This window comes from Medicago truncatula, chromosome 1 (assembly GCF_003473485.1).
Source record: "Medicago truncatula cultivar Jemalong A17 chromosome 1, MtrunA17r5.0-ANR, whole genome shotgun sequence".
Classification (NCBI taxonomy): Eukaryota; Viridiplantae; Streptophyta; class Magnoliopsida; order Fabales; family Fabaceae; genus Medicago; species Medicago truncatula.
In genome coordinates this window covers 37,686,221-37,757,753 of record NC_053042.1, presented here as the reverse complement: position 1 = coordinate 37,757,753, position 71,533 = coordinate 37,686,221, and the positions used below count along the sequence as shown (strand labels likewise).

The window sequence follows — 71,533 nt, the reverse complement described above, 5'->3', positions numbered from 1 at the left end:
TAATTAAAAATGTACGAACTTTAACAGCCAACATGAAGGGTTACTTAAATTATATACATGCCCCGTGATAGCCTTTATATGGTTGCTCTTTACTTTTTTTTTTTGAATAAAGCCTTTAAGATTGCTCTTTACTTGTTAACATTTTATACGTGGGTGATTAAAATGTCAAAAAAAAGAAAAAAAAAAAAGGTTATTTGCTTGTGCTCTTTTTCTACTTCTTTCTCTTTTCAATTTGGAATGGAGTGGCTATTATATTTGCAATTGTATTCCAACATCAAGTCTACAACACTATATGTTTGAGGTGTTGTCTATTTTGGACCTTATGCGAGTCATTATAGTTTGTTTGTAAAAGATGTCTCGTTAGAGTGATTTTATAAATTACTTTTAACTTTGATTTTTAAGTAATGTTAGACTTTCTAGTGTACCTGATCGGTAACCCTCAACTGATGCTAAGGAAGTAAGGGTCTGTCATTATTGTACTTCATTACATTGTGTAGATCTAGAACCACTTAATTATATTTATTTCTCTCTTTCTTCAAAATAATTCTTCAGTTTGCTATTAAAACAAATAATAACAATAAATAAAGGGTATGTCAACCATCGTGTGTGGCTTAGACCTTGTTTCCATAGACGATGCCAATGACCTTGTACGGACGTGAAGACAACGATGAGTGTTCTTTGAAGGGAATTTAATGTATCTTCTAGGACTCCAACGCTCAAGTTCAGGATTTCTAGCTAGTGACAGAAAAAAAAAACTGTTGAGGTCCAATTTTTCAAAAACAAAAAGATGATTTCTAGTGACAGACAAAAATTGTCATTAAATGTCAATTGTCCGTAGGTAAAGGTTCATTGATATTCAGGTTGTTTGTTTAGTTTTAAGTATACCTACGATTTATTTTCTGTTGGAAAACCTAAACATGAAAATGATGACTCATTTTAATAGAGGATGACTCTTTTTAAAAATTTCGTGTTTTTTATTGGATCATTAGGTCTTGATTTGATCATTGGATGTCATCTTGCGTTTAGTTGAATTGATTACCTGTAGTCAAATGGTGACGGTAACGTGATCATAGTCGTCCGATCATGAAATGGATTACCTGTAATTAAATGGTGACGGTAACGTGATCATAGTCGTCCGATCAATTATAATAGTTTTTGTTTATTTACTAAAACGTTTAATCTACATCTTCCTATCTCAATCATACGGACTTCATCGTCTTGATTGTGTGACTGCGTTATTCCCCCACTGCAAGGAATCCATATCCGTCCATGAATATATGATGAGGTCCATGGTTCGGATTGTGGATTTTTTGAACGGATTTGTTCTTGGCTTAATCCGGAAAAATTGTATATTAAAATTTATCATTGCTACTTAGAAAATAATTTTAAGACACTTGCCATTATATCTTTTTTTTTAAAAGGACTTGACATTATATCTAAACAATCAAAGATTAATCATCTAAATAAAAAATTAAAATTCCACCAATTAATGTCTGGTACATAAAGCACAATTGAATAATAACTTACATTAAAAAAGGGTAGGCAAACTCAAAATTCGTTTCAATTATTTGAGCAATGACTGCAAAGCATTATTGTTTGCCAAGTATCTATAAAAATGAAATTTACATGTACTCTCAAGACATAGAAATAAAATGTCACTGTTTTAGATAACTAAACAAAGTAACAAGTCCACAAATGAGAGGACAATAGAAGATGGAAAACTAACAAACCCAAGTGGCATGCATGTGATTTGAAAATTACATACAAAATTTGTTTATTGGGGAGACAGCCATTTGAGCAGGTACCTGAAATCCCGTTTGCATATGAAAAAATTATTATCATTCATTTATCATAGTCGGTTAAAGATCAACGGTTTCATATATCTCCACGTGTCAACATGCAACTGGTCCCTAGCATGATGTGAAATTCGCATGCAGCCACAAACACAAAGTTTCTCAATTAACTTATATTATTGAGGGGGCTATCATTTTCTCTCTCTTCTCTATTTCTATATAGCCAAACCAAGGTGCATTATAATACAAGAGGACACACCCTTAAGGAGAAACATCATACACATTTTCAGTTTCATAGAGAGAAAAAAAAGTAAAAAGAGTCAATATTATATCTTTTCAATTATATTCTACAATCTTCTTATTCTTCTAAGCTTTGTATTTCATTGAGAAGCTAGCCAAAAAGAATATGGCTACTATGGGGCATGGTTTGAACCTGAAGGAGACTGAGCTTTGTCTGGGTCTGCCTGGTGGTGGCGGCGGCGGCGGTGGAGGTGGCTCTGAGGTGGAAACTCCAAGGGCTTCTGGAAAGAGAGGTTTCTCTGAGACAGTTGATCTGAAGCTTAATCTTCAAACCAAGGAAGATCTGAATGAGAAGAGTGCTTCAAAGGAGAAGACCCTCCTTAAGGACCCTGCTAAGCCACCAGCTAAGTAAGTTTCCCCAATTAAAAGTACCTGCATGCTTTCTTGCCTAGTTTTTTTTATTTTATAACTTTCTTGGATCTAGCATTATAGATTTCACTTTTTGAACACCAAAAGAACATTTACTAAACAAGCACATATTTAACTATAAGAAATGATATTTGTACAACTCTTCTGTGATAATTTTTTGACAATTTTCCCTCTCTTACTCACGTTATGTTATTACTTCATCTCTTCTTTTTTCTCTTTCTTTTTTTTTCGACTAATAAGAAGAGAAAAAAAAAATTATGGTTGTACAAATATTATTACACTTAACTGTATACTATTTGTATATGAGTTGGAGTACTCTTAATATCGTTTTTTCATATTGTACTTTGTTGTTTAAAAACATAATTTACTAAACAAGCATTATGGATTCTCAAACACAAATGGAAGATAGAAAAAAAGTGATAAGTTGATATATGCAATATCTTATATTGTTTTTTATAAGCAAATTTTTTATTAATTGAAATATAAAGAGTTCTCTAACCCACAAATGCTTGTAATTATGATGTTCTCTTTTTCTTTTCTATTTCCATTTTTCTTCAAATTAATAATATATGTTTTCTTAGAGGTGCAGTATATAGTTTATAGTTTGCATGTGTATACGAGTTTCCAAATTTTATGCAATATTTTAAGCCTTAGAGAGAAAAGAATAATTGAGATTTATAGGGATTTGAAATGAATATTATATTAATAATATTTCAGGGCTCAAGTAGTTGGTTGGCCACCAGTGAGGTCATACAGGAAGAACATGATGGCACAAAAGGTTAACAATACTGAGGACACTGAGAAGACAACAAGTAACACTACTGCTGCTGCTTTTGTTAAGGTTTCCATGGATGGAGCACCTTACCTTCGTAAGGTTGACTTGACAATGTACAAAACCTACAAAGATTTATCTGATGCCTTAGCCAAAATGTTCAGCTCCTTCACCACTGGTAATTAATTACTAGTACATTAAAAATCTTCTATACTTGTATTTGTAATATTAATATATATGTGCCGTCCAGAATGCTGAAAGATTAATCTCTCGAGTCGCGTAAAATCACAAATAGTAAACTTTCTTCCTAAAATCCATACCTAGCTATTTGATATATTTTATAAATAAACCAGTATATAGTATATTGAAGACCATCATCACAACAAAAAAAATATTATTATAAGGTTTTAGATCTTGATGGATGCATGGCGATAGTTGAGGATGCATGTGCTAGTTAGATTAATTATTATCATCTTGGGATTGTTACATTCTAGATTGATGATTAATTTGAGTGATTAATTTATATATTATAGGTAACTATGGGGCCCAAGGAATGATAGACTTCATGAATGAGAGCAAGTTGATGGATCTTCTTAACAGCTCTGAGTATGTGCCAACCTATGAAGATAAGGATGGCGACTGGATGCTCGTGGGAGATGTCCCATGGGAGTAAGTTCCTATATACCTCATCCAACCTCCATCTCCAGCTACTATATACTACAATCATTAATTTACCAACCATATATATATTTACACATCCATGAAATTAACATTGATTATTTAATTTTTTGAAGGATGTTTGTTGGATCATGCAAGCGTCTTCGCATAATGAAAGGATCAGAAGCTATTGGACTTGGTATGCATCTTTCTATATATCTTGCATCAATATTTTGGAATTACTAATTCTTTTATAAGTATGAATTGAACTTAGCTAGTGTCAAAATTACTAGACTCTATGCACCAACCACTATGCACTAATATTTTTCAATAGCATTAAGTAGAACCTAAAATTAATCCTTAAGACCAACAAAAAATAAATCATTGAATTGATGAAAATCTTAGATGGAAATGAAGTTCATGAAACTTAATGTAATTTTTAAACTACTTGTCTTTTTTTAACAGGTTTAAACTACTTGTCTTGATATATACTTCATTTCATAATTTTATTTTAAATATGTATTTACTATTAAATAATTACGTACCTTCAAATATCTAAATTATCAAGACTAGTTGTGTACACATGACCAACATAATGCAAATATGATTAAATAGTTGGAATTATATATTTAAAATTATTATAAGCTTTTTTGGTAACATAAAATTATTAAAAATTACTAAATGTTTTACTTGTACTATATATAATTCATTCACACCCTTGAGTCCCCCCTTGTGTGCGTGTCATTTTGTGGCTATTTATTCTAACTTATTGGCATCTTTTTTATGTACATTTCAGCACCAAGAGCAATGGAGAAATGCAAAAACCGAAGCTGAATTTGGTCTAAATACATATCATATCCTCCTATATCGAAGTCCCGTACCAAAGTGGACCTATATGAAAAGATATATGAAGCACTACCTGTGGATTGGAGTGTTAGTTTGGATGTGTCTTCACTGTTTTTGTTTTGTTCGTATATAGATTCAAACTTTAATTTTAAGTATTTGTAATCGACAAGAAGCAATAAACTTAACCACCTATATACTATTGTAGTTTGCCTTGTTTAATTATTATTATTATGTGATTGCTTCCATGCTGTCATGTTTGTTGTGTGCTATATATATATTATTATATACTTTGAATTTTAATGCATATTTTATTTCCTGAAAGAGATTCTTTTTTATTTTAATATATTTAGTATATGTTTTAATTAATTTGTATACAGCAAAATAATCAATGTCTCGGCTGGATGAGGAAAATGTATTAATTTTTTTCAAGTGTGGGAAGGGAACAAGGCCATGTGCATGTTGATGGAGTTTCGTTTATGGCCATTATAGTCCTTGTCATTTAGTTTTGTATTATCAAATTCTGCATTAATTACTGGACGAGTGTAGGGTTGGTGAGTGAACGAATGGTTGGAATATCAATTTATATATGCATACATACAATGATCAATAATTAACATATTAGTAGTATTATTAAGGGTCAATGATGCATATGCATATACATATCCTAATACATATGCAAAGTATAAAAGAATTCTCGGATCGGACAATGTGACAGCTTCATGTCCTAGCTTTAGATGAAATATCCATTATTTTAAGGGATTTGTTATCTATAGAGAATGCACATAAAAGCGATCAAACTAAAATATCAACTATTTTAAGGGATTAGGAAGGAACATGATACATCACACCTCCCATATATCTTCTGACATATTTATACTTTATTGTAAGTGTGAATTAGAAGTCATTTGAAAAGGTAGAAGTTTGACATTTAAAAGTGAGAGAATCCATAAATCCAACATCATAAAGTTTTGGATAGAGATATATGGTGTCCAATTCACTTATGCGGTTGCTCTTAGTTCAACGTGGATGATCATTGTGCTTTCCCTTCTGGCCTAACAGTATATTAGAGCCGAAGTTCGACAAGTTCGATTGACTCTTTGTGCCAAAAGTACTCTTCATGGTGATCAAAGGTGTTCATGTGGCGTATCGAGTTGTGTTCAACTCACTTGTATAATTGTTCTTATCCAATGTGCACGATCCTCGGGCTCCCCTTGTGATAGAACATATATATCTTTTATAAGATCCAAACATCATTCATAATATTGGTATAATCCTTATATTTAATTAGACACCCTTTATTTATAAATACACATTCAACACTTCATTTTTTTTACTCTCTCTTCCTATTACATCACTCATTTATCCCATCACTCTCTTTATTTATTTTTTGCATGATTTTAAATATAACTTTCCACATTGATAATTTCTCTTGGCAAGTAATTCTTGGTAGACTCCGGATTCGCTCAAATGTATCTAAAAGAGGAGTGTTAGTGAATGGAGTTAGTTTGGATTGTGTGTGGTGTTTGAGGATTCAAGAGGTAAATGATCACTTGTTTTGCAGATGTAACTTTGTTGCGGAAATATGATATTCGATTTTTAAATGGATTGTAACGGGGTCATTCTACCCTAAAATGTGGTTTCCCTCCTAGATCATTTATCTTCTTTTTTATTAAAAAAACACCGTAAGGTCTTAACACTTATCTTGCATGACAACATTGTTGAAGATTTGAAAAGCGCAAAATGATGTTATTTTCTTCTCAAAGATTGCGGGGTTGGAAGAGATTGTAGAAGATATCAAAGTAACATCTTGGAGATGGTTTCTTGCTAAAAAAAAAAAAGGAGACCGTATTTGTATTATGAATGGTACTCAAACCCTCATCTTAGTTTAAATACTTAAGTTAGAGTTTGATTTTTTACGGGGTAAATTACCCCCTTATACTTTTCCCAAATTATGAGTTAAGTATTCTTTGTACTTCTCTTATTTCTAATTTGGTTGTGATAGATAATTGGCAAGTCTACCAATAACTATCGAAGTAGTAAAAATATCGTTCCCACAAGGACTGTGTTAACCTCAACTTGGCAGTAAAGTTTATTATTTAGGATGTGTAAATTATTTTCTTGCCCTAGGCAGTTGGATTTGCTTGCAATAAAAAGTAATAATAGAAAATAAAATGGTTTGATAATTGGATTAAAACAGATGATCAAACCTTTCGAATCCTCTATTGCTCACTGTGAGTAATTTGCCTCTCTTCTCTCTCAAGAAATTAACCTAGCTTTACGACGGATTAACTAAGTGGTTTTGATCAATCTCTTGACTCAAAACCCTTTCCTAAGTTATAACCTTTTAATCTCTTAAACCGATTGAATAACTGCGGAAGCATGGTGAGGACGTTAATTCATAAATCATAACTCTCAATTTTCTATCTCTAGGTTCCTATGTTGAATTAAACAGAATTACTAATTCAAGATTAAAAGCTAGGGTTAGTAGTCATTCAATTCCTAACATCAATTTATGTGATTGAAAGAAGCTAGGGTTAGTAGTCATACAAACAATCATAAGAAAAGCATTAAGCACAAATAATTCTGAATAAAGACTAGGTTTTCATTGATGTCAAAGAGAGTTCTTAACAAATTACATGGTTCACAGATCACAAAGATTCATCTCATGGCTTAATCAATCTAAGAGTTCAGCTACTCATAACTAAACAATCAAATACATAGAAAATAGTGAACATACATAAACCAGAACCAACTATGAGCTTGGTGAGATCCAATGCGTGTTCTTTAGCTTCCTGGTGTCTTCTATGCTCTGTTTTTGTCTCCAAAATCGCCCCATCTCTCCTTCTGATCGCCTTTTGCTTTTATAGACAAAGAATTAGGGTTTCAGAAAAGCCCAAAATCGTGCCACGTTTCGAGACCATCGTGGCACGATTTGCTCATTAATCCTACGTGGCAGCAAATTTACTCAACCATCGTGGCACGTTATACGTCCATCGTGCCACGATTTTTCCAGTATCTTCAGGTAAATTCCACGCTTCAAACGTGCCACGATTCAGGTCCATCGTGGCACGATTTCTCCAGTAAATTCTTGCATTCTTCTTCAATTTGTGCAAACTTCTCTTTTATGAATCTTGAGATGATTTAACCATGTATACAAGCAATTGACTCTCTAAGTGCCATAAAAATATCATTAAAAGACCATAAAAATAACATAATGACGACTGTCATCAGGTTGTTTAAACAAAACAAAGTATCGGCATTAAGTCTGATGGACTATCGTGGTGTGAGTAACAAATCTTGTATTAGATAGAAATGTTAGGGTTGAAAGTAACACGCCCCAACAAAGCCACCACCTTAGTATATAATATTTCCAACAGCTCTTCGCTCTAATAAATTTGGCTAATTCTTGAAGGTGGTGGAAAGGCTTATCATCCTTAGATAGGTGGGCAATGGGAATATATAATTCCAGGTTTTGGAGAGATACTTGGATAGGTGATTCATCGTTGTTTACTTGTTTTCCCGAGTTTAAGAAAAATAGGGTGGAAGACTACTTGGGAAGGAAGGAGATGATTTGTTATGGCGGAGAAATTTGTTTGACTAGATCGTTCTTTAAGTGATAGTCTTTTGGAGCTCTTAAACGTTTCAACATGGAATGGATAGGATATGTAGTTTTTGCCACACCGTAAAAGGTATAATTTTTTCAGTGAAGTTGGGGTTGATGGACAAATTTGACAAGTATATCAAATTGTTTACAAATAATAAAGTGTAAATAAGATTGTCTTCACAAGCATTGTCGTTTCAATTGAGCAATTAATGTTACTTATCATATGTAAAAAATAAAATCAATTAAAATAAATTAAAAAACGGGTAAATAAGGTGGGTTCTATCCCCTTATTTGTTATGTTTATCTTTTACCAATAACATAACAAATATAATAAAAACCCTTATTTTTTCGATAACGCCAACAATGTAGGTATTTTTAAAGCAAATTTGTTTAAGCGTATAATTAGGTACCGTTTGATCCGGCTTTTTTTTCAGCTTTTCTACGTTTTTAAGGAGAAGCTAGGCCAAACACAATATCAATAAAGCACCTTCGAAAAAGAGTACTTTTTTTAGAATGCATAAAATTGAATGGAATGAGCTTTAACCAAAAGTTGTTGAATGCTACTTCAAAAAACTTTTTCTTCCCAATTTATTTCACAAGCACCTCTCTTAAACTCCCGCCGGCAACCTTTTGTTTTATTTTTTCACTACGCTTTTTTCATCCATTTTATTTTTTTTATTTTTTTTAACCGGTCCATTTAATTTTTTAATGAGGTTCCATTTAAGTTTATTATCTATTTTTTTAAGGAATTTTATTATCTTTTTATCACTTATATATTAATTTCAATATCTTTTGATCATCACAACCACGCAAATATTTGTATTCACGCTGTCAATGAATGACACCGAATATTTTTATTCCCTTTCTTCAACCACGGAAATACACACACACATTAGTGTTTAGAGTAATACTTTATATTCCTCTTTCTTGTTTTTTTTTTTTTTGTGTATAATTTTTGTTAGTGTTGTGTAATGCGTATAATTATTTTTATAAAATTTTGATTTTAATTAAAAGTACAAGTGTAGTTGCCTAAAAAAATTATACTTATATATAATTTACACATTTGTATTGTAACAAACTATGCATATCTTTTTCTTATTAAAAAAACTAAACATATCTTTTTCAATGACACCACCAATGTAACAAATATAATATTATATATATAAATTCTTATCTTTTTGACCAACACTAAAAATATGGTATTCTTATAACAAAATTTGTTATAGAGTATAATTGGAAAAGAAAAAACCAATTATTCTCATTATATATACACACATATACATATTATAGATATGATTGAGCGTGACGAAGAAAGCAATATAAATGAAGAAATCAGTTCATATAATCCAGGAAGAGTGCAAGATGGAGGCTACATGAATAAAGTTAGAAATCAAATAGGAGTTGCGTTGATGGAGAGTAGAAATATTTGAGTTTGTGATGATTTATGTCTTTAAAAAAAAATGATTATTGTTTTTAATTTTCCAAACTACTTTGATATTATTTATGTTATTATTTGAGCCTCCTTAAATTATTTATCCTATTCAAATATTTAACAAGTCGTTTATATGATGATACAAATTTGTATTCATGTTACACAAAATAAACGTCATTGAGTAAATATAGTATTGGTAAAAATATATCTTTTATATTTTAAACATTTTTTCCCTTCAAAAAATATTTTAGACATTTTTTTATTTATTATGTTAATTCATAATGAATTCAAAGTTTTTTTATTTATCGACAATGCATAAATATATGCAAGGTCCCGGGTTCGAACCCCAGACACCACCAAAAAATAATAAATTCAAAGTTTTGTACAATATTTTGCCAAACAGCTTTTAACTCAAAAATAACTTTAGAACTAAAAAAAAAATAAAGAAACCAAACAGCTTTAATCTTTTTCTTAAAGAGCTTTATTTTAACTTTGTTTTAAAGTAGCTTTTAGACCGAAAAAGAGCCTGGTCAAACGGTACCATAAAATTGAATGGAATGAGCTTTAACCAAAAGTTGTTGAATGCTATTTCAAAAAACTATTTCTCCCCAATTTATTTCACAAGCACCTCTCTTCAACTTCCGCCGGCAACCTTTTGTTTTATTTTTTCAATATGCTTTTTTCTTCCATTTTTATTTTTTTTTATTTTTTTTAACCGGTCCATTTAATTTTTTAATGAGGTTTCATTTAAGTTTATTATCTATTTTTTTAAGGAATTTTATTATCTTTTTTATCACTTATATATTAATTGCAATATCTTTTGATTATCACAACCTCGCAAATATTTGTATTCACGCTGTCAATGAATGACACCGAATATTTTTATTCCCTTTCTTCAACCACGGAAATACACACACACGTTAGCGTTTAGAGTAATACTTTATGTTCCTCTTTCTGTTTTTTTTTTGTTATGTTAATGCGTATAATTTTTGTTAGTGTTGTGTAATGCGTATAATTATTTTTATAAAATTTTGATTTTAATTAAAAGTACAAGTATAGTTGCCTAAAGAAATTATACTTATATATAATTTACACATTTGTATTGTAACAAACTATGCATATCTTTTTCTTATTAAAAAAACAAAACATATCTTTTTCAATGACACCACCAATGTAACAATATAATATAAATTCTTATCTTTTTGACCAACACTAAAAATATGGTATTCTTATAACAAAATTTGTTATAGAGTATAATTGGAAAAGATATTGTACAAATTTGTATTCATGTTACACAAAATAAACGTCATTGAGTAAATATAGTATTGGTAAAAATATATCTTTTATATTTTAAACATTTTTTCCCTTCAAAAAATATTTTAGACATTTTTTTATTTATTATGTTAATTCATAATGAATTCAAAGTTTTTTTATTTATAGACAATGCATAAATATATGCAAGGTCCCGGGTTCGAACCCCAGACACCACCAAAAAATAATAAATTCAAAGTGTTGTACAATATTTTGCCAAACAGCTTTTAACTCAAAAATAACTTTAGAACTAAAAAAAAATTAAAGAAACCAAACAGCTTTTTCTTAAAGAGCTTTATTTTAACTTTGTTTTAAAGTAGATTTTAGACCGAAAAAAAACCTGATCAAACGGTACCGTAGAATAATGAAAAATTCAACCCAAAAAAGTTATGTATTCCGTTTATATATTGCTATGTTATAGATAACAAAATTTTGTTTAAATTTACGGATAACAAAAATCAAACTTGAGTTTTCCAAATATATCCTTAATTATTTTGTTTATAATTGATAAATTATACCATTAAACAATTCAAACGACAATTAAATTAGAACAATAACTTTAATTTATACTCAAACGGCACTTAAAAATAACAAGAAGAGTATAACATTAAATTAGAAGAGTTTTTTAGTAGAGAAAAGTTAGTAGTTTTTTCTTAAGGAAGAGAAGAGTTGGTAGTTATTTTTCTTTGACACAATGAAATAGTTAGTAATTAAACATGGGTTTATTATTTTTTGATAAAAGAAAAATGATAAAAAGATAGTAAAACATGATCCAAGAGAGGCAAGATACAAGTGAGGAAGTAGAGGAAAAGTACAAAGAGTTGCGTTTCTTTTTTTAGAAGGTATTAAATTCGTTTCATTGAGTTGTTACGATTTAGTTGATTTTTTACCTATTTTTTTGGGTTGGCTAAATACGTGATTATCTATCTATAACAAACTTCAACTTAAAATCAATCTTATTCTTCCCAGTACACACATTCACTATATAAATAAATAACTATCACTCCACGAGTCACGTACCTTAACCATACGCAAGGGTTTAAGGGTTCTTTTATTGAGTTGAATTGGAGGGATATGGACCCACAAGATATGGTAGCTGCTGTGAATAGAAGAAGACACAGTCTTCTACAAGTTGGATTCAGTTTGATGCTACAGGCCAAGGGTGGATTCATGATGTGGACAAGTATGTTATCATGAATAGGGTTCATATTGATGCACGTGATCTTAGAATCCTTGATCCTTTGCCCTCTTACCCCTCTTACCCCTCTTAGAATCCTTTATTTTGTTCAATTGTTATGAACTTTTGAGTTACATTTTGCAGATTAGTAGTCGTAATTTGGACAAAGTTCGTAAAATGAAGAGTAGAATGACAAGGCTGATTGCTCGGGTTCAAAAGGTATGTTAGTTTTCGGGTGCTAGTGAAACATTTGTGATCATAAAATCCCATTTTCTTTATATGAACATGTTCTGCACGTTGTGCTGGTTGTAGTGTTGTTAAATAGCGGCTGTAGTGCCGCTACAATGCTGCAACATATATAGCGGAGTTTTAACAAATCGCTATTTTTCCATCTACACAATTTTGTGCAAGTGTTGTCAAATAGCGGCTATGACGTAGCAAAATTTGAATAAACTGCTACTTTAAGTAATTTGTGATTGATAATCTGATGTTTATTGATCTTTTAACTGTGAAATTTGACTTGCATTAAGTAGGAATACCAATATCTTTCTTAATAATCAATATGACAAATTATCCAGTCTCAACTCTCAAGAACTTTGCTTTCATAGAATCAAGTAGTAGTTTTTGTTGGATTGAAAAGCTAAAACACTATTGTGCGAGATGGAATATTTAGAAGAAAAATGTGACAATATGAACGTAAAACTGTGTAAATCTTATTGAATGGAGAAGATGCAAAATACAAAGTGCATTAACCCTATATATATATATATATATATATATATATAGAGAGAGAGAGAGAGAGAGAGAGAGAGAGGGGGGGAATATGCTAACAAACTACGGTGGCTTGGCTAACAAGTTACCCTATGATCAAGTTAATCTCTAGCTGACTAACTCAATTATTTAGCTAACTTGTATCTTAAGCAACTAACAAACTAACTGCTTATAGTTTGAATTATACAACTAACAGTTTTTTGCTTGAATGGAAGCATACGGAGCCTTCACGTTCTTCGTGATGAATATTATCGGGATCTACATCATTGTGTGTGTCTTGTTTATAATCAGAGTAAAATGTTGATTTGTTTCTCTGCATAGCTTCACATGATCAATATAAATATATTGTTTCAGACAGCAATTTTTCATACACTATCAGTTTGCTTGGTTGAATGTTGCACCTCATTCTTGCATTGTGTCATCTCCTTTCTTCAACACAAAATACAAAACATATATATCATAACAATCTGCAACTTTGTATCATTGATTTTTATCTGCTGCAGGTTAGAGATGAGCTTGCACAATTACTAGAAGATGATGATGATATGGCCGACTTATACTTGTCGAGAAAAGCAAGTATTGCAACATCTCATTTCGATGAAAATGATGTTGAAGAGCTTGAACAATTACTTGAGGTTATTACATTTTTTTACCTCGAGAAATTTAGAATGGATCTTCCATAGTTCCAATGAATAAAAACTGTTATAACCTGTTTTGTTAATTTTTGCAGGCTTATTTCAAGCAAAGCGATGACACGTTAAACAAATTAACCGCGGTTAGTGTCATCTCCGTCTCAACTCTAAATTTGTTTGTGGTAGCTTTACCTCATAGCATCTGAATATATCATATTTAGTCTAATTACTTTCATTTTTCTTTTCATTTAAAGTTACGAGAGTATATCGATGATTCCGAAGACTACATTAACATTCAAGTAAGAAACTTGCAATTTTTTTAAGGCAAATTCTATGGTACATCCAATAAATTTGGGTGTATTGGTACACCAAGTCGTAAAATTAATAATAGATGAGTTGTTTTTTTGAAGAAAAATAATTATTTTCTATCATTGACAACTAAGATAATTAAATTTTATATACCAAAAGTTTCGACGAAATAAAATTTAATTTTTAAGAATTTTTTATTACTCATAACAATGAATATTGATTATTTTTTATGACAAAATGTAAATTTTGTAATATGATCCTTATAAACAATGAAATGATGGTTTTTTTTATGAAATGATGTTTTCTAAAATATAAATATTGACAAATACCTTTTTATTTCATTAAAGTGATCTTTAATTTATATATTTTGTAAAACAAGAGTACCGGTACACTTAAAATTGTGAGTGTACCATAGAAGTTCCCTTTTTTTTAATGGTAATAACAATAGGTATTTGGTGAATGACATGTAATATGAATAATTTTTTGTTCTTCCATTTTGCAGCTTGACAACCATCGTAATAACCTAATTCAGGTGCCTTTTATGTTTCTGCACCTTGAATATTTTCTATCAATATTTTGTATAATGTATTTTACTTAAGTTTGCTAAACCTTTCAACATTCATGCAGTTGGAGCTCTTTCTTACCTCTGGAACCATTGGCCTATCTATTTTCTCTCTGGTGGCTGGTATTTTTGGCATGAACCTCCCATTTACTTGGAATGATGGCCATGAATATATGTTCAAATGGGTAAGCAATTAACTATTTTTGTGTATAGTTAATCATGTGGCTTCAAAATTTATAACTAGATATAGTAAAATTTAATCATGTTTGCTTGCAGGTAGTTATTGTGGGAGGAGTAATCTCTCTATTTCTGTTTTTCATGATTATCATCTATGCTTACAAAAGGAGGTTGATTGGATCAATATGCTGGAAAACTAAAGTGGAGTAGAAAATGAACTCTAGGACTAATTAATTGTTGATTAGCTGGCTAACTACTAACTAACTATGGTTAGTAAAATAACAACTTGGTTAGGTGAATAACTATTCATGTATATTTTTTTTTTTTTGGAAATGCTAACGCACAAGTTAATGAATCAAATATATAAATAGTTTATTGGAATGTGTGTATTACATCTAATCTTTAACTTTTTAATAAATTGAATGCATAAAATTTTAGAGAATATTTTTTTTTTTAATATATATGTTAGACTTTGGTTATGAATGTTGAATTTTATTGATCCAAATACTCTTAAGAGTTTGTTTTCAAAATATATTAGGCTTATTTATATGTTAGTCTTTGAATTTGCTAATTCTTTCAAAGAGAATGTTAACCAATGTCTCTGAGGTATTGGTTAAGAACCAAATAAAATAACTTTTTATTAAAAAGTAATGTAATTATTACTTAATAAAAAGTGATCGTTTATATTTCCAAGACAGAAAATTTTATTTATAGATTCCTTAACCAGTGCTCGGGCACTAGTTAACAAGACCCTTCTTTCAATTTTATTCTGCAAATATTAATCACTTGAGTTTTGGTCCCTAAACTCATAGTCTCACTGATGTGGTTCTGTTTATATGATGTGTTGAGTGTTGACTTGGATAATTGACGCTAGCTCTAAATTTTTATATGAATTGATGAAAATACCCTCAATTTTACCAGGACAATGTGAATTGACACAACGCCCTTACTCCCTTAGCACTCATTAACTCAAGCCCAATCCGGAAACTCATTGAAAACCTTCATCCCACGAACACAAACCCAGAAAAGTTCATCTCAAAACCCATCTTATCACAGTCATGCAAATTCATCACATTTCACAAATTCATCTCAAAAATTAAGAGTATTTCTGTCCATTCATGTCAAATATTATGAATCAGCAAACACTTATCCCAACTGGACACGTCTTCTAATCACAGCCACCTCCGCGAGATTATGTGTTTACCTTCATTTATTTATGGTTAGACCTTAGGCACAGTAAAAAGAATCAAGTGAGAAATCTGAATATGACTACCAACCAAGCTTGACATGACAACTACAAATCTTTTTAAATATATGTTTGGTCAATTTATTACTTGGCAACGGAAAGAAAACGTACATTATCAGTATACAAACTGTCAATGGTCTATTTGCTTGTTGAATTGATAACCTCATCTCATACATTATTTTGTCGAATAAACTGAACACGTACTTCCTTCCTTCACATTTTTGCAATATAAAAATACCGTAACATACTACTACATCCAAGATCACTTGTCTTTTTCAAGGGAACTCTAATGAGAAAATAAAACCAAACTGAATAATCGGTAACTAGTTTGACTTATTAATTATCGTCATCAATAATCTGAATAAAAAGAGCAACAACAAAAAAAGGTACATGTATAATATTCAGTGCGATGGTGACTTCATTTTCACAATACTAAGTCAATCCTCCACTGTGTCAGTCAAACGAGCTTAATCTTAATGTATTATTAAACAAATAAAAAACTAGATTATTTAGGATCTAAAGTAACGGTAAAACATTTTTATAAGTGTCATCTTCAAAGCTACATTCACTAATTTCTTTACATTGACATACCCAAACTAAATGAAATTTCCCATCCAATTATCAACATAATTCAGCAAGGGTTTAGGTTCTTATAACGTGTTTTTTTTTTTTTAGGTTTTAGGTTCAACTTTTCCGATGTCAAAAACAAAGTTATGCTTTGGCTTTAAATAGAACTCTCGAGTGTGTCGGTTGGATTGGACCCCTCATACTAGTCCGTCATTTGACCAAAATTTTGAATTTAAAATATATATATATAAATAGCAGGAAATGTTTCCATAAAAAAATGGTTAAATTTGTTTTTGGTCCCTATAAATATACAAACTTTTCGTTTTAATCTCTCTAAAAAATTTCTTCAACTTTTCGTCCCTATAAAATTTTCAATCACTACTTTTGATCCTTATTTTTAAGTCAACTTTTGTATTATTTTTTTTTTAATGAAATTGTGCATAAATGTGTAGAATATTATAAAAACTCTCCCAAAAAAATTAGAATTTTTTAACAAAACATAAATTAAATATGAAATTTTAACCGCCAAAAATATAAAAATTCATATTTAATTCATGTTTTGTTGAAAAATTCTAATTTTTTTTAGAGATTCTTATAATATTATAAATTTTTTTGTAAAATTTTATTAAAAATATGGATTCTACATATGAGTTTACTTGAAAGGAGTGACCAAACGTGAAGATGGAAAACTTTTGGGGACTAAAAGTCTAAGAAATTTTTTAGGGGAACTAAAAGTCTAAGAAAATTTTTAGAGAGACTAAAACGAAAAGGTGATATATTTATAGGGACCAAAAATATTTAATCCTAAAAAAAAAAAAAAAAAATTGGCAATGTGGACCTTTCTTTTGGTGGAGGCCGGAGTTTAAACCCCAGACCTTACATATATTATGTATTGTTCCTACCAAGTTAAGCTCACAAGGATACACTTTCTATCCTAAGAGAAGTTACCAACATAAAAAAATAGATTTAACAAACTTACTAAATAAATCAACATGAGCGGTTAAATTCCTTTGGAAAAAATAATAACGCCATCATTATCAACATATAGAACATGAGAAGGGACCAAACAATCCTAGAGCCGTTAATCAAAAACTAAGGTATTGTTTAGTCCGGCTTTTTTTCAACTTTTCTACGTTTTTAAGGAGAAGCTAGGCCAAACACAATATCAATAAAGTACCTTCGAAAAAAACTACTTTTTTTAGAATGCATAAAATTGAATGGAATGAGCTTTAACCAAAAGTTGTTGAATGCTACCTCAAAAAACTATTTCTCCCCAATTTATTTCACAAGCACCTCTCTTCAACTTCCGCCGGCAACCTTTTGTTTTATTTTTTCAATATGCTTTTTTCTTCCATTTTATTTTTTTTATTTTTTTTAACCGGTCCATTTAATTTTTTAATGAGGTTCCATTAAAGTTTATTATCTATTTTTTTAAGGAATTTTATTATCTTTTTATCACTTATATATTAATTTCAATATCTTTTGATTATCACAACCTCGCAAATATTTGTATTCACGCTGTCAATGAATGACACCGAATATTTTTATTCTCTTTCTTCAACCACGGAAATACACACACACGTTAGCGTTTAGAGTAATACTTTATGTTCCTTTTTCTGTTTTTTTTTTTGTTATGCTAATGCGTATAATTTTTGTTAGTGTTGTGTAATGCGTATAATTATTTTTATAAAATTTTGATTTTAATTAAAAGTACAAGTGTAGTTGCCTAAAAAAATTATACTTATATATAATTTACACATTTGTATTGTAACAAACTATACATATCTTTTTCTTATTAAAAAAACTAAACATATCTTTTTCAATGACACCAGCAATGTAACAAATATAATATTATATTAATATAAATTCTTATCTTTTTGATCAACACTAAAAATATGGTATTCTTATAACAAAATTTGTTATAGAGTATAATTGGAAAAGATATTGTACAAATTTGTATTCATATTACACAAAATAAACGTCATTGAGTAAATATAGTATTGGTAAAAATATATCTTTTATATTTTAAACATTTTTTCCCTTCAAAAAATATTTTAGACATTTTTTTTATTTATTATGTTAATTCATAATGAATTCAAAGTTTTTTTATTTATTTATAGACAATGCATAAATATATGCAAGGTCCCGGATTCGAACCCCAGACACCACCAAAAAATAATAAATTCAAAGTTTTGTACAATATTTTGTCAAACAGCTTTTAACTCAAAAATAACTTTAGAACTAAAAAAAATAAAAAAATCAAACAACTTTAGTCTTTTTCTTAAAGAGCTTTATTTTAACTTTGTTTTAAAATAGCTTTTAGACCGAAAAAAGTCTGGCCAAACGGTACCTAAGACTATCTTGAACTGGATTAGGGAGAAATATAATATGTCTCGAACACATTTACGTCAAGAGAAATACCATGTTGCTCTACCATGTACAGACAGAAATAGAAAGCTCAGCAGAATTCAAGATCGCCTAAATCCAAATGCAATCATTTGTGATTAAATCTGATAGAGATAACAGCTTTGAAAATAAATTACCAATCAAAAGTTTGGTATTGTCAACTCTAAGGGCCAAGGTCCCCCCGTAATTTAAATTACCAATTTTGGTAATGTCAACTTTAAGTGCCAAGGTCCCCCCCGTAATTTATGCAGAAGATTAATAGCTTCAGAAATCAAATAAATACAATAAATAATTTGTCTACCTATTATAAAGTCTCTCTAATTAAAAAAAAGAGTCTTTTTTTTTTTTGTTAACGAGTACACCGTAATACAGATTTTTTACGATTTACATGAACTTTAAGAGTTTAATTTTTAATTCATGGTCAAACGCAAAAGTTTTGTACTCTTGGTAAATTACAATCAATCATCCATAAGTACTAGAATTTTTTTCAAAAGAAAAAATGATTTTTATAAATAGTTCCAACAAAAAGGTAAAAAATTTTTGACTTCACAATCATGATTACTTTTTTGTTTAACATAAAAAATTAAAAAAATTAAAAAAAAAAAACTTAATGCATTTTATTTAAAATGATTTTCACATAGATTTAAGTTTTTTTTTTTATCATTTAAGTGTGGTGGTTTATTGTTTGTCGTCTTATGCTGCGTTGTTTGATTTCTCGTCTTTTTCGGTGTTCATTTGATTCATATTGAAAGATCGATTATTCAATCAAATTATTCAATCAAAGATTTGGATATCAACGTTGCAGATCCGGAGGCCATGAATATTCCGGTCACTTTAATTTTCTCATATATTTTTGTAGGCATTATGTCATTATATGTTATTAACTTGGATGATGTGAGTTTGTTCGCGGATTCATCCTTTATGTTTTTAGCAGTATTGAATGATGAAATATTTTGATTTGAATGAATGAAGATCATTTTGTTTTTGTCAAAAAAAATAATAAGAGTAGAGATACATGATAGGATTTGAATAAAATTATGAAAACTAGCATGACATGAATCTACCTTAACTAAACTATGAGCAATTTCATTGACTTGTCTCTTAATAAACCTCACTTCAGGGATTGATGCATCATAAGAAAGTAAATGTCGACAATTATTAATAATTAAGCTAAATGTCGATTCTACCATCATAGATGCTATTGACCACCATCTTTAAGTCCATTTCAAAGTCCATATTGAACAACCGAAGATCACGCACTCACTTAGGAGTAGATAACGGTCTGAGGGCTTCCCCAAGTCCACATCAAGTATAGGAGATAGCCACTACGTTTTGGCCAAAAAATATATATCAACTTGACATTAATCATATGATTGATAGCACAACTCTCGATTATGGTGATGGGCTCGAGATGGAGATAGATGGATTCATGATCACTTTATACGTCGCTTTAGCAATTTCACATAAATTAATAAATGTGGTTAATATTGTGTAGAAAAAAGTAATTATGAGTTATTATACGAAAATATCATTCATTAATGGCATGGAAAACATAAATTAAGAGAATTGAAAAAAAAATTAATAGATAGTGAAGGGCATAATTGAAAAATATGCATTAATGATTAATTCGATATCGTAAAATGATATATAATTTGAGACAAACAATGTTATTAGGATGACATAATTTAAGACAGAGGGAATATATTCTTGCATTATTAATAAAATAAAAATTTCAGTCAACTAATTTTTGCTAGAAAAAAATCTCTAGTCAATTAATAATCTCTCTTTTTTTAGAAGAATCATTAATAATCTCTAGTCAACAAATAATCCTGCAAGCACTAAGCATAATTTCGATACAAATAAACTTATCTTTGCAACAAATCATCAATCTCAACTGAAATGCCAACTGGCAGGTATTAGAGAGTGATGAACCTCTAGTGTATGCATATGCGGAACCATGGCAATTCAGAAGTAGTTGAAACCAGACGCGAACCCTAATAGACCACACAACCATGACTTGTCTGAAGATCGTAGAAATGAATCAACTAGATCGTCTGCCCGTACTGCCGCACAGGTTATATATAGTTAAAAACACAACTCAATGAGATGTGATATACTAATAAAATTACCTACAAAAGATATGAGATGCTCCAACAATAACACCAGAAAATGGATGTTCTAATAACTGAAAAGGGTTTTAATAAGTTCTTATCTTTTTTTTTAAGGAAATAAGTTCATTCTTTTGATAATTCAACTTAGCCAATTAGCAGGAAAATAATTGAAAGGAACTATCTAGAGGTTATAGCAATTGAAGCCAACCACTCAAATATCATATAAATATATTGAACACATCATAAATTAAACATGGCTTAATAAAATATAATTGGCACACAGCAGAATTTTCATTAACATAGTAATACAAATAAATGATAGTAACAAAAAACAAAAACGATAGGGAGGATTTTGAAATAACATATGATATTGATGCTGAGACTTTAGATCTTGTTCCTGTGATCTAGAAGAACTTAGAAGATATTAGAGGAGTAGGTAAGATGATATGAAATATCCTATGATGCACTTGAATGAAGAGCTACTAATGAAGCATAAACACCATCAGTAATATTCATCAACACTTCATGTCTTCCCTTTTTAGCCACCACCTTATTTTTAATCACCGCCATAGTATTAGCCCCTAGAATTGTTGTAAGACGGTGAGGCACCACCACAGTAGTTCTGTTCACACTCACTCGATCCAGTGAGGGAATTTTCTTTTACTGTTTCAATAAAGAGATTGTCGGAAAAATTATTGTGTCAGTGGTGATATCAAAGAGACTGGATCTATTGCAGCTAGAGCTGTCAAAACGGGCCAGGCCGTATGGGCCGGTCCGTTTAGCCCGATTAATTATAGGGCTTGGCCTTAAATATTGAACCCGAATTTTAATGGGGCTTTTTAGCCCGACCCTAAAAAGTCCGCTACCCGTTAGGGCTAGCCCGAACGGGCCGAGGGTAGCCCGTTAGCCCGCATAACAAAAAAAATCCTATAAATTATATATATTTTTCAAATAATTCTTTACTTAGTTGATTATCAAAGTAATAAATAAAAGTGAAAATTCAATGAATTAACACAAATATACATGTAATATAAAATTATATTTACTCGTTTCGTTATTTATGATTTTAAAGATCGAATATATAAATATCTATAACCATAACGTATCTAATTTATTTAAAATTGATTTCCTCGCCGTTTTAGTTTACGACGTTTATACGAAAATGTTTACAATTTATTTTTGTTCTAGGCATTATTTAAACATATTAAAAATATTATTTATAAAAAAATTTATAGGACTATTTTATAGTACTTTTAAAAAAAAATATATATATATAATTTTTAACACGGGCCGGCCCGTTAAGCCCGCGGCCCGTGTAGGGCCGGACTCAGGTAGTATATTTCAAACCCGTTTTTCAACCGGGCTTTTTGGCCCGGCCCGATAAAGCCTGAAGCCCGTTAGGCCGGCCCTAAACGGACCGGGCCGTCCGTTTTGACAGCTCTAAATTTGCAACGGCGATTGAAATTACTTAGGCGGAGAAAGTACTTCTGAGCATGACTGCGTAGGCGTTCTTGTTTTCACATAGTTCCTTGAGATTCTTCTCTAATCACATATGCCAACTTTCTGCAATCCAACCAAAAACAGCTTGTGCTCTTCCTCCGTGCACGGAATCCCTGATCCATTCAAAGAAAATCAATAACAATAATCACTTTTCAATTTCAATCAATTCAAACAAAGGAAGAAACACAAAAATTATCAAGTTAATTTCATTAAGATGTAGCACACCAAAATGAATAAAGCAGCACACCAAAAATTGAACATCCTTGTAAGTAACAAACCTGCTGCCTTACATACCAGAAGCAAATTCAAAAAAAACATACAGGGCAGGGGGTACACAAAAAACAACTCTCAAAAACTCAGCACCAAATATTTTTTGGTTTAGAATCTTCATGATAGACATTGCCTGCTATAGATGAAAGATTCAACTTATAAAATAAGCTAGCATACATATATCTGCTTTTACACAAATTTGCAATCGCTACAAAACCAACATGAACCGGTCAAGATAAAGTTCTGCAGCAATGGCATTATCGGCACCAAAAACAATTTAAATCACCGTTGGTTATTTCTGTTCATACTAACACACATTACCTGATTTATATTAAATAATGACACTAATGAAAAATAAATACCAACATCAACCATGAAACCTTAAAATATGAAGCAAATATATTCTAAAACATTTCAATTAACACAATTTAACTAAACTCCTCACAAACCAAATCCAAATTAAAATTTAAACAGTTATACGTTAAATCAAAGCCAAAAATTTAAAATTTAAAATTTAAACAGTCAACTAATTTTTGCTAGAAAAAATTCTCTAGTCAATTAATAGGGTCCGTTTGTTACGGATTAAAATAAAAGTGATTTTGACATAAAATAATTTAGAGATTATGTTTTAGAGATTCTTTAAAAAATCAGAATCTATTTTATGTTTGTTTACCATGTCAAAAATCACTTTTTTTTTTAAAAAAAGTGATTTTTAGTTTGTTTGGATACAACTTTCTAAAAGTGATTTTTTATTATAAAATTACCATAGAGGACACAAAAAAAATTCTTTCAAATATAACATATTTGTCCAAAGAAAAATTACTTTTTTATGTATGAAAACAAGTATGTTAATTAAAAATGCATTTATGTTGTTAAAACACGAGCAAGATAATTAGTTGAAAAAGATGGATTGTTCTTCCATATCCCGTGATACTATATATATGATATTTAGCTACTACATATTGATAATAGCATTTGTTCATAACTTAACTTGAATCAATACCTAACTAAAGTGATCTAACAATAGGGATCAAACAAACAATGCTATATATGTAAACAAATTATGAATAGTTTAAGCATGCCATAAAATTATTGATTTACCAAATTATTACTCCACATATATTTTGCACAAGAAACACAAGAATGATAAATTTATCACTAGCATTTGTTCATAATTTAATCTGCTTGTATACATGCAGTCATATTGCCGAATACAAAGTATCATATTATTTTTTTATAAAAATTTAACAAATATTCATCAGTTTAGCATTTGACACAATATATACTACAAGAGTAGGAGACAAGCAGTGAGTGAAATAGCACAATACAAAAGCGTTCGTCGATTTCTTGCCACTGGTTTTCGTAAAAAAATAGCATTTTCCTTGGTAATAATAACTATATAGTGGTTCTAATTTATGATATATATATATATATATATATACAAGCCCCACGCCATGGCAGGACAGGGCACCGAAACAATTACCCTCAAAACCCAACATCAAAAGCACTGCAAAATAGAAGCAACAGTGATATATAGAAATAGAAAAAAAAACATCCAAAATAGACAAAAACAACACAAAATATATGATAATGGAAAGAGAAACATGAAGAAAAAAATATATACAGGTTCAATTATGAATAAATCAAAAAGATAATAAAATTGTTAACCTTCACAACTTAGATGATCTGCAGCAAAACAAGAATAACGAATAGGCTGTGAAAATAGAAAGACTAGTCATTATGTATATATAGCAAAACAAGGATATGATTGGAATTTTAGTTTGTTATAAACATATATTTTTATGTTAAAATCTCGTAACAAATTTCTCTTTCCTCTAAAAATAATCTATAAAAAAAAAAAAAAATCTGCTCATAAATTTGAAGCTGTTTTTAGATTATTTTCAGATTCTGATTTTTTTTTTTATAAAAAAAATGTAACAAACGGCCCATAATCTCTCTTTTTTTAGAAGAATCATTAATAATCTCTAGTCAACAAATTTTTGCCAAAATATAAAAATTCTCTAGTCAAATAATTTTTTTAGGAATCTCTAGGGAAATACTTTTTTTCTTTTGAGGTTCTAATGTAGTGAAATAATTTTATTTTATTGTTGAAAGGGGGTCTAGTGAAATACTTGTAAAATCAGTTAGTATGATGATCATTATATTAAAAAAAACAAAATATGTTTCTTTTTGTAAAAAAATAAAAATAAAAATAAGAAGGAGCTTTCCAATAAAATCCAAATAAGATTGGGACAAAATAAGATGGATAATTCAAAATATATTAGGTGCACCAAACAACTTTTTTTTTTAGGCTTAATTGCATTTTTGGACCCCTATCTTTCCAAAAGTTGCGGTGATGGATCCTAACTAATTTAAATACAAAACAACCCCCTATGTTTTGATTCTTTGGCAGTTTTGGACCCCCAAGGCAAAAAAAAAATAAAAAATTTGACACGTGGCACCTCACTTAGGGTGTCACGTCAGCGTTGACCGAGTCAACAATGGACTGGGGGTCCAAAACTGCCAAAGAATCAAAACATAGGGGGCTGTTTTGTATTTAAATTAGTTAGGGGTCCATGACCGCAACTTTTAGAAAGATAGGGGCTCAAAAATGTAATTAAGCCTTTTTTCTTTTATTAGGGAAGGTGCACCAAAAACTATTTATTTCTAACTATATTTTTTATTAGGGGATTTATCTCAGAACAAATAAACCTTCACTGGAAACCTTCTTATTTTCCAACAAACAAACCACAAAATACAAATTCACGTTGTTGAAAACAAACAACATACGTATCTCGTTTCTGTTTTTCAGGAAAAAAGCAAAATAAAAGAGCAAAACAAAAACAAAACCTTTCCTCTTCTTCTGTTTTGTTATTTCTTGAGAATCTGATTCTTATAAAAAAAAATAATCGTTTTTTGAGGAGAGAATCTTATACCCTTATGGTGTTTGATGAAATGTGCAAAAGTGGTTTGTCAAATTTCGCTTCTGTTGCTCGAATTGAATCATTTTGAATCGAGTTTTTGAGTTTGAATTGCGGTTTTGATTCGAGTTTGGAGTTTGGTTTTGGTATGTGATTTGAAGTGGTTGGAGGTATAGGGTAAAGGGATGGCTCGAGATGGTAGCGTTGTCCCTGCTGACCCACAGGCTCTTGTGAAGAAGAAGACACAGTCTTCTAGAAGCTGGATTGCTTTTGATGGTACTGGCCAAGGGTCTTTGCTTGATGTGGACAAGTATGCTATCATGCATAGGGTTCAGATTAATGCACGTGATCTTAGAATCCTTGATCCCTTGCTCTCTTACCCCTCTACTATTCTCGGTCGTGAGAAGGCTATTGTTCTTAACTTGGAGGTATATCATATGATTTTGTTTTTGTTTTTGTTTTGTGTTTTTTAAGGTTTTGTCTTGTGTTTCTTATTTTATTTTATTTGTTTCAGCATATCAAGGCGATTATCACTGCCGATGAGGTTAGTTGGCTTTTCTTTCAATGTGTCAATTTGTGGATTGATGGTGAATGAAATTTTATGTTTTTCTTGACATAGTATGATAAAAATTCACTGTATTGCTGTATAACCTCACTTTGTATTTGCATCTTAAAAGTAACTACAAGTGTCGTATGCGCACATTAAATAATCAAGTATAGTATTGTCTATTCATGGAATTTGTCTATTCAAATCCTTAAAAGTTTTAAAATTGTTCTTTTTAATACAAACTTTCAATTTTTTGATTTGCTAGCATGTTCTGTTACGGTACTTGTTAGCCGAAACCTTTATTTAAAGCATGTTACAATGAAGAAAAATAGGTTGAGAATCACTCTGTTAATGCTTAATGTCACTGTCTCCACTTTTGAAGGAGCGGGATTTGAAACACTATGGCTTCCTATCCTTTATATCTTGGAAAGAAAAAACTTTGAAACTGTTTGTCAAGAAAAAAAAAAAACTTCGAAACTGTATAACTTTAATAAGGAACAAGCTGTTTTTGGTTACTAATAGTTGAAAAGCTTACCTTCTCAAAAATAAAAGTTGAAAAGCTTATACTGATTGAGCATTGAGGTGTGAGCAGTAGAGGAACGGTAGATGAGGTATGCTCTTAGTATCTTATCTGATCCATGCAGTTTACGACACATATACTTGGAACACATTAAAATAACTACTTGTTATTAGTAAGAAATAAGTACAAGGGACAATAACCTACTTGTTGGCTTGTTTTTCATGTTATAGTATCTAAGTTTTTATTTAATGTGATGGCACTAATCTTAACCGTTTTTTACAAGAATATAATAAGTACCTAATACTTTAGAGTTGGACTCAATAGGTTTTACTCTGTTCTCTTAACCGTTTTGTATATTTGTGAATCTCTGTTCAAACCTTTGGAATGCATAATTGTTCGTAGAGACTGAGATGGCTTTTACTTCCGCATTATAACTGTAACTAAGTTGTGGTATAGGTATTGCTGCGAGATCCAACAGATGAACATGTGGTCCCTGTTGTTGAGGAACTGCAGAGACGATTGCCCAAACTGAGTGACATTCATCAACTACAAGGAGATGGTAAAGAATATCTCGGTGGTCAACACGATAACGAAGCTGCTGAAGAAGATGGTATGTTATTAAAGATTAACTGTGTAAAAAAATAGTTGATTGCATCTTTTTCTATCAGACATATGTTTTCCATTTGCACCATATAACGCCCTTTCTAAAGAACTTGTTAGAATTGATTCTTCTCAAACATTGTTTTTGTTCCCGTCTCTGAATTATCTAAATTATGCATTGTAGAGTCACCGTTTGAGTTCCGTGCGCTGGAGGTGGCTTTAGAAGCCATTTGTAGTTTTCTTGCTGCACGTACAACTGAGTTGGAGATGGCTGCTTATCCTGCATTAGATGAACTTACCTCCAAGGTACACATATAGTTGAATCCTTTATCGTTTCAGTTTCATATAAGCCCTCCGCTGATATAGAATAAGCTAACAAATAAGAAGCTTCGTTAAAAGTGGTTGAGAAGATTTTTCTTTCCTTCAGTTCAGATATCTTGTACTTTTAATTTCCTGTGTTTATCATCATTGAGGTGTTGGTTCTAATTATGGATGATTTCCCTTATATGGTTTCTATTTGTTGGCTCAAAATGTGGATGTTCTAGTTCCATGTTGGACCTTCTTGAGGAATCTGTTACTTTTATGTTTCTGAAATTGTTGATTTTTACTCAATTTTATGAACTTTTTAATTATATTACTCTGCAGATTAGTAGTCGTAATTTGGACAGAGTTCGTAAGCTTAAGAGTGCAATGACAAGATTGACTGCTCGGGTTCAAAAGGTATGTCGAGTTTTCCTGTGCCATTGAAAATATTGTGACCGGAAAAATACCATTTTCTTTTTATGATTATGTTCTACATGTTGTGCTTGGAGATGGTCATTGATCTTTTTGCCTTGAAATTTAACCTACTTAAGTAGGATTATCGATATCTTAATAATCTATATGATAAATTTTCCATTCTCGAAATATTTGCTTTCTTATAATCAGGTAGTACTGTAGTAGTGTTTTGTTTTAATGTGCGCCTAGACCAGTTTTAACTGAAATACAATGTATGTTCCTTTCTCCATCACTCATCACCAGTTCTTGTTATCTGTTACAGGTCAGAGATGAGCTTGAACAATTGCTGGATGATGATGATGATATGGCTGACCTATATTTGTCTAGAAAGGCAGGTTCAGCATCACCAGTTAGTGGATCAGGTGCAAACTGGTTTGCTGCCTCCCCAACTGTAGGATCAAGGATATCCAGAGCAAGTAGAGCAAGTATTGTAACAGTTCGTTTAGATGAAAATGATGTTGAAGAGCTCGAAATGTTACTTGAGGTTATAACATTATTTGCTTTTAAAATATTTAGAAAGGATCTTCCATGTTTTTAATAAAAGAAACTGATATATTGTGTTTGTTTATTTTTTGCAGGCTTATTTCATGCAAATTGATGGCACATTAAACAAATTAACCACGGTAAGTGTCGTCTCCTTGTGAGTCTTATATATGCCATAGGGAACTGTAAATTTTAGTTTTTCGTATTAGGGCAGATCAATGCCAGATGTGAAGTACTTTTTTTGGTCTTAGACGAAGTGATAAGCACCACCTGAAATTCATTCACACGACTACAAAAGGTCTAGCAGTATCAGCACTACCAATTAAGCTAGGCCTTAGTGATATGAAGTGTTTCATAAAACTGTTTAGTTGTAGATATGAAGAAAAGTCATGTCATGTTTTACATTTTCACCCCATACTTTAGGAGCCTATGTCCTCTTTACTAATCTAATTACTAAACAGTGATATTAAGGCTTGGCCTTTTGGGTAGATACTTACTTTTAGATTTGTAAGCATCACGAAGTCTAACAAATTGATACTCTCAATTTTTTTTTTTGAGAGGAAATTGATACTCTTGATGTTTACATAATATTTTATTAATACTGTGAAATGAATGGTGTTGTGAAATTAATGGTGAACAGAGGATATATTTTCATTCCGGTCTTTGTTATGCTCCAAATTTGTTTTGGTTGAGAAGTTTCTTTGTAAAATGATTTTTAAAATTGTCTCATTAGTTTAAAGAATTGTGAGACGATATGCTCTTACATTGAATCATACTATAGTTGGATCTTTTTGGTAGCACTTTTGCCTATATAACTTATCATGATTTCAAGATCCCTAAATTTATTCATGACGAGTTGTGATAGAGTCTGTCACCTAATAGATCAAGCTTCTCTCAGGGTTATCACATAGCAGCTATAGTGTAACGAAATTTATATAAGTTGTTATTGTTCCACCATACATTATTTAGTAGTAAGTGTTGTTTAATAGCAGCTATAGCGGCACTATATAGCGTATGAGAATTCAAACAAACCACTATTTTTCGTGATCCGCAATTGAAAACACTTGCTTCTCTAGAAAGTGTCTGAATACTAGAACATATTTTTATCCTTGCTTAGTTTCGTTACAAGCTAGATCTAGTGTTCTGTTTTTTTTTTTTTACTAAAGATCTAGTGTTCTTAATTTGGTTTTCCTTGAACTCTGAATTTTCTGTTTGTAGATAGCTTTACAACATAGCAGAGCCTGATATCATATTGGTCTAATTACTTTCCTTTTCCTTTTCATTTAAAGCTGCGAGAGTATATCGATGATACCGAAGATTACATTAACATTCAAGTAAGTAGCTAGCAGTTTATTTACTGGTAATAACAATAGGTATTTGGTGAAGGGGATGTAACATGAATATTTTTTTTGTTTTTCCATTTTGCAGCTTGACAACCATCGTAATCAGCTTATTCAGGTACCTTCTATGTTTCTGCTTTCGTGCATGTCTCTTCTATAAGTATTTTTGTACAAAATATTTTTCTTAAAAGTTCGCTAAACCTTCGAATGTTTGTATCCATTGTCTTTAACACTCGTGCAGTTGGAGCTCTTTCTTAGCTCTGGAACTGTTTGCCTAGCTTTCTACTCTCTGGTGGCTGGTATTTTTGGCATGAACATCCCATATACTTGGAATGATGACCATGGATACATGTTCAAATGGGTAAGAAAACGGTTTTTGTTTATGTGCACACATATTATAGTTAAGCATTTGGCTGCAAAATTTAACTAGGTAGAGTAACATATAATCATGTTTACTTGCAGGTAGTTATTTTCTCAGGAGTATTTTCTGCTATTATGTTTCTCATGATTATCATCTATGCTCGCAAGAAGGGGTTGGTTGGATCATGAAAATCAATATGCTGGAAAAGGGGCGTAGAGAATGAACTTTAGGACTACTACATATGGTCTAATGGTAATGATTCATGTTACAAACCTTATATATTGATGATTACTCAAGATTTTGGCAATTTTTTTTCAAGATTCCTTATCCCAAAGTTGATATGGAGCTGGTGTTAGCCTAGCAGATCTGCAATAACCTCAACTACTTTTGTCAGTTGGATTCTAGCATCAAAACAAAACTACATATCCAGTACTGATTTTTTTATTTTATTTTTAATTTTGAATAATATTAATCTTTTTCTTTCTTTGTTAATATAATACTATTTTTCTTGTTAACTTCATGTAAACATGAATCAGATAAACGTAAATAAATTTGTATGCCGATCCGATCCGATCTAGCCACTTAATGGGGTTTTGTTCCCAATTTCTTTGTATTTCAATCAAATTTGTAAAATTCTACTCTCGTACCATCTTTTTGCACTTGATATTTTTCTTTCAAAAAAACAAAATATATTAAAAGCTCTACCTAAGCACAAGATTTGCCAAGATTAGATAAATGAACAATTACACTTCCAAAGCAGGACAGTCAAGTCAGTCTAACACCAATACAAATAATTACATAATCAGAACAAACCAGAATTCGACTGGGAGTTAATTATTCTCCAAAGTAATTGGGTTAGTCTCCATTGTAACAACAAAAAATTAAGACTCTTACTGTTACTTTTCCTATCCTATGTCTTTCCTCGTGCGTCCTATTTTTTTCCAAAATTATCCTCGGAGCATTTTGGATTATGTAATTCGAACGTGTCTTGTATATTCCGAATTCAACCAATTCAACCGGTACACAGAACTGAAACAAATTTGCATGTCCTTGTGGTTTTTTTATCATTGTTTTTCGAAAAATCATTATATATGTATTTATAAAAGGCAATTAACTTAAATAGTATATCAAAAAATGATTTATATATATATATATATATATATATATATATATATATATATATATATATATATATATATATATATATATATATATCATTATACCAAAAAAAGAGTTGAATTTATATAATTACACATTTCACCTAATGATATACATTTCAACTAAACCAATGATATATATCTAATCTATGGCGCCGAAAGATCAAAGGAGCTATCATCATTTTCAGCCTTCACACCAGGACCAACCCTCTCATCGGGATCAAGATTTTCAATAATGTACAATTCTTCATCATCTTCTACCACCGCTTGACCCGCCGCCCGACTTAGCTCATTATAATCTACCATCCGAATGGCATATCTATTAGGCCAGCTGTCTGCATCCTCTTGATGGTGTCGTCTCCACAGATTGCAAGTGGGAGGAATCAGACAACCATCCTTCAAATCCAATGCCATAAAATGGTTGTCATTCACTTATGCCAGACACGTCAACGGAGAGATACTTGGCGGCGGCGGTGGACCACAGAGGGAAATAGGTTGTCGATGGCCCTAACCCAGTGGACAACACAACAATCGTTTGGTTGAATTTTTGTGCGATGAGGAAACCCATATCCGGCATGGTCATCCATTTATCCTGTGGTGCATTCTCAATATCGGCGTAGGATAGAGCGTCTAAGACCTCTTTATAAGGCCTATCATCATTAATCATCGTCCGATAGCAGGCATTTTCTACACCGATAAGCTCTTTGTAAAGGTTGTACCGGACTAATGTGTGATCATCAACAATCAAGTTACGTAAGACCGCAACTGCTCTGAACCCACAATGGCCATCACCGGGTACATTTGTAACCTTTTCAATAAATTTATGCATCCAAATTGGGATTTGGTTTTTGTGTGGTATGTTAACTTTAACCGGTGTTGGCTTGTTCGGGTTTTTGGAGTTGGCTTAGGAGGAGTAGGTGACATGTTGCTTTTTCGTGCACTCTTCCTACTCGTCCCTGTTGATCTTGTTTGTGAACCTTGTGTCTCTTGCTCCTGGGAGTCAACAATCTCCCATAGCGAAGGGGACCGCCTTGTCGATCGAATGTTTTGCTTATCTTTCTTAGGAGCTCCTTTGGTGGTGACCTTATTTGGCGGTGGACGCATAGAGGTGGTCTCTGGTAAAACAAATTGTCGGAATTGTTCCTTCAAATGCAACTTCATGTTGTAATCGGCGTCCTTCAACCGAGCCTGCAATATTGTAAGAAAACTATCATTCTGGTATGTTCATGATACATTCCGGATTTTAAAATCCAGAACTAAATTATATATTTCGGAATATTAAAACCGAAACTTCCTGATACGCCCTTTGCATGAGCCTTAAATGCGCTTGCATGAGGCGTAAATGCTACATTTTGGATTTTATAATCCGGAACTCATTAACATTGTACGGATTATAAAATCCGGATTGCACCAGTACAGGAAATTAAAACAGAAATCCTGGGCAGAACCTAAAGTAACACAATTTTTTTTTAAAAAATCACCTGAAGAATATCTCATTCTGGAAATAGAGAGATGTCTTCTTTTTTTGGCAGATTCGGGTCAACCTCGTACTCGAACTTCAACCTCTTCTGGTGGGTGTGAATTTCTTCCAAACGGAAGTTGGTTCCGTTCTTGATCTTCAAACCAATCATACATGCACACGGTAATTCGTAAGTGATCAAACTCAAACAACCACATTTTGATTTATCCGTATTAATTTCAAGTGCTTTATTGTACTCCACTACGAGATGATGTAATGCTTCCCTTGAAATGTTCCGGGTCAAATTAGACCACAACATCTTTCCTTTGAACCTATGTTCAAGCATTATTATGCTTGTCTGAAATGAAGCATGTATTGCGGTATGTTGCAACTCTAGCATGTTATGAACAGATTTCCAGTTTTTACTCAAATCACCCATACTACTACTCAAACACTTTTTCAACCGAGCGTGCGCAGATTCAGCTCTGTTTGTTGTAGTATTCCCCATATGAAGGTTTTTGTCAACCCAAAACCTCACAAACTTCTCCTTAACCGGATCCAAAATTGTCTTTTCAACATATTCCAAAAATTTGGAAAATTTTGTGCATAGAACTTTGAACCGGGTCCAATTATCAATGTATGCTTCCTCCGTTTCGGAGTCCACAATATCCATCCATGCAGCCATCACAATCTTCACCACCGAACCAGGCTTAATCGCTTGCCCATTCTTGCCTTTGAGATCCGTCACTTTGCAATCCAATTTACACTTTGCTCTCACATTTTATCCAATGTGATATGAGCACAACAAAGTAGTAGCTTTAGGGAAAACCTTTTCCATAGCATTGATCAAAGCATTGTCCCGATCGGTGACAACTACTTTGGGATAGAGATCTTTGGAGTGCAACATCTCACGACACCTCTCAAGAGCCCAATAAACATTGACTTGCCTCTCAGATATCATATAGGCAAAAGCAATAGAGAATGTTTTCATGGTAGAGGTGTTACCGACAAACTCAAGCAATGGAAGACGATACTTGTTTGTCTTGTATGTTGAATCCAACACAAGCACCGTGGAGAACGTGTTAAACAACTTGATAGAATCTGGATGTGCCCAAAAAACATCACTGACAACCTCAGAATCAGGATACTTCCTACAATGATAAACGTAACCATTATATATCAAAGACTTCAAGAGATGTTGCATGTCATTCCTCGTACCCCTAATGAACCGCCTATACCTATAAGAAGCATTATAAACGTGTTTGATAGTTTGTGGAAAAGTTGTTTTTCATTGTCACTTGTGTTCAACGATTGATCCACTTAGACGTGGTGCTAGTTTTGGAAGAAAAAATATATTAGCATTTTTTTAAGACTATTACTTTTCCCAGCCTATGTTTTTCCTCGCGCGCCCTATTTTTTTCCAATTTTACCCCTGGTTCGAATTTCGTTTTCCGGATGCTATTGTTAGAATTTTGTAGATGTTTTCAGATTTAAAAATCCGGAATAATGTTTTACCAGAAGTTTTGCAATTTTAATCTTCAAACTTTGTAAAATAAAGTGCAAATAAAATAAAAAACAAAAATAAAAAGACACAAACATAAAAACAACTCATTTTATTAATATATGAACAATACATTACTATAATTTTCAAGCTTTTTAAGCTTATTACATAAGATCCTAAATCTATTTCTAATCTCCTATGAGCCTAATTCTAATCTCCTAAGAGCCTAACTACTGGTATGTGATGAGACATACTAGTAGTTTGCCTATTGGAGGAAAACCGGAGGAGGAGGGAAGAGGAGGGTGGGAAGAAGAGAACAATGCCCCTGAGGGAGATGGGGGTGCTCAAACTTACGCTCAGGCAGGCCAAGCTAAGAACCACACTGACCCACATGACCCTTAGATGAACCGCGCTTCGTTGCAGCGCGGTTCCATCCTTATTGACCGTTCATACAAACCCTAAAAGTTTTCAACGAGGCCCTTATCTATGAAAGGCCAACGATGGAAAACCATGGTTGTAGAAGGAAGAAGAGGAAGAGAGGGTGGGAGAGGATGGTGTAAGAAATGGTGGGGTTTGGGAAGGTATTTATAGGGAGGGGTGGGTCAAAAACGGCTGGGAGGCCATAAATGCAGTCAAAAAACGCGTTTTACCACGTTTTTTTTACTTGACCACCGCAAAAACGTGTGGTGCAGACCACCGACCATGACTGATGCCTTCCGGAATATATTTTCCGAATTAATGCGATAATGGTGGTGAACGAGGGAAAATTGGCACTTCCTATAGGGCTAAGGACATTCCGGAATGTAAAATCTGGAAAGATTCAGAGTCATTAATGTGGGTTTGGACGATTACAGCAACCACTAACACGTTTTCATTGACTGTAATAATGACTTAGGACTTGTTTTAGGCTATAAATAGGCTTCCATCTTCAAAAAATACCTACATTCTTCACTTCACCTCTTTTCTTACATTTTCTTCAAATGTTTTTTTAGTTTTTTGGGGGTGTCGATGGTGTCATGGTCATTGTTGACCGTTCATAGGAACCCTGCAATTGCAATGCATTGCAGCTTGTGTGGGGTTCATATAACGATCAACAGAGACCCTTGACATCAAAGAAAGACACAGAAAATTACATAATATCTGGTCCGAATTTCTGTTTCCGGAAATCACTAACAATCTGATCCGGATTATACAATCCGGACAAAGGGTATTTTGGTCAAAATCACAGGACGCGCGAGAAGGCAGTAGGGTGGGAAAAGTAATAGTCTTTTTTTTTTTTATATATATAGTAAATATCATTTTGTATATGTCTGTGCACTTTTTTTACTATGTTAATATCACTAAATTATAAAGTATTTTTTCTGGTTGTAAAACTTTGAATTTTTTTTTAACTATTTAATCATTTATTTGTTTTAGATATAAATATAAATGTTTGTGTTCAAATTGTAATAAACTGTGTTTATATTTTTCAAAGATATCAACAATATAATATTCTATTTCTAACTCAAATTTTTCAGTCAAACTTAAAATCTTATAATAATAATAATAATAATAATAATAATAATAATAATAATAATAATAATAATAATTCAATTTAATATTTCAAAATTAAGGATAAATTTATTTAAGGATATTTTTAACCAGATAAAGATGTCAGCTCAAATTTATGTATATTTTTTATATATTGTTATAGATTATAAATCCGGTCCAACTTAACATCACATGTATCAACTAAATCCAAACTTACACGCCACATGGGTGAACTGTCCACCACATAGAGAATTTAATTTAAGAGATTAAAATACAATGTTTAAAATAAACATGAAGGATAAAAAATTTATTTAAGCCCATACTCACAGTATACATAATTTAACTAATTTTCACAGCATAAATATGTTTCTGTTTTGTTTTTTTTTTTCTTTTAGATCAAATAGTTTACCGGTTAAAATTTTACTTATAAGATGAATAAGTAAAGAATTCGGAGGTTAAACTATGTTCACAACACAAAAGTGACAACCACATGTTTCGAACTCAAAGTAGCAACCACAAGTTTCAGTTTTTCTTTTATTAAATAAAAATTTATACAAATTTTCATGTGTGAATATATTTATCTAGTAAACACTAATATTATACCATCTTGAGATAGTGAACCTGAAATATAAATATCCAATTTTTTTTTTTAGGAAATATGAATATCCTTGCACTTAAAATTATAGGATCGTATCAATCTAGGGTATCACATTATCAATATTTCAAATGATGATTAAAATTGTAAAATATTAATCAAATTAATTTGTCGCTCCATCAAAATTTGGTGCAGGAGATGGAGAGGAGGGAGTGGATAGATGGTGGTGGTGCTTGTGGAGGATGCGTCTCTTAACGTGGGAGGAGGTGACGGTTTCCGAGTGTGCGTCTCTGTTGCGTAATGTTGTTTTGTAGGACTATATTCATGACAGGTGGCGGTGGATTCTTGACCCTATTAATGGTTATTCCGTTAATTGGACATATAATTATCCGACGACGGCAGGTGTCTCTTCTGAGCGTGGTTTGTTCGACGATTTGTGGAAGTAGCAAGTTTCGCTTAAGGTCTCTGTGTTTGCTTGGAGACTCCTTCTCAATCGAATTCCAACTAAAGACAACCTCCTTCGTAGGAGAATCATTCCTCTGGACGACATTTCTTGTTTAGGTGGGTGCGGCTCTTCCGAGACGGCGAACCATCTACTCTTTCGTTGTGATCATTTTGGTATGGTGCGGCACCTTATATGTCAATGGTTAGGCATTTATTTTATTGCTCTAGCTTCCGTTAGAGATCATCTTCACCAGTTTGGTCATTTGGCGGGGTTACCGCGATCTATACACTCTTTTCACAGTAATCTGGCTGGCTATTGTCTGAGTTATTTGGAAGGAAAGAAATAACAAGATTTTTAAACAGAAGATTGACAATTTTGATCATTTAATCGACAACGTCAAATTTATATCTTTTTCTTGAATAAAGGCAAATATACTCACTTTCGCCTTCAATTATAACGACTGGCGGCAACACCCTTTACCCTGCATGGGTGTTATTAAGTAACTTTATTTTCTGTCTTTCTTCCGTTGTTATTTTTTGGCATCAGACTCATAACTTTGCATTTTGATGGGTGGTTCTCTTTTGCACACCTTGTGCGAGATGAATCACTTTTTGTGATTCATCCTTTGTTGCATTCATCCTTCAATCATCAAGATCCATTGTTCCTCAACAACAACAACAACCTAGAATCAGTGACAACACATCAACAATAGCAGCAGCTGTAACACCCTCTCTAATTATTTGATTATTTTAATGAGTTTAGAATATACTTATATGATTTGTGTGATTTATATGATTTACTTTGATGAGTGATATTTTGTTATGATATATGTTGGTATTTATTAGTATAATATATATGCTATTTGATTTAGAAATATATATATGTTATTTAGAAATATATGTGATTTGTTATAGAAATATACATGATCTGTTATAGAAATATATATATATATATATATATATATATATATATATATATATATATTTTGTTGTAGGAATATATATGACCTGTTATAGAAATATATATATATTGTTGTAGAAATATATGTTATTTATTGTAGAAATATATATATGTTATAGAGATATATATGTTGTTTGTTTATATGATTTATTAGGTAGCTTATTATATTGTTTAATAAAATAAGATTTGAAAATAAAATAAAATATTTAGTTAAGGGCTGTTTTGTGAATTTAGAGAGTTTAGTGGTGTAAGTGGAATAAGAGAAAAATAAGTAGGTTAAGGAATTTTATAAATAGGAAAGACCTAGTTTAGAAAAAACATAACGTACGACTGTTTTTGGAAAAAAGGGAGAAAAAACCATAGAAGGGAGAAGACAAGAATGCGATCTTCACATTCTAAGGTAAGGGTGAGACTAACTTTGCAATTCTATTAAGTATGTGAATCAATGGCTAGGTTTAACATGATGTAGGATGAGTTTTTGAGGAATTGAAAAGTAGGTTAAAATTGAAGAACTAATGATTAAACGGTGAAGATTGATTAAAATGATGTAGAAATTGTCCCTAGACCTTAGGTAATGATTATGATGAATTTTGGAATCGAGATTAGGCTTAAAACCATGAGAATTAATGATTTTTGTGTAAAACTGCACTTCTGCCCGTAGCGACATTCATCGCTCGCCTCCCGAGCTACGATCCTCGCCACACGAGCAACCTTTCCTCGTCTCGCGAGTTGCACGTTGCAGCTCGCCATAGCGAGTAATATCCCTCGCCTCGCGAGCTTGACCAGAGAGTATGTCATTTTCTAAGTTTTTGACTTTTGAGTTGAACCTTAGATGCCTTTGAGTACCTTTAGGTGCCTACTATTGATTAGAGAATGATTTAGAACAAGATTGAACCTGGAACAACCTTAGTTGGGAATTTGGCTTGTACTCGCCATGGCGAGCAGATGCTCTCGCCTCGCGAGCACTTCCAGAACTGAGTGCATTTGAGGATTTTGAGACCTGAGTTGCTTGGATTAATTAGGAGAGGAACCTTAGGTACTAATGAGACCTATTTAAGATGTTAACTGAGAACTGTGAAGCTATTGTGAAATGTTAAGTGATTATAATGTGATATAATGTTTTATGCATTACTTAAGAATTATTTGAATATTCAAGATGTTGTTGAATTGAAATTGATATTATTATGTCATGTTGTTTGTATGCTGCATATGTTGCTGTTGTTGGTTATGTGAAATATTTATATGCCTTATGTGGAAAATGTATGATGTTTAAGTTGTTGATACTTCACATTAATATTGTTATGTTGTGAATTGCTTGTGCTGTTTCTGTTGCTGTTATGAACTGCTAAGTTGTTTGTAATGTGATTTAATGATTAAATGCATTAATCGAAATATTATTGAATGATCAAGATGTTGTTGAAATGAATTGTTATTAAGCTTGATGTGATTTGATTATGCTGCAATTGTTATTTAACTAAGTTGCATGAGTATGAATAAGTTGATGATGAACTCCAAATTATTGGATGTATAAGTGATAAGTTGATTAAGGTGTCTTGTTGATAGAGTCCATGCATTAGCATTCATTGAGTTTTGTCCTCACCATGATTAGGAGCTTTGTCCTCCGCACGATAGGAGCTTTGTCCTCCGCACGTTTAGGAGCTTTGTCCTCCGCACGATGAAAGTATATTAATACTTATGATGAAGATTGGTACCACATGCATATAAGTGTCTAAGTTGCATTGTCGCAATTGTCGAGTCAAAGTCGTTGTTGATGAATTATCATCCATGAGTTGTTAAGTTGTTGATAAATTATCATCTATGAGTTGTCGAGTTGTCTTCCACCCATGTGTTATTAAAGAAGTACCTATGAAGATTATACGATATTTATGATGTGAATTATATAAAGTTGACTAAGATGTTGCTATGTTGTTTAAGATATTGATTACGATATTGTTTGTTGTTACGTTGTTTAAGATATTGATTATGATATTGTTATGTCGTTATGATGTTGTATATGATACTAATATTATGTTATGTTGTTGTAAGATGATGCTTATGTTGTGATGTATATAATTGTTATTATTAAGTGATGAATATGTTGTTCTATATATGATTAATTATTATTATTAAGTGAATATTATGTTATGTTATTGAAGATGATCGAATGTTGTGATTACTTGGTAATTGTTTATCAAAGATGCTATGATGTTTAAGATAATACTGTTTAAGATGATTATGTTTAAGGTGATTATGTTTAAGATGTTTATGTTGAAGATTTATGATGTTGATTATGGTGTTAGTATGTGTTGATTATATTTTTATAAGATGATGTATATGTTGTTGTTATATTATTATAAAATGATGAATATGTTGTTGTTGTTATATTATTATAAAACGATGATTATGTTGTTGTTGTTATATTATTATAAAATGATAAATATGTCGTTGTTATATTTTATAAGATGATGAATACGTTGTTGTTATATTAATATAAGAAGATGAATATGTTGTTGTTATATTATTATATTATGACGAGATGATGTATATGTTGTTGTTATATTATGATTAATAAGTGTTGTTCATATCATTATAAGATGATGATTATGTTGTGTCGTATATGGTTATTATTATAGTGAGATGTTGATTACATTGTGTTGTTTTAAAGTTATTAGTGATGATGATTACATGATGATATCTATGAGTTGTTAAGTGTACTTGATGATGTTTATGTTAAGTTGATAAGTTGTCTTTTATTCATGAATTGATAATGATATGTTTGATGAATAATTATTATTATGAATTAATGATGTTGTTATGTTGTATATGAATTAGGATTAAGATGTTATGTTATATATGAACTATGACCATGATGTGATGATCTATGTTTGTTACGATTTGGTTAAATGTGTTATATGATGATGTTTATAATGTGATGAATATGAAGTAAATGATAATTAGAAGTTGGTTGAACTATTAAGAATTATTACATGAAGAATTATTATTACTAATATACGAAGTTATTTATGTTGTTAAATGTAATTATTGAATTATATGTTTGATATTATTGTTTTGTGAAATCTCACCCCTTCTGCTTGAAAATGTTGCTCTTCGTATGAGTAACTTGCAGGTATTAATTATTAGTAGGAGTGGTGGCTCAAGTGTCTTAGGTGCTCTGATACGTAACAGGATGGGAACCTTGTTATTACTTTTCTATTCCTTACGTATTGTTTTTGAAGATTTATGACTATGTTTTTAGATTGGATTTTTATGAGACATTTATAAAGGGGCCTTAGTGTCAAAGACTGTTTTTAGTTATTGAAGAAATTCCGCTGCGAAGTATTAAAGTTTTTGTTATTGAATTTTAAAGGATAAATAGTTATTTATTCAGTTTATGATTTTGAGAAAAGAATGTGACATTCCGTTTACGTGGAAAACTCTAATTATTTTTATGAAATTTTTATGCTGGAAAAACGGGGTGTTACAGCATCAACAATACCAAATTAAATTCAACCCTTTTTGCTTTCTTTCAATATCATCATAAAAAAAAAAAAAAAAAAATTGGTTCTATTTTAAGTTAATTCCCTCTATTGTTATTAGAAGCCATATAGCTAACTAAGAAAATGGGTCTTGAAATGTTAGAAGAGTTTCGACCAATTACTCCCATAAGAACCATTGCTCTTATGACTAAAACATTGAAACATGTATCCGAGGTAGAGACAACAGAGAAAGTTCTAAAAGAGGATGAACAAGAGTGTCAAACACCAACTTCATCACGAGGTCAAATTGTAGGCATTTTTTGGTTTGCCCACCAGCTCGAAAGAAAGCTAGAGTAACACGAATCAACAAGAATTCAGCCCCACCATCTCAAGTGTTCTTTCAAGTTCCTCACGATCTGGCTTCTGTGTTTGTGTTTCGCAAGCCAAACATTGCAAGAAGATCATAAATATATAGATCTTAGCTAGCTGGGCAATTTAATTCCAATTCTTGAGATAGAAAGGAAGAAATAAGGAAGAAGAAGGAAGAAGGAGGAATTCAGATCCAGATCGAGATAGAGTGAGAGAGAGAATTCATATCGATAGAGAAAAGAAGAAGGAAGGAAGAAGAAGGAGGAATTTTGGGGTTATTTGTTTAAGTTTTTCTGGATTTTATATGATCAATGTTGAAGATGATAAAGATCAAGAGGAAGTAGGGATGACAATGGATACCCAATGGGTAGGGTATTACACTTCTCGTCCCCATATCCGCATTTATAAAAAATACCCGTACCTTCGTAGGCAACAACTTTAGTCCCCTTCCCCATACCCTATGGGTACCTAAGTGCTCATATCCGCACCCATTACTCGCACTTTAATTATTAAAAAACAAAAAAACAAAAAATCACAAATGAAATAAAACTACGATCTCAAATTTTTAAAATTAATTCATAAAATAATATGAATTGTGGTATTTAGTCAAATAGAAAACATCCAAAATATCCCTAAAAAATTATAGACCGACATGATGGAGTTGTTATTGTATTAAGCAGTTGTTTGGTTTAAGTTTAGGTTTAGGCTTAATAAATTAATTAATTATACATAAAAAATAAATAAATAATTTATGATATTATATAAATATGTATATGCGGGGTTGCGGGTTTGGGCAGTATAGTACTCTTACCCGTGCCCTACCCATTTAATTTTGTGGGTATTACCCGTGCCCATACCCATAAAAGCGGAGTTTTACCCTATCCATTGTGGGTATTTTTGGCGGGTACCCATTGGGTCTGGGTCCAATTGTCATCTCTAAGAGGAAGAATAGGGAAGGAGAAGAAGAGAAGAAAAAAGAATCAGATATGGATGGTTTAACCTGCAATCAAACAGTTATAATCATATTAATTATATTAGACATCAAAAAACTAACTGCGATGACCAAAATAGATAACGGCAGATAACTTAAGGGGCCGGTTTGAGACACTTTATAATTAGGGGACCAAAGTGAAAACCAAAAATAAGTTAAGGGATCAAATGATGTATTAAGCCAAATATTTATTAGGTTAAATTGGTCATTTGATCTCCTGACTAATTTTTTTAGTTTCATTTCAGTCCCATAATTCAGAAAACATCCGCTTTGGTCTCTTATAATTTTATTTTTTGAAAATTTTTTTTTTAACTCCAAATGTCTATTAACTTTAACCTCAAATATCTATAATAAACCAACAGTATAGACCTTATTAATTTTGTTAGTTTTAACCCTTCAATCTTTTTATTATAAAGGGGATCGTTGGATCATGTAGATATATTGTATCTTACGATAACTGTCAATAGCTAAAAAAAATTCTTTTCAATTCTCCATCTTCTTCCTTCCTTGTCATGATATCATCTTTGACTTTAAACCCATGATGGGGAAGGAAGAAAATGAAGATTTAGAATAAAAAAAAATTAGTTATTGATGGTATATCGTAAGATACAATGGACTTATATGATCCAACGATCCCTTTTATGATAAAAAGATCAAAGAATTAAAATTAATTAGGTCTATGGTGGATCATCTATAATGTTGGTCCACTATAAATATTTGAATTTAAAGTTAACAAACATGGATCAAAGTGACAAATGGGGGTGAACATAAGGGACCAAACCGAACATTTTGGGAGTTATTGGACCAAAATTTATAAATCATAAAGGGGACTAAATTATCAATTTAGCCTATTTATTAAAAAAGAAAGAACATTTATTAAAATTTAAATTGATATTAAAAGGTTGCATGTCTTTTTTTCTTTTTTTGGTACAAAAAGGTTGCATGTCTTTTTGTGGTGATAAAAAAGTCGCATGTTTAGCCAATGTCTTATGGCCTATTTAATGTGTATTGTTAGAAGAATTTGATTTATTATATTTTTTTTTTGAAGAATTAATTTATTATATTATTATATACAATCTAAGCATTTTTTTAACTATATACAATCTATGCATCTTATTTTTACATTGTCTATCGGTCACAGTTAATTTAAATTATAAAAGGTGTTTGACTTTGATAAAAAAAAAAATTACACTGATAATATATATTATACTTTTTTTGGTTAAACAGTATATATATTTGATTTATTTCATCCAATATAGAAAATTAAATAATTAAAGTTACAATTTCCATTACTGAGACCCCCCGTTACATTTGCACATAGTATATAGCTTATAATAAAGGTCGTCATCTTCTAATTCAAATGGAAGAACTTGTTTAAGCACCATTTTCAACAAAGATATATCGGATTAGGTACTTTCTCTCTTTCTCTCTTCAATTTCATTTCTCTCTTAATTATGTAGATCTGAAGCTAATCCACCATTTATTTTCATAAATATGATTAGGGTGGAGTGTAAAAGGGATGATTTTTAATTTTATATTGTGAGCAAAAATCAATCCAATTGATTACTGATATTTAGGCCAATTAAATGGCATACACTACCATTTTTTTTATTATGTACTCTATCATGTCAACTTATTGTTGCAATTTTTGATTTTTGATTATTTTTAATCGATAAGTTTCTACGATTTGAATTCTCTATCGTCGTGTATTTGTCGATTTGGTGTTTGATAAAGATCAATGAACAACTCTTATTTCGAAATATATTTCAAAGTCGCCTTAGTATCATTAGACTACACATCATCCAATATTCATTGGGCAATAAACATTTTTTAATTCAAATTGTAAAATTGCATGCATGTTTTTGTGATTGCATTCAATCTAGGGTTTAGATGTCGGCGACATTCATATATCACTTAATTAGATTTAATTAATTTGATTGCAAGCTCATCTATCAATTAATTTTTAAACAATTTTCGGATTTTTTATTAAAATATTGAACTTTGCTTATACATTTTTTTTTTATCTAAGAACTTAATTTATAGATGAAGCACATATATTATATAAGTAATATAGAAAATGATCTTGTTAACGAGTGTCCCTAGACTACTCTTTAAGTATGCTAAATTAAGTAATTATTCTTTTAAAATGTCAAATTTTTCAATTTCCAATACACCGATTACACAAACTTTCATAAAAAGTTACTATTTAAAGTCTTTAACCAGTGCCCCGATTTTTCTATAGAGAAAGGTAAAGTTTTTTAACCAGATTTTCTTATTAGATTTCAGAAAGGTCCACTGATTCAACAGCCGTTGGAAAGGTGGAAACTGGAAAGGAAGGATATCATCCAACAACACGTTTTGGTGTCACGTGCAGGTATTCTAATGTTTCCCTGCTTGATTAATCATTGTTAATGCTTGTTTAAATTATTATTTTTATCTTTTTCTATATGAAAATTATTGTGCATGTCGATGAGTACTGTCTAATGGTCAAGTATTAGTGACATAGTGGTCAAGTACTAAAGGTGCATGTGATTTTTTTTCGTCAATTTTTTTGTAAAAAAAAAAAAAGAAGAAGAATGCAGTAGATACCAAAACAGTATTTAATTATTTATATTTTCCATTTTTCTTGTTAAAAAAAAAGTATTTAATTATTTATATATAATAAGAGTAAGGAAATTGTAATGGATACAGGATACTCAAGACTTTATTTTTGAGTTTGAATTTCATTATGGCAAGGACTTGAGAACTGCTCGTTGGTTTGGTTATATAATTTTATTTTGGTTTGTTAAAAAAAAATTATGGCAAGGACTTTCATTATGGTAAGGAATTTCGCATTTAAACATTTATGACATCGAATAACTGTTTAATATTGATCAAATGATCTTCGGATTTTGATTCTACCTCTATTAGTGTTCCAATTTTCAATATAGTAAAAAAAAAAAAAAAACACAAATATATACCCAATTTTCGTACTACACAGTATTTCCCCTTTTTAATTTGTGTCACATTGACATTCACTTGCATATAGGTAGCTACATATTTATCATTGGAGTATTGAATTTTTCGATTACTTACCTTGTTTTTGAGCCACCATGAGATAAAAACAAAACCATAGTACAAATCGAAGGAACGAGACAAACACATTCGATAGATACTCCAAGAATCCCACTTTTTTGTTTTTCCATACTCAACAATCGACCCATCATAGGATCGTGCAAAATTCTCGAACCCCTTTCTCTATTTTTCTTTGTTATTCTCGAATGTTATGAAAACTGTCACGTTTTGGTGACATGCACCATGTAATTACGTGACTATGGAGGTGAACAAGTGCTTACGTGTGTGTCTTTGTCAGAGACAGATATAATAAGACAAACAACAATGGTAGGAGGATTGGTGAATAAAGCCAAGCTCACAGCACCCTTAACATGTCCTTTGTGTAGTAACATTTTCAGAGAACCAACCACAATTCCTGAATGCTTGCATACTTGTAAGTCTTTTCTTTTTTCATCATCTTTTTCTCCTTTGTTCAATTATGCTTACGATATGTTTGTTTTTTGTTTAGTAGTTTGGTTTTAATTTGGTCTGTTACTTAATTGGAAATGTTTGTAAGTGGCAAATTATTTTCTATTATGGAAATTTATACATAATGTGGTAAGAGGAAAACATTTTCTGATAGTGTTTTTACAATTTGTATGCATAATGTGATATCTGCATGATGAATCTTTGGAGTTCTTTGACCTTGTTTTTATGATTAGTTATTTTAGATTTTGTGACAAATACTTGTGTATAACAACTATGCTTGAAACTAGGCCATGATGAATATAATGCCTTGTTTTCATCTTTGTCTTTTATGCGATGAATATATGCCTAAATCTCTGAGTTTGGTAACAGTTTGCAGGGAATGTATAGAAAGGAAGTTTATAGATGAGAGGCTAAATCACTGTCCAGTATGCAAAGTAGACCTGGGTTATTATCCATTAGACAAACTAAAGTATTCACCATGAACATCACTCTTCTTTCATGAACGATGGTTGCAATCTATGTAGCATCGACAATTCACATTTAAGTCATGTCTGGTGTCCAAGATGTGTCAGTGTTGGACACCAACACGAGACCGACACATGTGGTTATATTCCGCTATTCTATTTTCTCATGTTATTTATGGTGCTGAGGTGTCGGTGTTGCACCTGGTGTCTGTGTCGGTGCTTCATAGGTTGCAATTCATTTCATTTCGAGTTCTCCCTTTTTGTGGAATCTTTTGAACTTACATTACTTTTATATTATATTGGAAATGGAAATCTACAGGGTAGATAATTCTTGGATAGTATTGAGGGATAAACTTCACCCCTCTGAAGGAACAAGTGTTAAGTCAGCTGAAAATGTTCCTTCAACTTCATTGGTAACTAAAATAAGGAAGAACTCTCAATCCTCTTCAAAATCCGATGCAAAAAAGGCCAAAACAGCTTTTACAAAAGTTTACAAATATGTAAGAAGAGGAAAAAAGATTCAAGAAGAGCCAAAGGAGATGCAAGAAGAACTCCCTATCACTCCACAAGAACCAAAAGTTCCTGCTTCTGAACTTGCTGATGTAGCAGATGTTAAGAAAGATGTGAAACAACATAGTGGAATAGGAATTTCGGATGAAGGATCTACAATTTTATCCGCTAGAAGAGCAAAAATTGCAGCTAGAAAAAAGTTTATCAGAACTGAATTAGCTCCTACTTCTCAACCTGACAAAGTCACAGTTGATGAAAAGAAAGACGATAAGCGCCCCCGGCTTGAAACATCCACTGAGACTCCAAAAATCAGATTTAAGGTAAAAGGGAGAAAAACTTTCTGGTCCTCTATTGTTTCTCTTAATCTTTTTTGTATTCTTGCTTTCTCTTGTTCCATTGTGTATTAGTGTCGTCAATCGCGGACTGTGGAAAACAGTGGTTTGTTTAAATTCTGTTACGCTACAGCTCTATAATGCTGCTAGCCGCGATTTGACAACACTTTGTACTAAAGCCTTATCACGGAACAATAGCTCGGTTTGTTCAAATTCCTCTACACCGTGGCGCTATAGCCTCTACTTGACAACAGTGTCATATACTTTACGAAACTAATATTATTTTATTCCTGTTGTCTTCAATTTTTGTTTTGAAAGATCCTTACAATGTGCTTTAATGCATGATCATTAGCAAAATTCGTCAAAACCAGAATCATCTAGTCAGAAAATAGTGTTCAGGAATATTTCAAGGGACACTGAATCAAGGAAAGGAAAAGCTGCTGTGTGCGAGCCATTGAATTTGTCGGTGGAAACTACAAACAAAAACAAGTCTCCTAGTAACTCCACCGTGCAAGAAAATGGTGACATCCCAATGCTTGTGGACTCTAGTGACAATGACTCTCATCATGTGTCTAAGTTAACAGAAGCAGAAGGTGATCAAATTGAATCTATTCCTCCAAAATCGACTTCCTTGAAGATTAAGCTTAAAAGCGTGGCCAACCAAGAAAAGAGAGTAAAGTTCTCTGAGGACTTGAATCTCCCAGCCCTAGCTGAAAATGAAAGCAAGAAAGATTGTAATCCTATCTGGTTCTCCTTGGTTGCTTCCAAAGAGCAGTAAGATTACTTTTCATGGCTTGTTATTATTTCATCTCTTGAAACTTATTATGTAATTTTAGAATTTAATATTATATATATATGATATATGATATTTGAATTTCTGTATACAGGGATGTTGGTGCACTGCCACAAATATCTTCTCCCTACATAATGGTCAGGTGAGTTTATTTATTTTTACTTTCTATTAGGTATTTTGTTTTTGGTGAATATGAAAATCTTTGTATTTCGGCTCGTCTAAGATTAGTTGTTAGTAAAGTGAGAAAATCAATGTTTGATACTTTAACCGCTGTGAATTTGTTATACATATAATATCAACCATAGATTTGTTTATCTACGATTGATATTACTCAATTTACTCTCGACAACGAGTTGCTCACTTTAAGAGGAGTCTGATCCCTGAAATGAACATGTCATGTGTGACAAATTTCTTTCTATTGCTGATGTTTCTTTGGTAAAGAGCTACTTTTGTATATTCACTTGTGTGTGTGCACTTCAAAACCATTCTTTCAATGCCCTTTGCATGTACTCTTTACTATTGCTACAAGTTAGAGATCAGATTTGGAAACTCTACATTTAATTATCATTCAAAATTTAATATAGTTTGAATTGAAACAAGTACATTTATTACTAGAATCAAGATATTTCATTGTAACTCTATATTGTGACTTTGTAAGACAGATTCCTCTTAACCAATCTTCACATTATTTATAGGAATGGAAGTTTACCTGTTTCTCATATCAAAAAGCACCTTGTGCAGAAGCTTGATCTTGCTAGTGAAGCTGAGGTAAATTGTGTTTCTGTCTTTGTTAAATCTTTTACCTTTATGAACCAATGTATTGCAAATTTTTCAGAAGCTAATTGTTATTTTCTTATGTTTATACTGTAACAGGTAGAGATCTTATTAAGAGGTAAGCCAGTTTTATGTTCAATGCAGCTGCAAAACTTAGTGGAGATGTGGTTGGAAACAATGCCAAAGAATGAAAGGATTCAGACATCTGTTGGAAGCTCAGCTAAGGATTTTGTCATGGTCCTTTCGTACGGTCGAAAGGCTCCATGACTCATACATAAAAATATTCGGCGTATGTTTTGATTGGCGGTGAGTTTGGGGGAATTAAAGACCGTGGGATTAGTAAAAGTTACACTTTGGTGCTTTAATATGGTGTCACCCTGACTTCACAAAACTCACCGCTTAACCATACATAGACTCCGACATCTTTTGAATTCAGTTTTGATAGCGACGAAAGTGATTTTAGTAGTTTAAAGTTGATTTTGACATGTTTGGATGTTGTCAAGTGGAATTGCTTTGACTTTGAAATTGAGTTTAATCTAAAGATAGAATTTTGAGCTTTTGACTCTTGAATTGGTTTTTAATCTCAAATTCATTGTTCAAATCATTTTTAAGTGAATATTTTCATATATAAATTATTTTACAATCAACTCCATTTTAATAAAAATAAATTCTGTAAATTTTATTCATTTAAAATCAATTTTCATCACATATACTTTGGTATACATGCCCCTAATTTATAACAGCTTTGATATTTAAAAAAAGGAAATGTTAACGAGTCCCCTATGCTTAAAAAAATAATAATAAGTAAAGGCTTTAACAAAGGTTTTTTTTTTTTTTTTTTTTTTATGTTTTGTTTTTGGGAAAATGCTAGATATCAAGAATGATTTATCAAGAAAGATTCAAGAATGACATGGCACAATAATCACCCTTAAATTTTATCAAGAAATTGTACTGAAATTAATGTTAGCCAATAAAATCTCTGTCGGGCCGGAAATCATGGGGTGGTGGATGTTATGCATTTTTTTTTTTTTTTTATGAAAGGAATAAATGAGACTGAAATCTAAGGGTGATTATTGTGCCATGTCATTCTTGAATCTTTCTTGATAAATCATTCTTGATATCTAGCATTTTCCTTTGTTTTTATCTCTCGCTTGTTATTTTTTTTTTCAAAAATATCCATCTCTTATTACATGGTTAAGACAGTACAAAATACGCGATTAATCGCATTTTGTAGGTGGTTAATAAATACAGTATAATTTATAAAAAAGAAAATTGACATTGATTTTTTGGGGCAAAGATTCTCTAAAGTGAGAAAATCAAGCTTAATAATTGTAACAAATTTATAATTTATTATGATGTGCTTACAATATCTATCTTTAATTTGTTAATTAACAACAATATTGTCCACATTACATTTTAGAGGAGCCGAATCAGATTTTTTTACACACAACACCGTCATTTATTCATTACAAAGTTAACATAATTTAAATATGCGATTGATTAAGTTTAGTATATAGTTAATAAATATCTTGTATATTTGAACAATGATTTTTTTTTTACATATTGTTGTTTATTTTTTTCATTACATGGTTGATGTAGTTCAAATATGTTATTAATTAATTATGTCCGATTTGAACAATGATTTTTTGACATACATTGTTGTTTATTTTTTATTTTTTCCATTATATGGTTGATGTGGTTCAAATATGTGATTAATTATGTCCAGTCAATGAATAAATCAAGATGTTATAATTCATTAATGGATGCAATGAACTGAATGAATCAAATATTTACATGTCATTAACCATGTGTTTTTTTCATGGTTGTGAATAGGGTTGGGAATAGGCCAGGCCGGCCTATAGGGGCCTATGGCCTGGCCTGTTTAAGCCTGGCCTGGCCTGGCCTGTTTATTAAAAAGGCTAGGCTTAGGCTTTTTAAAAAGCCTATTTAAGTAAGTAGGCCAGGCTTAGGCTATCAAAAAAGCCTATGAAGCCTAATAGGCCGGCCTGTTTATGCATGTTAGGCTTTATAATGGACTTTTTAAATAGGCTTTAAAGCATTATAGTGAAATAGGCTTTTAAGGCCTTATAGTGATAGACAAGTCTTACACTCAAATAGGCTTTGAGGCCTATTAAACCTATTTAAAAGTAGATAAAATGGAATGTTTAGTGAGGCCTATTAAACCTATTTAAAAGTAGGCCTGTAAATAGGCTTTCAGGCCAGGCCAGGCTTTTAAATAGGCCAGGCCAGGCCAAAAAAATAGGCCTATGAAAGGCCATAGGCCAGGCTCAAGCCTGCAAAAAATTTCGTAGGCCAGGCTCAGGCCTATCAAAGCCTGGCCTGGCCTGGCCTATTCCCAACCCTAGTTGTGAAGGAAAAAAAAAGGAACTTATTTTATTTAAAAAAATATAGTGCCAATTGTGTGCTGTTGCTAATTGGTGTGTCCAAATAGAAGGACCAGTTTTTGTTATCTTTGTTCACGAGGCAGCTTAGCCGTCGGAAGAGATTATTTTGGTTCATAAGTTATTGAGTTTATTTTCATAAGATCATACAAATAGCTTAGTGTTATTAGTTACTTTCATCAATGCTATAAATTGTGGTTAATCATGTCATTCAGGGTAATACAGAGAGTTGTTATTTGCAGCTGATGAATCCATAAGTTTGTAAGTTCTTAACAAATAGAAAGAAAAATCGCAGCGGAAGTGATTGGTCCACAATGAATGCAGGTGAGTATGTAAAACTCTGGAGTATCAAATTCAATTCCTAAAAACAAAGCTTCAAAACATTGTAAAGCAAGTTGTTGAATATGGCCTAAACGATCATTTTAGTCCCTGACCCTTGATTTGTATAAGAGTTCACTTGTTATGATATTATAAATTGACTTAAATACTCTTTTGGTCCCTTAACTATTTAATTGGTATCGCTTTGGTCCCTTAACTAAAAAAAAGATTGTTTGAGGATTTTAATTTTTTTTTAGTCTCGTTTTGGTCCCTTCTGTTAGGGTTAATAAAAAACGTTAAGTGTGGACACGTGTCACCTTATCATTGGTTCTAAGTTTTTTTTTTACAAAAAAAAATAATATTTTTTTAAATATATATATTTTATTTTTTTGTAAAAAATTTCCATAACCAATGACAAGGTGACACGTGTTAACTCTGGACACGTGTCACTTTGTCATTAGCTCTGAGTTTTTTTTAAATTAAGGGACCAAAGCGATACCAATTAAATAGTTAAGGGACCAAAAACACATTTAAGCCTAATAAATTTATAATAATTGTTAATAAAACGTGATTGAGGAAACTTTATACCTCTACTGTATCTTACATTGCATCTAATACACTTGAAAGATTTTCAAAATGAATAATCCATCAATTTAATCCCTAAACTATCGTCTTTCCAAATGAATCTCTAAACTGTATGAATATAGCAAGTAGTAATCAATAAACTATATAAAATCCGTCAAGTTAGCCCTTGAAGTATACGAAAACCCATCAATTTAAATTCAATGTTAACTAAAAACCTTCAACTTTTACTAAAATAATATTTCTGAATGAGATATGATAACAAAATCAATTTCAATTCAATGTAACCAAACCTTCAAATTTTACTAAAATCATATTCCAGACAAGATAAAATATATTTTCCATTGTGCACCACCGTATACATGGTTATACCAACAATCATAGTTAGAAAAATAAACAAGTTCACTGTGAAAAATCAATGAACCACCACAATAATCAGCTCAACTAGAAATAATAACATAATGAACCGATAGGTATATTGATCTATATATGCTTGTGATAATTTCAGTAGAGTTAGAAATAGAAGGTATGTAAAACAAATCTCTGATTTTTCTAGGATGATAGCCAATCACCAACAACATGCAACCAAACAGGAGAAACTAAATACAGTAGTCAAATGCTATGCTCCTGACTTTTTTAATCTAAAAACAAGAGGCACCAAACCAAGTGATCACTACCTTCAATTCATTATACATTCCTTCTTTAACCCTTAACCATCAGACATCACTCTCATAAAGTAGTTCGTCAAGCATATGAAAATCCATCAATTTAGTCTCAGCTACTAAGATGATGGGGACTAAAGTGACGGAATTGGTTTAGAAATTAAATTGGTGTTATTCAAATTTAAATTGAAGAAACACATGACAGAGAAAGAACCCTGATGTATGTAGATAAGATCAATTCCAATTTCCAACCATATGAATAAAGTGAAACATCTATATAACAAACCTAACATTTACATTAACATCAAGAATTGTTGAGGAGTCGGGGGAGTGCCGGAATCAACAGGCCAATGCAAGACTATAAGAGAGCATCTCTAACCAAAACCTTAAGGCATCGGGAATATGAGTCACCTCTCGTATAAATCCTATATCAAACCTATTCACAGTCAATCTGAAACTTACAAGTCACCACTCGCACTTGAACCCAACAAAGGTTCTCTCGGTATTACAAATCATTGAAATTATACTTCACCAAAACAGTCATCATTTCATATCTGGGCAAACTATCTAGCTATAATATATGAGGGGCATCTCTACAATCTAATGTGAGTTTTCTCAAACCTTCCAACCACAAAAACACACCTCAATTGCAATACCATCCAATCAAGATGACATTATCATCACAATAATAACATATACAAACAAACATAAACACATAAAACTGAAGCAATGAAAGCAAAAGGATGAATCAAATTTTTCACTACCATTCTAAAATTGTATGCACAAATAACAAAACTCTAATCCACTAATTTCAACAATTCATATAAATAATAAATTGCATAACAAATAAAAAGTAGTAACCAATTGTAGCTTTGTTAGTGAATTCAATTCAATCTACAAAGTTAAAAAAATAGAATCCAAATAATCAAACACTACAACGAAAACTACAAATAGCAAACACCTGACACGACACTGACACCTCGACGCCAATAATATCAAACAGGTGCATAAGGACCAGCAGTATCAGTAGCTAGCATAGGACCATACGGCGATTCATAATCATCCAAACCACCAACATCCGTCCTCTTCAACGCCCCATGCAAACAAACAATACCCGCCGCAACCAAAACCGACACCACCACATTCACCCAAACACCACTCACCCAAACAACAAACAAACTAAAAACCACCAGCGCCACAACAACAACACGATCATCAACCGCCACGACGTTGAACAGCGACAGAGGCTCATCGGAGTCACGTGAGAAGAACAGAAAGTACCAACCAGCGAACGCGATAAGGAGGAGAACGATGGCAAGAGGATGGTAGACGAGGCTGATGAGGAGGATGAAGAGGAAGATGAAGGTGTAGTTGAAAAGGAAGCGCGTGAGATTGATTCCGACGCGCGTGGTGGCTTCGGAGAAGGAAGATGGTAGGGAGAGAGTGGAGAAAGAGAGGAATTCGGACCAAGGGTGGCGCGTGGAGAGGATTGATAGTGTGGCTTCTTTGAAATTGGAGAGTGTTTCTGTTGCAGAGGACATTGTCGAAGGAGGTTAGAATCGTCGATCGATGGTGTCGATGACGAAGTTTCCTATCAAAACTTTACTCTACGCTACTTACCAGTGCTCAGTCAATGCTAATTTAGCCGAAATTGTCAATGGGCCCAATTGTGATATTTATTTATCACTTTTTGAACTTTGCTTAATGCACCGCACTAATTTAACATTCTCATCCCTCAAATGCAAATTTATGTCACAATTATGTTATCTATAGCTATATATAACAATATATAAATAAATCAAGCGATTAAAATCAACTGATATGTCTAAACTTATATATTAAATTTATGTGGTTAATGAATTTCCATTGAATCGTTCATGAGAACTCAAGTTAAATTTATGATAAAAATAATTTTTGATCAGACGGTACAATAAATATACACCATATTTGTTCTTTATAATTTCATATTTTGAATACATTGAATGACTTTTTTATTTTCAATGTCAATGAAAATCAATGAATTGAGAAGGAAATCAAAGCACTTAGTTTCTTGTGTGATGGTGTGGCCATTGCTTCTCTCATTAGTTGAGAAATTCAGGGTTTCTCATTTTTCTTTTTTTACTAGTTTTGCAATTTGTTGTTTTTGGTAAAAATAAAGTATTTTTAATTTTATTTTTTGGTAGATAGATGGAATGAAAATATTCACTTAAAAACTCACACACATCCTAAATTCAAACCCAAATTATGATAGATGTGAGCCATAACGACTTAGTTAAACTTCACCATTTTCTATCTTTTTGTTCCATAATGTATATATGTATTATTTGTAGTCACCTTTTTCCACCTCCCCGTTAGATCTCCCGTGCCCTCTATGCATGTCAAATCATCGAATCCGGACGGTATAAACGCCCATAAAAACCTTCAAAATACATTAAAATATTTTGAATTTTATAATCTGAATAAGGCACGCGAAAAACTCATAATAAAAAAAAAGTAATAGTTGTATTTATTTTTTTTCCAAAGGCCAAAGCCCACACACAAGTGTATGTGGGGTCATCCGAGCATGTAATTTTAGGAATTGAATGGATTACTTCTTGTATTGTCAGAAAAGTTTAGACACATCATTTGAACACATTCACAAAAGAAAATTTATTTAATTATTTTAAAAATAAATTTCATCAAATTATTTTATTTTGTGTGTCAAAAATCTCATGAACACACAAGAATTATCCGTATGAATGATTAAAGTAAAAGCGTACTTTATGATGTAGGATTGGAAAATCTCCTAATAGTGAGGTCTTCAGCATTTAAGATCCAGTAATTAATAGGTGTCCATATTAATTTTTTTTTTTTGGGTCTTCTAAGACTTAGAGTCTCACTTAAGACTTCCATTCTTAAGTGGACTCCACACTACTTTTCATTAAAATAATCATTGTATTGTTGGAACGTAAATGATGAAGAATTAGTAGTGGGATCGATTTAGACCTTTTGTGAGAGGATTTCCATTGTAGTGATTGAGTGCTTATTATATACTGTTATTAAAAAATTATAAAAGTGTGATGTGTACACGTGAGATCCGTTTAAAAACACCAAATTAAGAGGTCTTCATTGTGAATGTTATATAAGCAACTCCAATGTAGGTACCAAAGTGAATTTATACATTGACGAATCGTTCTTTATTTTTTTCTTTTATCATTAGGAGGAATGGTGATGTGGTAAGGTGAGTAGAAAAAAAAATGGCTGAAGTAATTTAAATAAGTCATCATATCATCAAATTAAAAGTTGATTAATTTTTCTATCGTTAAAGTAAAATATGCTTGAATTGCATAAATGTAATGTACCATTATAGAAATCATCATTTTTTAATGTAAAGATTAATTTGTTAATTATTATGTTAGTATTATCTCTAATGTCAAAATTTAAATCTTGAACATTTAACTCTTTTAATTCTTCAATTCCTCTATAGGAGACACATTGCGGGAAACATGAGTGATTTGGAACCACGTTTGAATTTCTTGGAGATGTATCGTTCAATGATTCAATAAACTTTTTGTATAAGTTTTTTTTTTTTTTTTGACAATAAACGTTTATCCCCTCCATGTTGTATAAAATTCAACAATGTCGTAATGAAGGTTAAACCGACAAATAGCCACAAAGGGAATGAAGTGGGAGTAAACTATCAGATTGGTCCTGTCTTTGTACCAAATTTTTAATTTGATCACTTTATTGATAATTCAAAATGGACCATCTTTTTGCCAAATGTTTATAAAAAAAATTGAATAAAATCGCCATTTTTATCTGCAATCAAGGCTTATTTGGAGTTGGAGGATGCATGCCTAGCTGATTCGGTGTTGGAGGACGCAGGCCTGGCTGATTCGGTGTTGGAGAAAACTATGAAGGGACCTAATTGAGAAACGTTTGACAAATATATGTACCGTTTTGAGTTACTAATAGAGTTATGAACCTAATTGAAAATTTGCTAAAAAAACATGAACCAATTTAATGGTTACCGTGACGAATCAGATACACCAGCCATCAAAGTCAAAACCGGATGATCAATTTTATTATAAAAAAAAGAAGTCAAAATTGGATGCGAGACACATCTTCCTTGCCCAAAAAGAAGGTCAAACCTAAAAATTATACACTCTGTTATGTATGACTTTTTCATTTGCACACACAAAAAGGGTTAAAGAAAAATGTCACTCTTTTTTTAGAATAAAAAAGTGTCACTCAATTGATTCATCGCTTGATTTTTAGTTTTTTTTTTTTTTATATACTCTCTGATTAATATTATACAAATTAATCTAAAAAATTTTCATTTAATATTCATAATAATAAAAATACATCATTGATTAATAAAAATAATTAAGTAAAATTATCATTATTTTTCATTAATCATATTTTTTTAATAAATGTGAAATGATAAAATAAACAGATATTATTGAACAAAAGAATATTAATTTTCTTATTTGTCTTCAAAAACAGAGAAATTACAAATAAATATGCACATAGATAAAAATTACAAATAAAAATGTGTTTACAATGATTAATTTTATCCTCTAAAAAGATCTAACGACGTAACCAATTACATAACATAACAAATATAGAAAACATAAATTGTTTTACTACATGCAAGTGAGATTATAAAAGATTTTCTAATGAAACCGATCTGTTTATATAGGATTTGTATGTATGACTATGTTAGAGATGATAATTCAATTACTCAATCAATCAATCCAGTTCAACCAAGCTTTATCTATTGATCTAATTTCCAATTTTCAGTGCCACCGCCTCATTACACATGTTAGTATGTTACCATTACCTCAAAAAAGAAGTAAAACACGCAAGAATTCAAATTGCATCAATCAACTCAGTTGCTATTGTTGACTACCATTAAATATGATATATGTGCTAAATACCGTACACAAAAAGAAAAGTCTTCATCCTTTGTCATATATAACTACATATATATCCTTCATTCTTTCTTTATCTTTTCATTCTTGTTCCAATGGCTTCCTCAGTTAAACTCTTCATTCTTTTACCATTCCTCTCTTTGTTCATCTCCACCTCCTTAGCACAAACCTCTTTCAGACCAAAAGCACTAGTTCTCCCCATAACCAGAGACACTTCAGCCTCAACACCACAATACACTACTCAAATCAAACAAAGAACACCACTTGTACCAATCAACCTAACCATTGATCTTGGTGGTGGCTATTTTTGGGTGAACTGTGACAAGAGCTATGTCTCATCCACTTTAAAACCAATCCTATGTAGCTCATCTCAATGCTCACTCTTCGGTTCACATGGTTGCAGTGACAAAAAAATATGTGGCCGTTCACCTTACAACATTGTAACAGGTGTGTCCACATCTGGTGACATTCAGTCAGATATTGTTTCAGTTCAATCCACAAATGGAAACTATTCTGGTAGATTTGTTTCTGTTCCTAACTTTCTCTTTATTTGTGGCTCTAATGTTGTACAAAATGGTCTTGCTAAGGGTGTCAAAGGTATGGCTGGTCTTGGAAGGACTAAAGTGTCACTTCCTTCACAGTTTTCATCAGCTTTTAGTTTCAAGAATAAATTTGCAATTTGTTTAGGTACTCAAAATGGTGTACTTTTCTTTGGTGATGGACCTTATCTATTCAACTTTGATGAATCTAAAAATCTTATTTACACACCTCTTATTACAAACCCTGTTAGCACTTCTCCAAGTTCTTTCTTAGGTGAAAAATCAGTTGAGTATTTCATTGGTGTGAAATCTATTAGAGTTTCTAGTAAAAATGTAAAGTTGAACACAACCCTTTTATCTATAGACCAAAATGGATTTGGTGGAACCAAAATTAGCACTGTTAATCCTTACACTATAATGGAAACATCGATCTATAAAGCTGTTGCTGATGCTTTTGTGAAAGCATTAAATGTTTCTACTGTTGAACCTGTAGCACCATTTGGAACATGTTTTGCAAGTCAAAGTATTAGTTCTTCAAGAATGGGACCAGATGTTCCTTCCATTGATCTAGTGTTGCAGAATGAGAATGTGGTTTGGAATATTATTGGAGCTAATGCAATGGTTCGTATTAATGATAAGGATGTGATTTGTTTGGGTTTTGTGGATGCTGGATCTGATTTTGCAAAAACTTCTCAAGTTGGTTTTGTGGTTGGTGGTTCTAAACCAATGACTTCAATCACTATTGGTGCACATCAATTGGAGAATAATTTGTTGCAATTTGATTTGGCTACTTCAAGGCTTGGTTTTAGGTCACTCTTCTTGGAGCATGATAATTGTGGAAACTTTAATTTTACATCCTCTGTTTAGAACTTAATTATTCTGCTCCAGTTAAATATCATGTACCAGTAATATTTGTGTGTGTAAACCGGCTTAATTGCACTTTTAGAAAGATAGGGGTCCAAAAGTGCAATTAAGCCGTGTAAACTAGGTTGTGAAATAAGTGAGGTTTTATTGATATATAGCCTCCCAAATAAGATAAGACTAGTATAAGTAGATAGATGCATCTTACATTTGAATGGCTAGGTTTCTATTCTACTACAATGTGAGTAATCATATTATTGAAGTGATTTACTAATTAACAACTATAGCATAGATATCTAATATGTAAGGTACATTTAAAATGAAAAAACACACTTGAATGAAATTATTTTCTGTTCAGAAGAATGGAAAAGGAAAATAGTATTCAACACTTCCATAAATTTAGGTACGTTATTTAATACCTGCACTAATCCTTACTTGAATTGGTAAGCTATGTTTAAGAAAAGGTTTTGCTAACAGGTGCTCTAAAGGCAATTGTTAAGAATGTCAAAAATATTTTTTTTTATTTAATAATAATTTTTTGACTTTCATAAAGTTAAACATTCCACTATTCACCAATTTCTATATTAATCTTCTTAACTAGTGTCTTTAAGGCATTAGTTAGCATTTCTTTAAAAAAAATAGAAAAGGCATGGTAATATTATCTAACTATAATTGGTTATAACTTCAATTGATGCTGATGCTGCTGAGTAATTCTTTGCTTTAGATCATGGTATCCTTTGTGCATAACAATCGTAGTCTTACGATATAATAGAGGTATATTTCTTTTAAATAAAACAATTAGGGGTATATGTTAATACAAAATCGAACCAATTTGCAATCTGAACCAATCTATTGTGTTTGCTTCGGAAAACTTCGTCCAAACCTAACCGTTCAAACTTGGTCATATTCGGTTTGAGCAACAAATTTTAGGATTTAAGCTTTTACACCCGCATATCCAGCCCGTGACACTATGTTATGTTTATCATTATTTTTAAATATTAATGTATACTACTCTTATGAATTCGTACACAAAACTTACACGAAAAAAGTAGGATGTATGAAGCAAGTATCAATGAAAACAAACAATCAAACAGTCACAAGCAACACCAACAACAACATGTCTAAATCTAATACAGCAATCAAGTGTAAAACAAAATCATAATTGGATCAAAGAACTGCAATAAAGAAAGTAGAGAGTAGAGAACAACACGCAGTTCAGTCTAACAATGATCTATATATGAAGGAGAGAGCGTATATCCAATCCATTATCCATGGGTTCTTTACAAAGAGATTACAAAAGATTACAAAAAATTAGCTTCAAGAAGTTCTCCAAGAGCAATCCTAATTTCTATCATTTTTCTGAATATCTTCCGTGACCAAGAGACTCAATGATTTCTCTATCAAATATGTTTACAAATTGTTTCCCAATTCTAGAATCTAACCTCAAAAGGAACAAACTCTTAGTCTTTGATTTTCTAAAATCTCATCTTTTAGTCTCTCAAGATTCGCTCAAGTTGCTCACAAATATCACCTTCTCTCATGTGTTTTGCACATACCTCTATAAAAATACAAAGGAAGAATCTACAAAGTTTCATAACATTTTGAAAATGTCTTAATTTATTTTGATTTTTCTACCAAAACATGCAAAATTGCCATTTTGTTTCGAGTAGGCGGAGACGAACTCAAGTGTGGGGTTGCGAGTGTCATAGCCCTCGCTTTATTATGAAAAATAAAATTTATTTAATCCTCTATTCACTAAAATATGAAATTAAATAAAAGGAGATGATAAAATTTGATTAAGGCTCACACTACAAAAAAAAAAAAAAAATCTAATATTTAATACACTAAGGCTTCGTTTGGATGAGAGAAGAAAGTGAAAGGAAAAATAGTAAGAGGAAAAGAATGGTAAAGGAATGAAAGTGAGTAGAAAGTGAGTGGAAAATGAGATGATTATTTTAGTTGTTTGGCATTAGTGAAAGTGATAAGAAAGTGGAAGGAAAGAAAGATATATAATTATTAGTTTACATAAATACCCTTGTATTAATATGGACATATATATATTGCCCATGATATATGTATGTATATATAGTGTGATAGAATCTGATTCTGTATATCCATGTTAGATGCCCATAGCATAGTTTCTTCAGACTTTCTGCGCAATTTGAGAAGGAATGGTTTCAGGTGTGGAACCCACCAAATTAAAGCTTTCCATCCTCTCTCATAGACATGCCAAACGGTGGAAGGAATGTTTATCAACACACTTTCTTTCCGTGCAGCTATCCATCCTTAAATTTTCTCTTGAAACAAACGAACCCTAAAAGTCTATCTCCCACCCTTGTGTTTTTTTATGTTGTTAATATTATTATGCATCTAAGGTGAAATCATACGAAAGATGAATGGTTAAATGATTATTTGGTTGCTTATCTTTATATTTATATTTGTTTATTTAAATTTATATATATGTTACATGTATTACTCAAAATTTCTGGGCATGTCCCTGTGAGTAAGCATATACATACTTACGAGTAAAATTTTGTACTTCAAGAGTGTAGATGTGTTTAGAACATCGTAAGAGCCTCCATCACAAAATTTTGCAGTTTTTAAACGGGAGACGAATTTATTATGAATTGTTTAAGAAGTTCATAATTATGGTGAACGAAAATTAATTATTAATTCGTCATTCATTTAAAAACTTCAAAACTTCATGATGGAAGATTTTATGATATTATAAACATGTCTGCAAAACTGAGGAACAAAATTTGACATGTGATTGTGAATAGTGCTTACTCGGAAATAAATTGAAATTTCACATGTTTTGGAAGACAAATCAAAAGAAATTGAGACGTCTTCAAAATGCTATGAAACTTTGCAGGTCATTCCTATGTATTTTTATAGAGGTCTTTGAAGAAAAAAAATCATCTCAAAATTCGATTTCTATGTCAAGGTTTTCATTATTTTGTTTTTTGAGTTTTTTTTCACTTTCAAAATTTATAAATAATTTGTCCCTTGTCAGTAAAATATAATGTTACGTGGAAGGTCTTATTTTAACATTCTAAACATGCATGCAAAAAATTATGAAAAAATTCTACCTCTATGTCACTTTACCAGACTTTATGACTTAAAAGAAAAAATGGTCAATTTTTTTGTTTATTTCAGCTCCTCAAATAATGTTAGCAATTTTTTTTTTGCTGAGAAGACAATTTTTTTGCCAAGTCATAAAAAAACTCATGGCATGATTCTCTGCCACGTCAACGCATTTTTTGCACTGCACTGTTGGAGGACCAAAATATGAAGAATATTAAATTAGAGGGCTAGAATCTGCATTTTTTATTTTAATTTACAAGGTTTATTTCAAGACTTCACGTATATTACATGAGCTATTTTAACAATTAATCGTAAAATATAAAATCTGCTTGTTTTTTCATGTGTGAGATCCAACCATTGCAAAGTGGGAGGTTTCATTTGATGGCAAGTGAGATTTTGGAAACTTGGTGTACTGCATGGAATGTAAATGGCAAATTGCATGTGAATGACGACTTGATAATGAAGCAAGAAGCAAGAAGCATAGTCTTGCACAAGAAAGCCTTACTCAAGAGATAAATATTCAATTGTTTATAGACTGGGCATGTTGCATGAAATTCAAGTGAAATGTTGGACACTTGGTGTGTTGTATGTAGTGTAAATGTAAATTCATGTAAATGATAACTTGCAACTTACAAGTGGCATGCTTATTGTAATGCTTATGTCATATAAATAACATCTTGGACAAGCACACACAACAAGTAGAAGCACAATCTTGCAAGGAGAGCCTTACTCAAGAGAGAAAAAGTGAAACTGATTATACTTGGAATGTTGCTAGAAATGGAAGTGAGATTTTAAACACTTGGTGTGTTGCATGAAATGAAAATAGCAAAATACATGTGATTGACAACTTGTAAATGACAAGTGGCATGTTGCATGTGATGCTTGTTATTATGAATTAGAGGATGTCGAGTATCAAGGTCCCATACGATGGAAAGATAGAATGCATAATACTCTCTAGGAGTCATCACTAAAAAACAATTGTATAAAAGATGATGGAAATGATACATGAGTGTTCTTATATATAGAGTTTAGTCGTGTAACTAACTCTAACTAACTCTTAACCAAACTTCTCAAACACTCTAACTAACTATATTCTAATACTTATATCCTCTAAATAGTACCTTGTACAAGGATGCACAACAAAACGAAAATCAAGAAGCATAGTAATTTACAATAGATCTTTACTCAAGAGATAAAGGGTGGCGTGTTGCATGAAATTCATGTGAGATATTGGCCACTTGGTTTGCTGCATGAAATGTAAATGACAAAATACATGTAAATGACAACTTGTAAATGAGAAGTGTCGTGTTGCATGTAATGCTTATATCCTATAAAAATCACCTTGACCAAGAACACACAACATAAAAAGAATCAAGAAACATAGTCTTGCACAAGAGAACCTTATTCAAAAGAGAAAGAGTGAACATTGTATTTTCTGCTTCTTTATCATCATGGTTGAGTCAGAGGAAAATAAAAGCTCCACTTCCACATATGACAGGGTAGCTGAAGTGAAAGCCTTTGAAGAATCAAAAGTTGGTGTGAAAGGTCTCTTGGAATCTGGAATATGTGTGACAAAGATCCCACGTATGTTCCATTATCCCAATTTGAACTTGAACATGAACTCCACTCATGAAAGTGACCCATCTTCCAAGTTCAATGTCCCCATCATAGACCTTCAAAATATACACACAAACCCATGTTTGCATGCTGAGGTACTTGACAAGATTCGAAGTGCTTGTCGTGAATGGGGATGTTTTCAAGTGATTAATCATGGTATTCCAGATAGCGTTTTGGATGAGATGATTAGTGGAATCCGTAGGTTTCATGAACAAGAAGCCGAGGAAAGGAAACCATTCTATACAAGGGATACAAGTAAGAAAGTTAGATATTTCTCCAATGGAAGCCTTTTTAAGAACCATGCTGCTAACTGGAGGGACACAATTTCTTTTTATGTAAGTCCTGATCCTCCTAATCCAGAAGAAATACCTCAAGTATGCAGGTAATGTTTATCGATAGTACCTCAACTGATCTATATAAATTGATCATTCCATCAACCTAAATCCTAATCGAGTGAAATTTTAGTTAGCAACGGTTTTTTAAATACCTTAAAATGATAGTAATATGGAGCATTTCTTTAAGATGTGTCGATTAGCTTAAACAACATTTACAAATAGGCAAATTCTATGGTACACCAATTCGTTAAATTAATAATAAATTAGTTGTTTTTTTAAGAAAAATAATTATTTTCTATCATTGACAACTATAATAATTAAATTTTATTTACCAAAAGCTTCGACGAAATAAAATATATTTTTTACAAATTTTTACTACTCATAACAATGAATATTGGTTATTTTTTATGACAATGTAAATTTTTTAATATGATCCTTATAAACAATGAAATGATGTTTTTTCTTATGATATGACGTTTTCTAAAATATAAATATTGACAAATAACTTTTTATTTCATAAAAATGATCGTTAATTTATAAGTTTTGTGAAACAAGAGTACCAGTACACTAAAATCTCTGAGTGTATCGTAGAAGTTCCCTTAAAAATATATTGAGAAAGTATATAATTTCAAAACAAAGAATCCATTCACATAATATTTATGATAATGATTATGTATCGGCAGAGACATTGTGATTGAATATTCGAAGAAAGTAAGAGATTTAGGCTTTACATTCTTTGAGATATTCTCAGAAGCTTTAGGCCTGGATCCTTCTTACCTTAAGAAATTGGCCTCACCAAATGGACATTTTATTGCGTGTCACTACTATCCTCCATGTCCTGAACCTGAATTAACTATGGGAGCTTCAAATCACACTGATGGTGACTTCATGACAATTCTTCTACAAGACCGTATTGGCGGTCTTCAAGTTCTTCATCAAAATCAATGGATTGATGTTCCTCCGGTGCATGGATCTCTTATAGTAAATATTGGTGATCTTCTGCAGGTAACTAATTTTAAATGTGATGACTTAAATTATAAAATAATCAATATTTATGTACTTTAATTTCTTGTGACATTACATTAATGTTTGTGTTTTTTAATGATTACATATATCAATCTTGTTTGCAGCTTGTAACAAATGACATGTTCACAAGTGTTTATCATCGGGTTCTATCCAAGAATATAGGACCTAGAATTTCTATCGCAAGCTTCTTTGTAAACTCATTATCAAAGGGTACATCCAAGGTTGTTGGTCCAATAAATGAATTGTTATCAGAAGAAAATCCACCAATCTATAGGGACACTACTGTGAATGATTTCTTGGCACATTATTATGAAAAATCTCTTGATGGGAGCTCTTCCTTGCAGCCTTTCAGAGTGTGAATTAAATATTAAGAATTAGATTGGAGCAATAAAAATGTCCTTTTATTGATGGCCTTCAATTATTTCTTCTTATTCACTATTTTAAAGACTTGGCGGCGCAGCTTATTGTCCGCTTGCCTTCCATTCAAGTGTAAATAATCGTTTTTATATATATATTTATATATATTAAATGCAAATTGCATAAGCACATGAATAACAAACAGTTGTTTTTTATTTACTACTATTAATCTAATTCATTCCGATCATTATGGATTTAAAATGAAAAACACACATGATTGAATTAATTTTCCATTCAAAAGAATGAAAAAGAAAACTATTGTTAAATGCTACCATAAATTTAAGTATGTTGTTCAATTCCTCAATGGAATTGGTAAGCTATATGTAAGGAAAAAGGAAAGGGAATGGTGATATCTAGCTATGTTTTGGTTCTTACTTTCGTTAATACTGAGTAATTTTATTTTATTTTAAATCAAGATATATCCATTGCGTTAGCATAAAATAATATCATCATATAAACCATAAACTGAACCAATCTAAACCAAAAACCGCAAAAATTACATTTGATTCGGATGTATTCGAATCATATTTTTATTCAACTGCATGATTCGGTTCTGTTTGCGATTTTTATTTTAGCAACCGAACCAAATCGAATCAAACCGCAATATAAGAAAACTATTAATTAAACGTAGGTCACAAACCTAGTACTCATAGAAATAATTCAATGAGAAATTTTATAGAATGACATGTTTTTTCCACTTTTTTTTTACTAAGACATATTGTTCCTCTTTTTAAGTTTTTTCTATGCTTTTGATTTTGAACTTGTATTTATGTGCTTTAATTTAATTATACTTGCGCTTTTAATTATATTGTCTCGCAAAAAACCACAACAACTGAACCAATCCAAACCGCATTGGTTTGGTTTGGTTCAGTTTTCATTTTGAAAGGCAACCGAATCAAACCAAACCGCATACATTTTTATCATATGGTTCGGATGACTTTTAGGTCCAAAATCGAACCAAATCGCAACGCAAACACCCCAAAATTTAACTATAATCTATTAACTATTTATGAGATTGACATGTTGGACCAATTATTTTTTTAAGATACACCGATCAATAATTAAACATATGATGATAATGACATGTATATGTAGGTACCACTTAGATTGGTATTATTAAGTGAAAATGTGTTTTACATGTCATGATTAACTTCAACACGTGATCATGTAGAAAGAAATAGAAAAAGGCTCAAATTATTTGATTCCATTTGCTCATGGAATATAAAATACAAAATGTACTTATTCTTCCACTTGCCCAATCTTCTTTCATTTGATATTTGAGCATTATCATCATTGACTTGAGGTTCAGTGCACATACACATTTGTATTTTCTTCTACTTTCTCATCATGGAGTTAGAGGCAAGTAACGGTTCCTCTTCCACATATGATAGAACAGCAGAAGTGAAAGCCTTTGAAGAATCAAAAACCGGCGTGAAAGGCCTCTTAGAATCTGGAATATGGACGACAAAGATCCCACGTATGTTTCATTCTCCCAATTTGAACTTGAACTCTGATCATGAAAGTGAAGCATCTTCCAAGTTCAGTGTCCCTATCATAGACCTTCAAGATATAAACACTGATCCATGTTTACATGCTGAGGTACTTGAGAAGATTCGAAGTGCATGCAAGGAGTGGGGATTTTTTCAAGTGATTAATCATGGTATTCCGGTTATTGTTTTGGATGAGATGATTAGTGGAATCCGTAGGTTTCATGAACAAGATGCTGATGCAAGGAAACCATTTTATACAAGGGATAAAAGTAAGAAAGTTCGATATTTCTCTAATGGTAGCCTTTTTACGGACCCTGCTGCCAACTGGAGGGACTCACTTTCATTTTTTGTAAGTCCCAATCCTCCCGATCCAGAAGAAATACCGCAAGTATGCAGGTAATGTTCGTTTTATTTTTTGTATCGTGCAAAGTTATGTCACTTAGAGTACTACAAGTATTATATATTATGACGGTTATAAGTTTTTGCTTAAACTACACTTAACATGATTCAGAGAGTATAAAATTTCACTTGGAAATTGCTTATCAATGTTTTTTTCCTTGTCTTTGATGAGATGATAATGTATTGGCAGAGACATTGTGATTGAATATTCAAAGAAAGTAAGAGCTTTAGGCTTGACAATCTTTGAGCTATTCTCAGAAGCTTTAGGCCTTCATCCTTCTTATCTTAAAGATTTGGCCTTAGACTATGGACAATTTCTTTTGTGTCACTACTATCCTCCATGCCCTGAACCCGAATTAACTATGGGAACTTCTAAGCACACCGATATTGATTTCATGACAATTCTTCTACAAGACCAGATCGGTGGTCTTCAAGTTCTTCATCAGAATCAATGGGTCCACGTTCCTCCTCTTCATGGATCTCTTGTAGTAAACATCGGCGATCTTCTGCAGGTAAGTGATGTTGAATGTAAACACTAAGTAATTATTTATGTACTGTCTTGTGACTTTTAATTTAATAGAGATTACATTTATCAATTTTCTTTGCAGCTTGTAACAAATGACATGTTCACAAGTGTTTACCACCGAGTTTTATCCAAGCATATAGGCCCTAGAGTTTCCATAGCTAGCTTCTTCGCAAACTCGGTAGAGGTTTCATCCAAGGTCCTTGGTCCAATAAAGGAATTGTTATCAGAAGAAAATCCGGCAATCTATAGGGATACTACTGTGAAAGAAGTGTTGGCACATTATTTTACAAAAGGCCTTGATGGGAACTCTTCCTTGCACCCTTTCAGGTTGTGAATTCAGAATAAGATTGGAGCAGTATCAATTGTTGTGGTGTTGTTGGATTTTATTATGGTTAACTTCTACTTCAACTATGATTTTCAGTATGTAGGGAATAAATTGTACACACACTATCAAGCAATGTAGCACCGACACTTCATATTAAAAGTGTACCTGTGGTTACATTTAATAACTTTCATTTTCTTATCGGCGTCTACATGTCAGTGCTATATGCTAGTGACTATGCTTCGTAGGTATCAAGTTTTAAAGTCAAAACAAGGTAAAGGCACCTTGACTTATGCCTAGTGAGAATAATTTTAGGAGAATATATATATATATATATATATATATATATATATATATATATATATATATATGAACTTCTCATTAGGACAAGTAAATAATTTACAATGTTGGCTACTAGTTCAAATGGTGCACTTCTCATTGGTGACTGACCTTATAATTTGAACTTTGATGAATCTAAAGTTCTTATTTTTACACCTTTTTTAACAAACCCTGTTAGCACTACAAGTTATTTCTTAGGTGAAAAAACAGTTGAGTATATCATTGGTATGAAATCTATTAGAGTTTCTGATAAAAATGTAAAATTGAGCACAACCCTTTTATCTATACACAAAAATGGATTTGGTGGAACCAAAATTAGCCCTTTTAATCCTTACACTATAATGGAGACGTCAATCAATAAAGCTGTTAGTTGTGCTTTTGTGATAGCATTCGGAGTTTCTGATGTTCAACCTGTAGCACCATTTGGAACATGTTTTGCAACAAAAGACATAGCTAGGTTTTTTAATAATGGGAACTGGTGTGCCTAATATTGCTCTAGTGTTACAGAATGAGACTGTTAAGTGGAATATTATAGGCGATAAATCAATGGTTTCTATTGGTAATAATGATGTGATTTGTTTGGTATTTTTGGATGTTGGATCAGATGCTGCAAATGCATCTCAAGTTGGTTTTGTGGTTCTAAAATAATGACTTTAATTGGAGAATAATAATTTGTTGCAATTTGATTTGCCTATTTTAAGGTATTCTTATTAGTATATTGGTTTCTTAACTAGTGCCTCACCGCAATTAGTTAGCATTTTTATTTTTTAGTTTATCTTACGTATTTCATTAATGAAGGATAATTTTATAAAATGACTTATAATTTTTCTTTTTCATGCGACATTATTTGCACTTTTTTTTTGACAAAATTCATTTAACTCTTTAATTTGTGTGAAACGATCAGAACATCATTTAATTTGGGATGGAGGGAGTAACATTTAGTTTGCCTTCACGGTCTTTTGAATCATGATTTGATTTGTTAGCATAATCTGGATATCTTGAATCGTGAAGACCCATTTTAGCCCTCATAATTTTATGACGGACCAATTCACTCCCCGAAAAAAAATAATATCATAATTAGTCCCTAACATTTTTATACCGGAGACAAATCAATCCTCCTATTATAATGAATCCGAGACTATAATGTCCCCATTATAAAAATGTCAAGGACTAAATAGCTCTTTACTATTCAAAATATCCGGATTATGATTGAAAAAGTTATTGCTCAACTTCTTTTTTCTATAGGTTATTCTTTTAATGATTATCTTTTTCTTTTTAAGAAACTAAAATGGATTAAAATACTGAAAGTCTGGAGATTTCAGCACAAGGAGTGCCAAAACCCCAGTTAAAAGAGTCAATTACAAGAGTGTCAAAAGGCCAAAACATCTTTTAATGATTGTCTTATTTCCCTTCTATGTCCGATTTTCCCTTTGATTGTAAGTTGTCCTACCTACTAATATTAGAAGGATTAGGACACATTTATTTATTATTCTTTATGCTGTGATCAAGGTTTCAGATGGTTGTAGATAAAATGATTTCAATTTTGTAAAATTAGAAGTAAATGTGCTTAAAATTTAAGCAATTAAGGTTAAAAAAAATTACATTCCAATAAACTTCAAGTCTCCAAATCATCGTTTTAATTTTATTTATTTTATGTTTCCATTGTTTCATGAACAACAATATGTCCTCTGCATATCACCTATATGACAACAACAATTTCAAACTCAAATTATCCGGATTAAGGAAATGCTTGAAGATGGACCTAAAAATAATACACCTCACATTGTAACAAAATAAATAAATAATAATAATCTCATAATTATAAGCAAAAATCAACATTTTAGATTCATTTATTAAATGATGTATGTGGTCTATAATAAAGACCATATACATCATTAATTAAACGAATTTAAAATATAAATTTTTACTTATAATCGTGACCGGATGTTTTCAACCTTTGTGAGGTACTTACCAATGCCCTTAACAATTAACCAAATAAATTTGTAATTCTAAATAAAGTGTTTACTTTCATTTTTATTATAAGTAGTTGCAGAAGATGGACAGAAGATGTGGAAAATTGATTAACTTCCTTATAACAATAAGGATTCCAGGTGCGTAAATCATAAACTTCCTCTGCTCATTGTTTAGTGATCATATTTCTAATTACTGTGTAATGTGATGGTTGGTTGCATGGAATGGTTGAACAATTATTTGGATTGGCTTATAATTGTTGCAAGTATGTTATAGCTACCAAACACTTATTGTGTAATGTGATGTTTATAATTGCACAAAGTAATAATGGTTGGTTCAATTGTTTATATAGTCCAGTTGCCAAATTCACACTATTGGTCAAGTTGTATTTAAAAGTGTTAATTATATTGGGATGTTTGGATAATGTTTCTATAAATCTCTCTTTAGAAATATTTATTATTGCATATGATGTAAGAATCTTTTTTTATTCT

The 71,533-nt window shown here is 31.6% G+C and overlaps 8 protein-coding genes and 1 pseudogene across 8 annotated transcripts; 8 read left to right on the top strand and 1 right to left on the bottom strand.

Moving 5' to 3' along the window:
- Positions 1-2,015: 2,015 nt before the first annotated feature.
- Positions 2,016-5,058, top strand: LOC11420300 (auxin-responsive protein IAA14). Its single transcript, XM_003591758.4, has 5 exons — positions 2,016-2,441; positions 3,180-3,412; positions 3,768-3,903; positions 4,029-4,090; positions 4,688-5,058. Exons 1-5 carry the CDS (start codon positions 2,200-2,202, stop codon positions 4,723-4,725), a joined length of 711 nt encoding a protein of 236 aa, XP_003591806.1. The 5' UTR covers positions 2,016-2,199; the 3' UTR covers positions 4,726-5,058.
- Positions 5,059-12,099: 7,041 nt separating this feature from the next.
- LOC25484454 (magnesium transporter MRS2-I) lies at positions 12,100-14,998 on the top strand. Its single transcript, XM_039827975.1, has 8 exons — positions 12,100-12,267; positions 12,406-12,480; positions 13,536-13,667; positions 13,763-13,807; positions 13,919-13,963; positions 14,476-14,505; positions 14,601-14,720; positions 14,812-14,998. Exons 2-8 carry the CDS (start codon positions 12,439-12,441, stop codon positions 14,920-14,922), a joined length of 525 nt encoding a protein of 174 aa, XP_039683909.1. The 5' UTR covers positions 12,100-12,267; positions 12,406-12,438; the 3' UTR covers positions 14,923-14,998.
- A 10,524-nt stretch (positions 14,999-25,522) lies between these two features.
- Positions 25,523-31,010, top strand: LOC25484453 (magnesium transporter MRS2-I). Its single transcript, XM_013613282.3, has 11 exons — positions 25,523-26,161; positions 26,248-26,277; positions 27,257-27,410; positions 27,585-27,706; positions 28,046-28,120; positions 28,440-28,661; positions 28,756-28,800; positions 29,950-29,994; positions 30,089-30,118; positions 30,242-30,361; positions 30,463-31,010. Exons 1-11 carry the CDS (start codon positions 25,919-25,921, stop codon positions 30,547-30,549), a joined length of 1,173 nt encoding a protein of 390 aa, XP_013468736.1. The 5' UTR covers positions 25,523-25,918; the 3' UTR covers positions 30,550-31,010.
- Positions 31,011-47,135: 16,125 nt separating this feature from the next.
- On the top strand, positions 47,136-49,506 carry LOC11414159 (E3 ubiquitin protein ligase DRIP2). The gene is made up of 6 exons (XM_039831095.1): positions 47,136-47,660; positions 47,806-47,874; positions 48,025-48,446; positions 48,560-48,607; positions 49,128-49,233; positions 49,339-49,506. Exons 1-6 carry the CDS (start codon positions 47,136-47,138, stop codon positions 49,504-49,506), a joined length of 1,338 nt encoding a protein of 445 aa, XP_039687029.1.
- A 4,495-nt stretch (positions 49,507-54,001) lies between these two features.
- Positions 54,002-54,840, bottom strand: LOC11415201 (PRA1 family protein D). Its single transcript, XM_003591748.4, has one exon. It carries the CDS (start codon positions 54,742-54,744, stop codon positions 54,199-54,201), a length of 546 nt encoding a protein of 181 aa, XP_003591796.2. The 5' UTR covers positions 54,745-54,840; the 3' UTR covers positions 54,002-54,198.
- Positions 54,841-58,175: 3,335 nt separating this feature from the next.
- LOC11408499 (probable aspartic proteinase GIP2) lies at positions 58,176-59,798 on the top strand. Its single transcript, XM_039828633.1, has 2 exons — positions 58,176-59,573; positions 59,633-59,798. Exon 1 carries the CDS (start codon positions 58,212-58,214, stop codon positions 59,520-59,522), a length of 1,311 nt encoding a protein of 436 aa, XP_039684567.1. The 5' UTR covers positions 58,176-58,211; the 3' UTR covers positions 59,523-59,573; positions 59,633-59,798.
- Positions 59,799-63,978: 4,180 nt separating this feature from the next.
- Positions 63,979-66,072, top strand: LOC11410509 (1-aminocyclopropane-1-carboxylate oxidase homolog 1). Its single transcript, XM_003591750.3, has 3 exons — positions 63,979-64,599; positions 65,236-65,557; positions 65,683-66,072. Exons 1-3 carry the CDS (start codon positions 64,052-64,054, stop codon positions 65,935-65,937), a joined length of 1,125 nt encoding a protein of 374 aa, XP_003591798.1. The 5' UTR covers positions 63,979-64,051; the 3' UTR covers positions 65,938-66,072.
- A 1,152-nt stretch (positions 66,073-67,224) lies between these two features.
- Positions 67,225-68,933, top strand: LOC11418386 (1-aminocyclopropane-1-carboxylate oxidase homolog 1). Its single transcript, XM_003591751.4, has 3 exons — positions 67,225-67,881; positions 68,075-68,396; positions 68,493-68,933. The coding sequence occupies exons 1-3, from the start codon at positions 67,343-67,345 to the stop codon at positions 68,742-68,744; spliced, it is 1,113 nt and encodes a 370-aa protein (XP_003591799.1). The 5' UTR covers positions 67,225-67,342; the 3' UTR covers positions 68,745-68,933.
- A 184-nt stretch (positions 68,934-69,117) lies between these two features.
- Positions 69,118-69,724, top strand: LOC11410510 (probable aspartic proteinase GIP2; annotated as a pseudogene).
- The last annotated feature ends 1,809 nt before the right edge of the window (positions 69,725-71,533 follow it).

What these genes read in the sequence shown, in the direction of transcription:
- LOC11418386 (XM_003591751.4), top strand. Translation starts at nt 67,343, where the DNA reads ATGGAGTTAGAGGCAAGTAACGGTTCCTCTTCCACATATGATAGAACA. An exon ending in GAAATACCGCAAGTATGCAG is followed by an intron (nt 67,882 to 68,074) that starts GTAATGTTCGTT and finishes ATGTATTGGCAG; the next exon opens with AGACATTGTGATTGAATATT. An exon ending in ACATCGGCGATCTTCTGCAG is followed by an intron (nt 68,397 to 68,492) that starts GTAAGTGATGTT and finishes TTTTCTTTGCAG; the next exon opens with CTTGTAACAAATGACATGTT.
- LOC11414159 (XM_039831095.1), top strand. Translation starts at nt 47,136, where the DNA reads ATGGAAATCTACAGGGTAGATAATTCTTGGATAGTATTGAGGGATAAA. An exon ending in TATCACGGAACAATAGCTCG is followed by an intron (nt 47,875 to 48,024) that starts GTTTGTTCAAAT and finishes CATGATCATTAG; the next exon opens with CAAAATTCGTCAAAACCAGA. An exon ending in TTGGTTGCTTCCAAAGAGCA is followed by an intron (nt 48,447 to 48,559) that starts GTAAGATTACTT and finishes TTCTGTATACAG; the next exon opens with GGATGTTGGTGCACTGCCAC.
- LOC11410509 (XM_003591750.3), top strand. Translation starts at nt 64,052, where the DNA reads ATGGTTGAGTCAGAGGAAAATAAAAGCTCCACTTCCACATATGACAGG. An exon ending in GAAATACCTCAAGTATGCAG is followed by an intron (nt 64,600 to 65,235) that starts GTAATGTTTATC and finishes ATGTATCGGCAG; the next exon opens with AGACATTGTGATTGAATATT. An exon ending in ATATTGGTGATCTTCTGCAG is followed by an intron (nt 65,558 to 65,682) that starts GTAACTAATTTT and finishes TCTTGTTTGCAG; the next exon opens with CTTGTAACAAATGACATGTT.
- LOC11420300 (XM_003591758.4), top strand. Translation starts at nt 2,200, where the DNA reads ATGGCTACTATGGGGCATGGTTTGAACCTGAAGGAGACTGAGCTTTGT. An exon ending in GTGGGAGATGTCCCATGGGA is followed by an intron (nt 3,904 to 4,028) that starts GTAAGTTCCTAT and finishes AATTTTTTGAAG; the next exon opens with GATGTTTGTTGGATCATGCA. An exon ending in ATCAGAAGCTATTGGACTTG is followed by an intron (nt 4,091 to 4,687) that starts GTATGCATCTTT and finishes TGTACATTTCAG; the next exon opens with CACCAAGAGCAATGGAGAAA.
- LOC25484454 (XM_039827975.1), top strand. Translation starts at nt 12,439, where the DNA reads ATGAAGAGTAGAATGACAAGGCTGATTGCTCGGGTTCAAAAG. An exon ending in TGATTGCTCGGGTTCAAAAG is followed by an intron (nt 12,481 to 13,535) that starts GTATGTTAGTTT and finishes TATCTGCTGCAG; the next exon opens with GTTAGAGATGAGCTTGCACA. An exon ending in AGCTTGAACAATTACTTGAG is followed by an intron (nt 13,668 to 13,762) that starts GTTATTACATTT and finishes TAATTTTTGCAG; the next exon opens with GCTTATTTCAAGCAAAGCGA.
- LOC11415201 (XM_003591748.4), bottom strand. Translation starts at nt 54,744, where the DNA reads ATGTCCTCTGCAACAGAAACACTCTCCAATTTCAAAGAAGCCACACTA.
- LOC25484453 (XM_013613282.3), top strand. Translation starts at nt 25,919, where the DNA reads ATGGCTCGAGATGGTAGCGTTGTCCCTGCTGACCCACAGGCTCTTGTG. An exon ending in CGAAGCTGCTGAAGAAGATG is followed by an intron (nt 27,411 to 27,584) that starts GTATGTTATTAA and finishes TATGCATTGTAG; the next exon opens with AGTCACCGTTTGAGTTCCGT. An exon ending in TAGATGAACTTACCTCCAAG is followed by an intron (nt 27,707 to 28,045) that starts GTACACATATAG and finishes ATTACTCTGCAG; the next exon opens with ATTAGTAGTCGTAATTTGGA.
- LOC11408499 (XM_039828633.1), top strand. Translation starts at nt 58,212, where the DNA reads ATGGCTTCCTCAGTTAAACTCTTCATTCTTTTACCATTCCTCTCTTTG.